Here is a 59,912-nt window from a genome sequence, read left to right as displayed (position 1 = left end):
TTCTATCTAATAAAATTTTCTTTGTTTAGTATAAAATTTTGATGATCCCTTCGACTACTACACCTATTTTCAAATTGTTTTTGATAACAAACATCATTAATTAGGAATTTGTATCATTTACACCATTCACATAAAATCCGTAATGTGTAAAACTTGAAAGTCCTAAGGGTATCATCTATCCCTTTCACCATCCTTTAAGTCCAAACTACTAATGATCTTTTTTTTTATTGATTATATTACTAATAATCTTTAGATCACAAGACACAAATCTCAAAGATCATCAAGTATTCTAAACTAGTAGGGGTTCTTTTGAAAATAGTGATTTTTTGACTCCCCCCTCTGAAATACACCCCCATCACAGAATTGTAGATCATTTGTCTCGGGATATGCATAATCATAAAAAAAATTCTTGTGTATCCTGAGGCAAATGATCTACGATTCTGTGATGGGGCATATGTCAGAGGGAGGTGTCAGATTATCACGACTCTTCTTTTAAAGACCTTTGATCCCTCTTTGTGAAAGAGACTCCAAACCATTTGCAATGTTTGAGTCTAGGGTTTAGGGCATTGGGTTTTAAGGGGGATCTTACAAAATAATCATATTTTTTGAAGACCACTTGATCACTCCTTAAAAGTGTCAAACTCTAAACCATGTGCAATGTCTCGAATGTCTCATACCCAAAGAGAATTAATATAAGATCAGATCCTTCACATTGATTATATGTACTTAAGTTTATAGGCGTAAATGTACAATTAATGCAAAGGTCATTTGCACATGTTGAGCTCTGCTCAATAAATTTCTCTTTTCTTTGGTTGTAGACCACTTTTCATTTAGCCATGTTGATGATATAGAAATAAAGGAAAAATGAAAAATGAAAAAAATAAAAATAAAATCCATGCTTAGGATCGATTCTTGTGATTCTCACGTCAATGTTTTAGAATTTTAAATTTTAGTTTGACATGATTTGATTTTTTCCTATTTTTTCAAACCCAAAATTATAAATGAACCAAAAGCAATTGTCTAGACTAGACCAACTTATTACAAAATGCTTGTGGGATGACAAGGAAACTTAAAAAGTTTTTTATTTTTTTTAAAAGAGAATGCTTTTTACTTTATAACTTAAATACCCATATATTTAAGATATTTGATATATAATTAAAAGGTTAATTTTATTTTAAAGAATTGTCAATGGGTATCCATTTACATGGAACCGAAAATGAAAACCCTAGTTTTGGTTTCCTTTTTAGAACCAATTAGGATTTAATATGGAATCAAACCTATAGGTACCGAAACCATAAGACTCTATCTGATGAGTACTCACGGATACTCAAAATCGATTTATTTTTTCATTTATTTCTATATTACATATGATTTAAGATTTTTCTATATTTTAAAATTAATTTATATTATATAAAGCTCTTTAATTTTTCATATAAGTTAAATGTTAGAGCTTAAAATGGGCCATCTCTTCTTAAAGTTTATTACTTGTAAAGAAGATGAATTTAATTTTTTTTTAATCATTAAATCATATTTTTATTGAAACAAATTATAATTAAGTTGATAATATCTTATTTTTTAGAAGGAAAAATAAAATTATAATGATTTTGAAATATTTTTTTCCCATTCGATTTTTGAGGATCAAAATCAATGGGTATTGATGATTTTTGGTGGTTCCGATTCCGTTTCCATTTATTTTAGATTAGAACTGAAATTGACAAGAATCAGAACTGAAAAAATATAGTGGTTATGATTCTAATTTTCTTAGGAACCAATTTCAAAACGACCCATTGACATGCCTAAGCTCAACCTTGATTTGAACCAGCTCTACTTTTTCAAGCTATTAATCAAGGCCCTAAATCATGTTTTTTCAAGTGGATTAGACGAGATAGCAAGTCAAGCTTGCTTTGTTGTTGTTGAATTAACTTCTAAGAATAATATTTTATTAGCACAAACATGTTGAGCCTAGCATGTCTCAAATTCTCTTAATTTTCCAAATTAATAATTATTGAAATATTTAGACATAATCAATTTAAAAAATGTTTATGTTAAGAAAAGCATCTTGACTCAAAGCATTCCTTTTTTTTTTTTAATTCATCTTTATAATTATTATAATAAGAAAGTTCAATAGCAAAAAAAAAAAATGTATATTTTTTCCCAAAATTACTTGTTATTGTAAAGTGTAAAATTGCTTTTAAATAATATTTTTTGAGCCTAATAGATCTCTCTTTTCTTCTTCTTCTTCTTCTTTTTTTTCAAATTAATTATTTTTTTCATAAATACTAATATTATAATAGTATAAAATTACTTTAATAAAAAATATCTAGATTGACTTGCAACCCCTTCCCAACTTGTTCATAAAGGGTACCTCAAAAGAAAAATACCCATTTTTTTCATGAATGACATTCTTGACTTCCATCTTTTAATAAAATATTTTTTTTAATATAATTTTTGTCCCCTGTTTATTTTCAATTATGTTTATTCAGTATTTTTTTAATTCTTTTCATTAAATTCTTTACATAAATACCTAATTTTTGACTATTTTTTATATTTTAATTGGGGGGTGTAACAATTAAAGTTGGGCAGCCAATAACAACTTAATTATTTTTTAATTATATGAACATTGAATGTTTTTCATAAAACCTCAAGTTTAACCTACCAATTCAACTTCATTATGACAATCTTACGATGTAGGAGCTTATTCATCTTCCCATGGCTTCTTCTATGTTTGTCCTCTATTTTTCTTGAGATTGATTTTGCTCATGTTCTCTTTGACACTAATAAAAAGTATTGGTTTTCCAATCTATCGACATGGATTCCAACGAATTTCTTAAACCTCACAATGACTTTAAAATTGTCAAAATCAGCCTTTCAAACCAAATTGAATACATAAGATTATAAGGGATTTGTGATGTTTGCAGTTAGACTATACAAACGTGACTGAACCAACAACAATTTATGTGAACATGATTGGAGAAGAAGAAGAAAATGAGTGCAATATATATTTTTATTTTTGGAGTGTAATCATCCAAATAGAGTGCAATTGATAATGAGTGGCGTGCAATTAATTAGTCCCTTTTTTAAATATTTAAATTGGGGCGTAACAAGTGAAGTTGGATTGCCAACTCTATTATTTTTTATTTTTCTTTTTTAATTATATGAGATGCTAATATATAGCCAAAAAATAAAGACGTCGGTTGGAGTCGCTCTAAGCCTTTGACTGATAGCTTGCACCATACGTACATGGGTCAAGGTTTGGTGGCTTGTAAAAAATATAAATGATCTTGAAAAAAGTTATAAAATTTTACGATACATGTTTTACCTAACACAGTTAAATTTCGTGTATTAATGATCGTGATTTCAAGGTTTTTGAGATCTACATATATAATGAAATGTAGGTGTTAGATGATGTAAATTTAAACCTACTCAATCTATATAAGTTGACCATCTATTACAAAATAAAAATATTTTTCTTTTAAAATGAGATACAAAAAGAAAAATTTTAAGCTACTTATGCCTTGTGTGTTAAACTTTATTATAAAACCATGGAGAAAACATTTGTTTGAGCTTTACGTAAACATGTTTGTCTAGCATTTTCATTTACACCCTATTGTTCTTGTCCTTCATAGCTATATTCCTACATCCAAACAGCTCCTTAGTTTCTATAACTGTTTATTATTTCGCCTCTATTTGTAAAAGCGCGCCTTTTTCAAAAGGGAGTGAGATTACTAAACTACCCTTATTGGTGGGAGGATTCCAGTACCGTTCCTAACCATCTTCACTTATAAGTCATTCGTCATTAAACAGAATAGATAAGTATATTTCAGTAATGTCTTCGAGCCTACCTATCCATTCCACTAGAGGTGTCAATGGATAGTCGAAAATTCAAAATCGATTCGAATTTGAATTTGAATTTGAAAAATCAAATATTATTCAAATTTTTTGGATATCAGATTCGAATTCGGATAGCTTTATATATTCGAATTCTTATTGGATACGAATTCGGATATTAATATTTTGAATCCAATAATATCCCATTCAAAATCATATATAATATATATTATTTTATTTGATTTATTTATTATATACATAATATAATATATAATTAGTTTTTGTATAAGGAAAAATTATGTTTTTTTTAACATACAAATTATTCGAATTCTAATCGGACATTATCCAATATCCGATAGGATATTTAGATTTGAATTTGAATTCGGATATCAGATAAAAATTTCAAATTCGGATTCGGATATTGTTGTATCCGAACCAATAAGCATCTGTTAACAGCCCTAAGTCATTCGTCATTAAAAAGAATAAATAAGGATATTTCAGTAATGTCTTCAAGCCCACCTATCCATTCCACCCCCTACTCTCTCCCTAATTTCTTAAAAGGATCAATATCATGTACTCTCGTGAGTTAACTAACTAATGGTCTTCTTTGTGGACCACATGGAACATCTTTCGTTTCCACTAATAATGATTGTCTGACACAGGCCCCTGATGTGGCATGAGATAGAATCATAATTTCTTTTCATCGGGATACGCATCTGCACGTATTTTTAGGATGTATAATTATGTATCTCGAGGGATGCCACATCAGGGTGTGTATCAAAGGAGGGAGGTTAGAAAATCACAACTCTTCCACTAACCAATGAATGTTTTAACGTTGAGTCATGATTTTCTGACACCCCCCCCCCCCCCCCACTTTTATATACTCCCCTGACGTGACATGTGCTTAGGATACAATTGTACATCTCCATAAATATGTATAGTTGTGTATCCCGAACAAAAAAAAATCTATGATTATACCACATGCCACGTCAAAAGAGTATGGGGGAGTATGTCAGAGGGAGTCAGAAAATCATTATTCTTTTATCTTACTTGTCTAATCTATATACGAAATATCAGTCTGATGGATCAATAATATCCATTGGATTCTACATGAGCTCCGAATAAGGAATACCACCAATGATCTGATTATTGTGTCCATGAAAAAGGATTAAATTAATGGCTAGGCATAAAAATCAAACAGAAAATTTGATAATTGGATATACAAAAGAGTAGACCACTAAAGCATTATAAGCCATCGGTATCCAATATTGTTCCACATGCATGGAAAAAAGGAAATGAGGAGTTGTTTAACTAACTTAATTTTTGGAGTACAGAATCAATATTCTAATTACCTTTAAATCCAAATTCCTCCATGGTCTCCTATAAATTTATAATAAAAAAAAAAATTCTATTGCCATTTTTTTTTTATTGAAATCTAAAGTTGGAAGTCTGAAATTTGTTTTCTAAAATCTGAAATCTTAATCTGAAAAAGTTGTTTGTTTATCATTTTTAAAAATTTCTGGTTATAAATAGAATTTTAAAACATAATGGTCATTTTGACAATATTACCCTTTTATAATTCTAATAAATTGTTAACCGAAAAACATAATACGTTATGCATACTGAAACTATCCACACATTTAATTTCGATTTTTAATAAATCAAAAATCCTAAAAGTATTCAATTTGAATTCATACTAGAAAATTTTTATTTCAACAAGGTAATACTCAAAAAATAAATAATCATTCACAAGTTGAAAAATATAAGATTTTAAGGCTCGTATAAAAATATAGGATTTTCGAACATTAAACGAGAGAAATGAGAGAGATCTTGACAACACAGTTGTAGAGAAAAGAGAGGTAGAAAAGGAAGGAGATGTAGAAAAATTAAAACTAAAAGTTTTAAGATTCGTATAAAGAAAGGATAAATGATAGAAATTAAGATTTTGATGAGGGTATTTTAAGAATATTAAAAAAAAAATCAGATTTCAGAAGTTTCATTCAGCATCCTTCCAACACTAATTCAAAACTTCTAGATTTTGATTCTAAAATTTGAAATATAACCCAAAACAAACAGAAATAAAACTTCTAAAGTCTGAATTTTAAAGGTGGATCACCTCCATTTAGACTTCAAAAGTGTTACCAAACACACACTAAGAGCACCGCAAGATGGTATTAAATTCTTCTTTGATATCACATGATTGGAGTACTCTTAGTAAAAGTTAGTGTGGCAATAGAATATCTCAAAGAAAATCCTTTTATTTTCCTGGTTAATTATCTGCTACGTGTTCTTTTCTTTTAAGTTGGGATTTTTTCTTCATCTGATTCTTTAATGGATAAATCTCCTCTAAATTTATTCACAAAAAAGAAAAAGGAAAAAAAAAAACTTAAAAAGATAGGCAAAAGTTCTGCAACTCTAATGGCGAATCCAGAATCCCCTGTAAAATTCTTGACTAGTAAAAAAAAAGGAGATAAACTGTTTTTCCTTCGAAAAGCAATCAAACCCATTTGAATTCTCCTTTGTTCAAGTAAATTCCACTAATGCCTAAGTTCGTTAAAAAGCCATTACAGAGATTGCTGAGGTTTTCTTCATAAATAAAGTAAACTACACAATTTTAATTCTATTTCAATACCCCAAAGAATAAAGATTCCATCTTTTTCAAAAAAAAAAAATTCCTTATCTGCAATTCCACGCGGCCTCCAGAGATCCATTAATGGCGGTGAGGTTAAGGTTTTAGCTTTCTTTGCTGGAGACGCGCGAAAAGGGCACTTGTCGCGTGGATTTTCATTATTTATTTATTTATTTTCAAGGTACAGTTTCTCTGTTGTCTTTGTTGCTTCTTTCTTCTTGGGTTTTGAGTTTCTTCGGGCATAAATTACTGCGCTTGGGATTTGGGTTTGACGGATTTATTATTGTTTTTGGGTTTCTGGGGATTTGAGTTGTAGTGGACTTTGAATTTGTGTTTTTGGAAATAAAAATAATGGATTGCTTTCTCTCTGTTTTCGGATCGATAAAATAATGGATTTCTTTAGTGTTTTATTTGTAGGTTTTGATCCAAATTCGCAAGTATTTTAAGCCTTGATTGCGTTTTTTTTTTCTTTTTCGAATTTAAATCTTCATCGTCATAAAAAAAAATAAACGGTGACATTTCAAATAAAAATTGAGTCGTGCTGGGGTGACACAGGATTTACTGTGATTCTCATAATACTGATGTGGATATGCATACATAACCGTAGATGATTTTTACTCGTATCGCAAAGAAATACATCTATGATTATGTGTACATCACATGTCAGACTTGTGAGAATTACAGTAAATTCTTTATGTCATTTCAGCATTTTTCATAAAAACTGCTTCTAAGAGAAATTTATGAAACGGTCAACTTTTCAAATGTATTTACCAAAAAGGAGTTCTATATATCTTAATTACCCAAATGATAAAAATAATAATTTTCAAAATTTTACCATCAAAAATTTTCTAGAGGATCCTTCTGACATTTGAATTAAATATATTTTAATATCATATTACAAGGCTCTTTCTGACATTCTATAAAATATATTATGATCTCATATCAAAAAGATCTTTTCAACTAAAAATATATTTTTGATAGTAAAAATATGAAAATTATTATTTTTACCAAATAGAAAAATAAAATATTTATCAAAATGGTAAATTATCAAAAATAAGATGTACCGTGCTCCATTTTGATAAATAATTGATATGTCATGCATGTTTTGATAAATTTACCTTTAAATAATGGGTATTGATCCAATTCTAGAAATATCCAAATTCCTAATTGAGTTTTTGCGAAATTTCTGCATTTTTATGTAAATCCCAGAGTTTTCTGTGATGGGTTTTCTTCAATTTCACTAAAAAGCTGATTATGTAGAGAGAGAGAGAATAACAGGATATAGAGCTGTACCAAACATGCAAGCTTGCCCTCTTTTTGGCCATTAAAACCGGCTTTTTAATGGTGTCTTGAAGGGAAAATGTATGAGAACGTTTTGAAGGTAACGTTTTATTATTCTTTAAATTCATGGCAACCCCATGTGACCCTTTGATGTGTTTCTCATAGTGTTCACTCTACTTTATATAAACCTTTGTCACACAATCCATTGCTCTTCACACCTTCCCTTCAACAACTCTCTTTCATCCTTATCTCTATCTTCTTAATTTAAACTACTGTTTCTCATTTGTAGATTTCTCATGTTTCGAATTCGGGTTCTTAGTTTGGTGTTCTAATTCAATTGTTTAGTAGTTCATCTTGCTCTTGTTTTGAATTTGTTAAATGGGTCTGCTTCGAAGTCCCACGACGAGAAGTGGGGAGTACTTGGAAGGCATGATCAATGACTACATGGGTGGAAAAGCGAAGACGAGAGCTCACAAGAGTGCTTCTTCACGCCTTGTCGCAGCTTTTACTTGTCTTCAATTCACATTTGCAATCTATGCTACACTCCTTCTATACTATATGAGCCCCGCTGTTGATTTACGTAACAAACCTGACTTTACATGGGCTACTAGGATTGCTCAACATTGGAAACAATTCATAATCCAACCCAATGTTCTTGGTCGCTACCAAGAAACTTCTTCCCTCCTTACAAACAAAATTCCCCCGATCACACCTTCAGAGGTTTGTGAACACGAGAAGATTGATTTCCAACAAAAGAAATCGAACGATGCTCAAATGATCAAGTTGAAGAGGGAGCTTTACGACGAAGTATTGGATTTCCAAAGCAAGTCCCTTGGGACAGAAACACTTTCTGAACTAATGGCACTGACCTCAAAATGGAAATTACGAGGCCCGAATATCCCAAAAGTAACTATAATTCTAAACCATTTCAAGAGGAAAACTCTTTGTTCCCAACTTGATTCCCTACTTCATCAAACCCTTCCCTTCCATAGTGTTTGGGTGCTCTCATTCGGGAGCCCAAACGAGCTCTTACTAAAGAAAATTGTGGATAGCTACAACGATTCGAGGATCAGCTTTATTAGTTCGAGCTACGATTTCAAGTATTACGGGAGATTCCAAATGGCCCTACAGATGGAATCCGATCTTGTGTACATCCTTGATGATGACATGATCCCGGGCAAGAAGATGTTAGAGATATTATCTCACGTGGCGGGGACTGAGAAGTATAAGAATTCGGTGTTGGGAAGTATAGGGAGGATCTTGCCTTTTAGACAAAAGGATTATACGTTCCCGAGCTATAGAAAGTTTCGATCAAAAGAAGCGGGACTTTATTTGCCCGATCCTGCCTATGATATAACTATTGGCAGGATTGTTCAAGTCGATTTTCTTTCCAGTTCATGGTTTTTATCTTCAGAGCTTGTTAAAACTCTCTTCATAGAGAAACCCATCACATTCATGACTGGTGAAGATCTGCACCTCAGGTACACACATTCAATTGGAATCATAATTTTTTTTTTTTTTTTTTTTAAGTATTGGATATAAAATAGAAACTTTCAAGAAGTTGATGAAACACAAATAGAATGAAGTAACCCTTAAATTCAAATTAAGTATTAATAGAGGATTGTCGATTATACGAATCTTTAAACCATAATTATCAATTATCAATTGTGGAATTTTTATTTTTTATTTTTTTTTGGGTCCAAAACGTTATCTAATCTTCATTGTTTTACTTCTAGACATTTGATATCTTTGACTGATACATTGAATTTATTGAGCTATATTTACTAAAATTGTCCTAGACTTCAATTCAATCCAGTTGGAAAGAATTTTGGGTTTTAATTTGAATTTTGAACTCTCTTTCTTCTTGATGGATTACTTAAATCATAAACATTTTTACGAAATCAACCCTTCTTGCATGTATATGTTCTGGTCAAGTTTTTGTGATACAACTTTGACGATGATGACGACAATTTAAAGGAATCAATAGTTATCATGAAATCTTCCATTTGTACTCCAATATTTGTTATTGTTATGCAGTTATCAACTTCAGAAGTATAGAAATGCGGGTTCTTATGTTCTTCCTATAGACCCGAAAGACAAGGAAACTTGGGGAGACAGCGAACATAGGCTAGCATATGTGTCCGAGACCACAGTAATCTTCAAAGATATTGTTCAAGTACGAGATGATCAATGGTGGCAAGCGATGTCCACGGGTTATGTGACTCAATGGGCTGCAATGTATCCTCAAAAAATAGACGCACTTTTCTATGCACATTCGCTCGAAGAAGTGAAAGCTCTCGCACCCCTTCTTGAAAAATTCAGGACTACTGTTGGAAAGAAGGCTTACATCGCCATTTCAGGAAGCAATTTCTGTGCTTGTGAAGAAGCTTCGGCTGTTCTAAAGTGGCCCAAATCGGTTTGTAGAGAAAGAAGATTCAAGATTTTCGATTTGGGGATTGGGTCTATTTCGGGGATATCTAATTCAGAGGTACCTGTTTTACAAGGTGTGTACTCAAGCATGAAAGGGTTGATTAAAATTCATAACCCAAGTGTGTTAATTGCGGTATCTGATATTGATTCAAATGTGAAGAAAGCTTTGAAAATGGTGTCAGAGAGTAGTTCGAACCGTTCGACTCTGATTCTTCTGCCGAGGCCCTCCGTGTCCAAGGTTCTTTGGATGGCCGATCTACGATCAACAGCATTGCCAAGTAAGATTCATTTCTTTTGTCTATATTATCTTTTGTTTGGAATAGTTATGAAAAATGAAAATTCCGAAGAAAAAAAAATCTACGGATATAATAATTGGGGATCAACTCAAAAACACAGATGAGTTCTTCAGTGTTTAATTGATTTTTCCGTTGAATTTTTCAAGGGGAGATGCTAATGTCCAAGACAAGTATTGGATGTTGGTAACCTTTAAAACCATGTTTTTGTCATAAATATCCATAAAAAATAATTTTATTTTATTTTTTAATAAGAAAAAAGTAAGGGTTTTATTGTCATTATGCAAAGTTTACAAAATAACGTTGTGTAATGATAATAAAACCCTTACTTTTTTATCATTAAAAGATAAAATATAATTACTTTTTAAGGACATTTATGGAAGAATGTTTTTAAGGACATTTCACTAGACTCGAGTCTTAACTATGCCAAGTTTCAACCTTTGATGGCAAGTTTTAGAACTCTCTCATAAATTTTCGTATGTTTCTCTTTCGTGAAATTATCCAACTCGGTGTTATTACATACAGATTGGAACCGAATGCATCTCTCTATAAACATAATCACCCAAAACCGTGGTACTTCTCTCACGAGGCTTCTCAAATCTCTTAGTGATGCTTACTATCTCGGGGATGAGATACCTCTCACCTTCAACATGGATAGTAAAGTGGACGAGGAGACTATAAGGGTCGTAAACTCATTTAAATGGCCTCATGGCCCAAAAACCCTACGAAGGAGAATCATCCAAGGAGGACTCATTCGAGCTGTTAGTGAGAGTTGGTACCCAACATCCAATGACGACTTCGGTCTACTTCTTGAAGATGACATAGAAGTCTCCCCATACTACTACCTATGGATCAAATACACCCTCTTGGCCTACCACTACGACCCACAAGTATCGCTCCCCGAACTCTCCTCAATTGCTCTCTATAGCCCACGATTGGTCGAGGTGGTGAAAGAGAGACCCAAGTGGAATGCAACTGAGTTCTTCAAAAATATTCATCCAAACATGCCGTATCTCCACCAATTACCATGTAGTTGGGGTTCAGTTTTCTTCCCCAAACAATGGAAAGAATTCTATGTGTATATGAACATGAGGTTCACCCAGGATGCTAAGCAAAATCCCGTTCAAATTCCGAAGTCTAGAACAAATGGGTGGCAAGCTTCGTGGAAGAAATTTATGATCGACATGATGTACCTTAGAGGATACGTTAGTCTCTATCCAAACTTCCCGAATCAGGCAAGCTTCTCAACCAATCATATGGAGCCCGGGGCTCATATTAGCGCGAAGGATAACATTGTTAAACATGACAAGAAAGATTTCGAAGTGCCATTGTTGAAGGTGGACTTTCGAGGGTTGTTGCCTAGTGGGAAGTTGCCACCGGCCTCGAGATTGCCATCGTTAAACCTCTTCAATAAGGCAATCTCTTTGAAGGGATTGAAGGTGGCAGGAGCGAAGCTTGGACAAGATGTGCTTCGATGCAATAATTTAACAGAGATCGTCATGGTTGATCATGAGACGGGTCTTCCTAGTCGTTGCGTGAAGTTCTGATTTTTATCAGTACAATTTGTTGTTGTTGTTGTTGTTTTTTTTTTTTTTTTTTTTGTGGGGTGTTGGGGATTGGTTATAGATTGTTTTGAAAAATGATGAAAAATTGGATTGAGGGAAGAAATAGTGATGGTTAAAAAGGGGAATAAGGTTTCTTGGTTGGGACTAAGGATGAGCCCTTTGTGATGGGGGTTCCTCATCAATGTAGCCAAAAGTGGCTCTGTTAATGAGAATTTGAAATATTATGTCCACTTTCCTGTATGTCTCTCCCTTTACTCTCTTCATCTCTGTTTCCCTCACTAACAATGAGAAACCAGAATTAGTTTTTGTACCTTTCTTTTCTGTTTTTTAGATTTGTGAGTCAATTTTGCCATTCTTTGTAGTTTTTTTTTACCATTTATAGAGTTAGATTCTTGCTTCAACCTCACCATTTTTTTTGTACTTTTTGTTAGAGTATCATGTATGATGAACTATAATAAGGTGTAAAATGATCAAGGTCTCAAAACTCGTCTGAGACCGAGACATATCGCCTGAGTCATCTCGGTATCGCTTAGCAACGAGACAGACGAACAAGTCAATGTATCGGATAAGATTTAAAACCCACGTTCATTTTTCTCATCATTAAATTAGACATCTCAAATGTATCGGAAAACTTGTCCGAGACATCTCGGTCTCGTTCACGAACGATATGAGACGTCAAAATGAATTTTAAAACCATGAATATGTTACAACAAATTATGTATGAGCTATCCCTTATCTTCTAATAGTAAGGGATGGTCATCCTCTTGGAGTTAAGGGGGTAAAAGAGGAAGAGAATAAAGTTTTAGATGTAAGGTTAGAAAATGGGCCCTACCATAAAGGCAATAAAGTTTGAGGGGTATCATTGAAAAATGAGGATAAGAGGAAAGAGAATAAAGTTGGAAGAGCTTTTATTGAAAATGGGGTAGAAGAGAAAATGCAATAAAATTAAAGGGATATTCTTGAAAAAAGAGAAGAGAAAAGGAAAAAAATTAATTTTTTTGCCGGAAATACGTGTAAGATTGATAGTGAAAAACAACCGTTGTGTTTTATTATATAGATTTTCCACATTCTATGTTTTCCGATGTGTACAATAGTCTCAATTCTGTTTAGGGTCCGTGGACTCATGAAAGAGACATATATAAACTTACATTTGTAAAAGAAAGTTGACTGAAAGATAAATGAGAAATAATTCGATAAAGTTCTAATAAATGAGAAATCATGAAAAATCTAATAAAATTAAAAATGAATGTATTTGTAAAAATGTAAGAGTAATTTCAATAAACTAAAAGAAAGTCGATAGATGATTTAGGCACGTGTAACGAAGATCCAGTAACATCCCACTTGGAAAAATATTCAAGTTCAAGATTTAAAAAAGAGTGAAAAAAGAGGGGTTTTGAATCAACTCAAAATGCCCCTCGCACGAAAAAGATGTAGAGAACCCCAAGGGGTTGGCTCCATGGAAATTTTGAATCCAATAAGCAATGAGAGTCTGTAGGCTGTGTGTTTGATACCCAATATGAGCAGTGACTCCTTGAGGCCACTCTCGAGGGCGTACCCTCACTTACTCAGTGCGTGTGATGGGCAGGCGTTGCACATGCCCAGAAGAGGGACCCATATGCCTTGGCCCGGGCCTTGGCTCACCCGGTCTTACTAGTCAGACGTAAGTTCAGATACTCCCATTAACAAAAAAAAAAAATTGCATGGAGACGATAAAAATAGATACCGGATTTGTAGTCGTTCCATGAAAGTCTAAAAAAAAAAACCATAATGAAAAATTACAACTTTGCATTCCTTGGTGAGGCTCAAAAATAGGAATTTTTGTAAATTGGGTGTGGATGTAGCATACATGTGAGATAGTGAAAACTGTCCCAGTAGTGTTTCAACGGGCCAGGCTTTTGTTGGATCCAAAAACCTAGTCTAAGCCTGGTCCATTATCAACTGGGCCATGATAATGGGTCTGACTCCATTTGTTCTAGAGAAGCTGGTTGGGGTGTTGGGCAACTTGATGATCCTGATCACAAAACCCAAGTCTGGCCATCCTACTGAAATGGGCTAGACAAGCCCAATTCAAAATCAATTCAGGCCTATATTATTCAAGCCCATCCATGAAAAACTGGGCCGTATGAGAGCCCAACCCATTGACAACCCTAGGTCCTTCATAGGACTTCTCTTCATCATGTTTGAAACCACCATGTCCATAGCTAAGTCTTCTTGTAAAGAAAGTGAGTTCATATCTACGTCCTAGCATTAATAGAATGAAATGTATGACCAAGATTCATTTTTGTGTTAGCTTCTCTTCAAGTGCTTGCTTTAATTTCATTTCATTTCCTCGATTTACGTTTAACTTTCATCTCCTCGACCACTTCCCACTTCCCGCTTATCTCTCTTTCATCTCATTAGCTCCTATAGAGCTAAGTCTTTTTGATCAGGAGCGGAGCCAAGAATTTTTGTCAGTGGGGGCTAATTGCTTACGCTGGTCAACCAATAAACTCGATTTTCTTCTATGCATATGTTAGGTTCATCGTTGACCTAGTAAGATTTCACCTTGAGGCATCCAAAAACATGATTCGATACCATAGGGATGCAGAGAAAATTTTTTGACGAACTTTGAATTTTTTATTTTTTTTTGAAAAAGACTTATTTTTTAAATTAAAGGGAACATTAATATTGTTAAGTAATAACTTACAAAGCCGACTAAATACAAGTTGAGGCCTAAGGTGAAACCTTTAAACAAGACCTAGATATGTAATATATTAATAAGAGTTGTGATAATCTGACTACCCAACATGGCATACACAATCGACTATCTGACGTGACAAGTTTGGGAACCATAGATCTGTGCTCCTTGGGATACATGGTTCCCTCAAGATACACTTTTTATGGGGAAGTGCAGTCGTGTATCCCGAGGAGTGTAGATCTATGTTTCCGAACGTGTCACGTTAGGGTTGTCGATTGAGTTTGCCATGTGGGGTAGTCAGATTATCATGATTCTATTAATATTATAAATAATAGTGAGTGCCTATTTAGATAATAAAAAACATTTTTTTAAAAAAATTCTACCTTTTAGGTACAAAATTATTAATTTATGTCATGGTAGGCAACATTATTCAACTGTTTTAATATTCAAAAGTAACCTAATTTAAAAAATAATAATAATAATTAATTAAATAAAAAGTCTGTTTTCAAAATTCAAAATACAATAAATTTTTTTATTTTCTTTTCTTTTTTGTTAAAATTATTATTTTATTTTCATAAATAAGACCACTAAAAATTGTTTATGACCTATTATCTTATAAAACCCTAATCAGAGTATGTCTTATAAATAGTATTGCCACACAAATTAATCTTAGGCATTACAAAAACGATTATGAAGAAAGAATTATCAATTAAAATTAGTTTTAATTAATTCAAATATTAGATTTACTTTTATAACATTTTCCAAGCTAACTTAGTAAGATTTTTAGTCTTACTTGTTAGAGAATAAGATGCATTGTATTAAAGTGCATGAGATACACTGTATTATCGTCAATGTATCAGTATATTCCACCATCTTTGCCATTATTTCAAAAACTTTCTATTTTTGACAGACTTCATCTTTATCCTTGATATCTTTGGTATGTGTTCCTGTAATATTTTGATCTTCATGTGATGTGGCCCTTCAATTATATTGATTTCCTTATCATTACTAAGGGTCATTTTGCTCAAATGGATTATCACATTGTAAATCCAATACCACAACACTCTAGGTTTCACGGCAAAATTCAGATCCAAAAATAAAATGGGATTAGTCAATTCTATTTCTCAATGGGGGCAGAGAACCTGTCGTTGTCTCGACTGTACTATTGGAGGCTCTGGGAAAGTCGGAATAGGAGAGCACTCATCTTGAGATGGGCTTACTATATATATATATATATATATATAGTGTCCCGTTCGCCACCCTAAGCTTTACCCTACACTTTAACAAATGTGTTTTGTCCTACATGGGTTAGAAGTTTTGGAATGGGCTGATCTTTGGCCTCCTCACCAAAGATCAGCCCATTCCAAAACTTCTAACCCCATAAAAAATGGTTTACAAAAAATGGACGGTCCACAAATTTTCAACTTGTAAACATGGGGCTAAATATTTCGGAATGGGCTGATTTTTGGTGAGGATGATCTCTACGGTGAGGAGATCATCATCACCAAAAATCAGCTCATTCCAAAACTTATAACCCCATAAAAAATGGTTTACAAAAAATGGACGATCCACGATTTTTCAACATGTAAACATGGGGCTAGAAGTTTTGGAATGGGCTGATTTTTGGTGAGAATGATCTCCTCACCGTAGAGATCATCCTCACCAAAAATCAGCCCATTCCAAAACTTCTAACCCATGTACGACAAAAATGATTGGCTAAAATGTTGGCCAAAATGTTTGGTGCTGAACGGGACCATATATATATATATATTGGGCTTTTAACCTAATGGTCGCAGGTTCAAGTCCTGCTATACCCAAACCTACCTTACACTCTACTATGAGTAAGGATGCGTAGTAGCGTTCAAAAATCACTCTTTGGCCTTTAGACTCGCTTCGGCGACTTCGCTCGTTGGGTGAGGTAAGGAGTAGTATCCGAGTGGCTCGGTCATCGATAGGCCTCTCCTTATTCATTCTATAGGGCGGGGCTGCGGACCAACAATCCATAGTGGAGGGCTGGCTCATCGATCGAACACGGAGCGGAGCATCTGGGGCGGAGAGTAGCTTAGCAGCTGCTTAGCGAAGAGGCTGAGCTGAGAGTTTGAAATAGCGAAATCGTGTATATATATATATATATATTATATTTAAAGTTTATAGAATTTTTTCCTCTACAACTTTGTCAGATTGAATCATGTTTGTTATGCTACAAGAAGAGATTAACAACCCTTAGTAAGAGTTGAAATCTTACTTAGTTAGTAAGGCTAGCCATACTCTTTTTTAATCCTAGAAGTTTTAATGAAGGGTGGGAGTGGATGAGGAATTCAAGAGTTTGTGGGTTTTTCGTTTTTTTTTAAACTAGCACTTGAGAATTTATGAGAGATCATAACATCTATGTTTTTATTGTTAAGTATAAGATTTTAGTAAAAAGAAAATTAATTTTTAGAAGAAATTTTCATTCTTGGAGGGTTTTTATTAGGGGTGCAACTTGGTTGGGTTTGAGGTCAAATTGGAATCGAACCGACATAGGTCGGCTCCATTAAAGAAGAATTAGAACCGAACCAAATTCCAATGGAACCAAACCAACCCAAAACGAACTAAAATCAATTTAGTTTGGCTCAGTTCTGTGGGTTGCCAATATCCTATAAATTGTAAGAAATATTTTTTAATGAAAAAATAAAAAATAATCTTTCATACAATAAATCATTAATCTTTCCATAAGTTTTTCTATAAATCCATGCCCTAATTCTTAAAATAATTCATAGTAATTATCATATACATATATATTTATTTATTTATTGCATAAGGGTTTAGTTCCATACAAACTTGATCCGAGAACTAAATCAAATTTGATCAATTCTCTATTTTCATACCCAGAACCAAATCACAACTTGTTCCAAACCGAACCAAACCACCCCAATGTTATTGATTTGGTTTGGTTCTCGGTTTGAACCGAATCAAGTTACATCCCTAATTTTTATCATAAGAATTAGGATCAAGTATGGTGTCCCATTCTTGTAGAATAGGAATGGTGTTTACGTGGCCTTATGTTTGAGCCAACCCTGATAACTTATTGCATTAGAATATAGCCACGTATCTAACGAGAATCAAGTCTTTGTGTAGACTTGTCATTTTCATCATTTTTTTTCCAAAAGAAAACCCATGTATCATCAAGTTATGGTATTACTAGGGCATTAAATTAGGGTGGACCACTTCGGATGGGAGTTAGCCAATGTTCAAAGTAGTCCACCCTAATTAAATGCTAAATCCAATCACTTGCGATGTCTGAAGACTTTTAAAATTGGATTTTCAGAGGTGAGTCAAAACTTTGGCTAACTTGAATGAATCTAATAAAAAAAATTATCCTTATCCAACCACATTATGGGCATGACTACTTCAAGTGAAAATGCAAAATAGTTATGTATTTTGGGACCTTGGATAACCATTATTTTATAATTGTTGAATGAGTAGTGATAATTTGACGCCCTCATTTGACTTACATCCCCATCACAGAATCGTAGATCATTAATCTCTGGATACGTAGAATCATAAGTCTTTTTCTTGTTTATCTCGAGGCAAATGATTTGTGATTCTGTGATGAGGGCGTAGGGGGAAGTGAATCCTCTATAGCAACCTTGTAGTACACTTCGAACGTTGGAAGAGATGTATTTTTTCTTTTAAATTGACATCTCAACCTCATTTAACCATTACTTAGGTCTGATTTTTTAAAAAAATTCTAAAAACATGTCTTTTGATTGAGATCCAACGCTTTAAAAATGAATGGCTACCGATCTCCCTAGATTTTAAGTGGTAAGATCTAATTTTGCGTCGATCTGGCACTCTTCCAACTGTTCAAGTTGAAAATTAATGTTTGTAAAGCATTAAAGATCACAACTTTCATTTATTTTTTTTTTTCCATAAATTTAAATTTCAAAAAAAAAATTTATGGATTCTTGGCCTAAATGGTTTTTGAATGGGACATCCGTGGTCCATATATGCCCCATATGCAACCCAAAATGTTGGACAAACTCCTAACAACTTGCATGCTCTAACAGCATGGAAGATGTCCAACACAGGTAGGTTAGGTACACTGGAATGATGATGACAAACTCCTTCATGTGAAAATGATAACTACCGATTGTAATTATAACTTGTATACTTGAATTATATACGTGCACAAGCAAACCAAGCTAGCAGACCGATCTTGGAAACCAAAGAGAACCCAAAAATGGATTTTCTCTACCTATTCTTATGAACAGGGTTCATTTTATATTGGCGAACCACGAACTCTAAACTTGAATTTGAACCAACAAACAAGATAACATAGGGTCAAATTATACTTCTTTCGATTTATAAACATTTACTATCTTTCTAAGTTTCTAAAATTCTAAAAAAATTAATTTTAATTTTACATTTGATCAATCTATAGTAACCATCAATTTGGTAAGTGAGATATGGTGTCTAGTATTTTTCTTGTCTCACAATCAGACCTCCTTATCCTTTACCTTTAAGTGAGAAGAACAGATGTTGAGTTACTATTTATTAAAAAAATAAGATTTTGTTAAAATCATTTTCATCGTGCCCCGTCACATCCTAAATCCTTTGAATGATGGAGACTGGAAAACCCAAGTAGAAGAGATTTAATGTCTTATACTCTCAACCATAACTACAGGAAATAAACATAGACTAAGTAATTCTTATTTAATACAATATGATTTAATCTATATTATATAGTTGATTTGTCAAACTCTATGAAGACTTAAACATTTGAAATATCTGCCTTTCTTCTTAGTTTGTTTTTAGTATTTATGATCACAACTACTCAATTTATTTTCCTTTCTTAAATAACTATTAAAGAATTTGCCACCACACATTAAAGATCTACCTATTTTTTTATACATTAAGAGTACACTCCAATCCAGTCAAACTGTCAAGCAACTAATGTGCACCGAACACCAGAATATATTCATAAATGGGTTACATTTGAAGTACTAGTTAGGTTTATGGTCTATCAATTTATTACTGAGTCTTGATAACCTAACGCCCCCATTTCCAAGTACACCCCCTACGCCCCCATCAGAGAATTGTAGATCATGTTCCTTGCGATGCATAAGAAATTATAAAAGATTCTGCATATCTCGAGGCAAATGATCTACAGTTCTGTGATAGAGGCGTATGCCAAGGGGGGGTGTCAGAAAATCATTATTCTTTATTAATGTAAATATATACAATATCATATTTATTTACTTATAATAAGGAATGTATCTCCTCCCTTAGCCATACATTATAATGTCATTTTATCTTTATTTCGTTAATGGAAAAAAAAAACATATAAAAAGGACAATCGAAGAAAACAAAAATAAAAAAAGAAGAAAATTTTGATTAGTAATTAGTAACTTTGTAAGGATCAGATGATACTCACTCTCTAATCTAATTCAATCTGATAACTTATGGTCTTGATCAAGGATTTGTTTATGCCTCTCACGATCCAGTTCAAGTACATAAAACTATTATCATATAATTATTTTTCTTTAAATATATTTCTATGGGTCAGGTTCAAGTGCCAATAACATAGTCAAAGTGTTTTGTCCTATATGATATATTTAAAACTTTTTAACTCTAATTTACAAGTTAAAAAATTATAGATCGTCAATTTTATCATTAATTTGTAAGCCACTTTTCATGGGGTTAGAAGTTTCAGAATTAGCTGATTTTTTTGAAGATGATCTCCACACTATAACGGTCATCCTCATGAAAAATCAGCCCATACCGAAACTTTTAACCATACAGGACAAAACTTTGGCTCCCAATTTCGTCTATCAAATGCTACCCTATTTTTATATGTATATATATATATATGGGTTAGGATCTGTAGACTCATGAAGGTGAATTCATATGTTCACACATAATCTTGACCGTGAATATGTGAGATCCAATGGTTGAGGTTTATCTTAGAGATCCACAAGATATTATAAGGATACATATTTGATCATCGTTGGATCTCAAACATACACGGTCAGGATTGTGTGTGAACATATGAGTTCACTTTTCATGAGTATATATATATATATATCAGGATTGGGATCCGTTGACTCCTAAGAATGACTCATGAAAAAAAATACACATCCTAACCCTTTAAACACAAAATCCAATGGTTGAGATTTATGAGTATCTTGATAATACAAATCTTAGAGATACTTATCTCGAGGATAAATCTCAATCATTGGATTTTTCATCTAAAGGGTTGGGATCATGTGTTTTTTTCATGAGTCATTCTTAAGAGTCAAAGGATCCTAACATATATAGGGAGCACTTCAGCAACCCTAAAGTTTGCCAAACATTTTTCAAAACGTGGGTTAAAAGTTTTGGAATGAGCTGATTTTTTATGAGGATGATCTCTATGATGAGGAGATCATCCTCACCAAAAATCAGCATATTCCAAAACTTCTAACCCCATCAAAAGTGATTTACAAAAATTGGACGGTCCACGATTCTTCAATTTGTAAATTAGGGTTAGAAATTTCAAAATGTGTTGATTTTTGGAGAGGATGATCTCTTCACCATAGAGATCATCCTCACAAAAAATCAACTCATTCCAAAGCTTCTAACCCATGTTTTGAAAAATGTTTGGCAAACTTTAGGGTCGTTGAACCGCTCCCATATATATATATATATATAGGATTAGGATCCGTATACACAAAGCTACTCATAAAGCTACAACGTGTTTTGTCTTATATGGGCAAAAGTGTTTGGAATGGGCTGATTTTTTTTGTGAGGATGATATTTATGGTGAGGAGATCATCCTTGCCAAAAATCAGCCCATTATGAAACTTCTAGCCCCATGTTTACAAGTTGAAAAATTTTAGACCGTCCAATTTTTGTAAATCAATTTTGATGGGGTTAGAAGTTTTGGAATGGAATGATTTTTTGCAAGCATGATTCCCTCACCACAAAGATCATCCTCACAAAAAATCAGCCAATTCCGAACCTTTTTGCCCATATAAGACAAAAACGTTGTAGCTTTATGAGCAGCTTTATGTGTTTATGGAACCCGACCCATATATATATATATATATATAGATATCACTTATCAAACCGTATGTGATTTTATTCAGGTTTGATCCAATTATATTTGGTTAGATTTGGATAGAAATGTTGAGATCCAATAAGAATCTGATCGATAAAGCATTGAATCAGCTTTAGACTCATATTATGGGTTCATGATCTACCATAATCACTAGGACTGAATATCATTCTCATAGTATAAAATGCCAACCATATCAATATGAATATTCTTACATTATTTTTACAAGTATAATGAGATAAAAAGTGAGCATTGTGGACTGAAATACATACTAAATAATTTTTAAATTATAAAATTGCCATTAAATACCTTAATATTTATGTCATTTATAGACCATACTTTATTTCTCCTAAAAGAGGGAGTAGATATTGTTGATATTAATTAATAGAGTCGTGATAATTTGACGCCCCCCTCTGAAATACACCCCCATCATAGAAACGTAGATCATTTACCTCGGGATACACAAGAAAAAGATTTATGGTTCTTTGTATCTCGAGGTAAATGATCTACGGTTCTATGATGAGGGCGTATGTCTCTTGAACCCAATCCCTTAAACTAATATTATTATTATTTGGTTATGTTTGTCCAAATAGCTCTACATGTCATGATCCAAATGGGTTGGATTTTATCCGAAATTCGAGTGAGTCAAATTTGAATTTTTAGCAGATTTGGTTTTTTCAAGCATATTTGAATTAAAATATGGGTCGGATATGGATTGATGTGTCTTGACCTGATTCAGATACGAGTCAGATATGGATCCATCCCTATATCTGTGAATGATATATTATTTTATATATTATATGTTATATTTTTATATTTTTTTAGTCTGTCATTCATCATCAAATGAGTATTAGGTGTAGTGGTCAAAGTTTTTTTTTTTTTTTTCCAAAAGGGGAGAGGTCTTGAATTCAAATCACATTTATTCGGTCGGATCGGATCCGAATATGGGTTTAATGAAAGTAAAAAAACGAATATAGTATGAGCTAATATGATCCGAGTCGGATCCGGATTCGAACTTGAATTAAAAATCCATATATGGATATGGGTCGACTCATATCCGACTCAAACCCATGCCGTTTAAGCCCTCGTGTTAAGCACCAAAAGTGTGACACATGAAAATAACATACATTCACACAAGAATATTTCTATTTTTTTATTTTTTTTTAAATAATGCTTTCCTATTATTGTAAAAATAAATTTCAATTTAATAAAGACTATTATATATCATTATTTTGAAAATCATAACTATTATTTGTTATTATTTTTATACGAAAGCTTAAAATTTAAAATCATCAATTTTTTTTTCCTGAATATATGTTCTTTCAGATTATTTTTTTATATTACCTATGGTGGAGCTACTATTAGGCAAGGCTGGTACATTTTATGTAGGGCCAGAAATGGGTCGGGTGTGGGTCTGATGAAGCTATTTCCATATCCTTATCCAACCCTATATTCGGTTATCTATATCCGATTTTTTACCCACTATACTAAGGATATCCGTATCCGACTTGTACTCAAATTTCAAGCAGATATCCAAGTTTGATATATATACCTAATTGTAAAGATGATGGAAAAACCTAAATTTTTTTATTATACATATATTTTATTTTGAATTTAGCATATTAAATTCGAATAAATAGATATTTGGGTTGGATCTAACACATATCCATATTTGACCCTAAAAATATTCGGATAAAAATAATTGTGGATTAATTTACCCAAATTCCTAATCGAATAAAAAATTTATATTCATATTCAAATAAATCAGGTAGGATGACTTGGGTAAGCGGCTATTATCCGACCCATTATCAGCTCTAATTTAATTCTTTATCTCCAGGTCAAAATTAGTTTTACAAAACCCAAAAAAATAATAATAATAATAAATAATTGTTTGTAGTAATTGGTAGGTAAGAGGTTAGAGTAGGTGTTCCACTTAGATGATTTCACAAGACATAAAATTTTCAAATGGGTCACCAAGTAGGGTCAAGTTTATCAATCAATTAATGGGATTAGGATGGTTAACTGCATTGGAATGAAAGTTTGAATTCTAAGAAATAATAATTAAATTTCTCATTAAAGTTTATATTCACCTAACAAGATATCTCAAGTATGCTTTGTTGAGGGGATGTCATATTGCCATGTATTGCTTTATATTGTCAAACATATATTAATGATTTTGATGGGTTAAAAGGCATATTTTAATTGGCATTTGCAATGATTGATAATATAAAAGCAGGGGACATTTATGTCCTTTAATTTTAGATTTGTGATAACCTGACTGCCTCATGTGACACACTCAATCAACTCTCATGACGTGACAACTTCGGAACCATAGATTTTATATGCCTCGGATTACACATTTTTATAGGGAAGTACAGTTTTATATCTCAAATATACATATCTACAATTCCCAACATGTCACATCAGGAGAGTTGATTGAATGTGCCACATGGGATAGTCAAATTATCACGATTCTTAATTTTATTAATAGCGAGGATCCCACTTATTTCAAGAAATTAATATTTGAAAAAAAAAAAAAATTAAAATTATATGCTAAAATTATTATTTAATTTTAAATAATATTCAAATTTCATTTATAACAAAACAAAACTGCAACAAGCAGTAAAAAAATAATAAATTAAAGGTTATTGGAATAAATATTTATTGTATATTAGAAAAGTAGTTGGTAGATAGTGGGATGACGATGATGTATGAAATTATATTTATGTTTAAATTTGATTCGACACACTAATTAAAATATATAACCCCCCCCCCCCTACTTGGGATAATTTAGAAATCGATACCTATATTTAAAATTGATGACGTGCCTTCCTTAGTAAACAAATGGAAAAGACTCAAATGCCCTTGTCTTCAACCTCTAACCAGGTTTTTTTTTCCTCAAAATCAATCATCTTTAACTTGTTTGGGTAAAAAAAATTTAACCCTAATCTTCAACCTTAAGATTTGAATCTTAATTCAACTTTCAAACCTCGAAGATAAGATAAGATTATGGTTTAAGTGTAAAATGATGAAATTTGGACTAAAAAATTTGGGGTTTTCTGCAATGAGTTAAGGCAATGTAGTAAATCAATGCGCGTAGGTCGTGAGTTTAATACCCAATCTGAGCGTTAAATCCTCAAGGGCCACTCGCAAGAGCACACTCTCACTTACCTGTTGCATGTCATGTATAGGCATTACACGTGTCCCGAGACTAGTCATTGGACAAGACCATGGTCTATAGAGTGGCCAAAGCCCAGATCCCATCCACTTTTTATAAGAATACTCGATTATCAAAATAAAAAACAAAAAAAAACCATGAACAAAAGATAATCGAATAGATTAAAGTTGCTTTACTATCGAGGTTTAAGAATTTGAAGATAATTGATTTTTGTGAATGAAGCTAAAATACGAGTTTTGGGGAAGTAGAAGTCAATGGAATTTTTTTATAGAAAAATCTAAAGGTTTAGTTCTAGAAAGTTTAAAAAAAAAAAAAAAAAAGTTTGTTTATTTTATAGGAGTATATATAAATCCACCATTTACTATCAAGAGTTAACAATGATTCATGCATGGAGATATGTACCACAAATGCTAGCAAGCACCGACTAAAAGGCCTTGGACTAATTCAACTCTGTAAAGCCTTGGGTTCAAATCTAATTTATCAACAAAAGAAAAGTTTATTGTGAAAATTAAAAAAAAAAAATTATAAATTTTTTTAAATAAAAAAAATCAAAATAATTACCTAGACATCGTAATGTAGAGATGAGGTGCAATAAGACAAAAATAAGTAAAATCATTTGACAGTCGAGAAAGATTTGGAGAGGCAAAAATGATCAACGTATCGGTAATGTGGCTGTGCATGCGACCACATCATTATTGTTGTTGTCATCTTCACCTTATCCCATTTATAAATAGTGGGATCAGGGGCGGAGGTAGTAAGGAGCTGGTGGGGGCAATCGCCCCCCACAAAATTTTGAGACACCCCTATATTTTTAACTTATTACATGTCTCATTTGTCCCCACTCCCTCACCTCTCTCCCCATTTGCCCCTACACCCTCACCTCCCTCCAACTTTTGCCCCCACACCCTTACCTCCCTCCTTTCAAGTTCTTCAACTATACAACTAATCACAATCTTCTCCCACTACAAGAAAATCCTGGCTCCGCCCCTAATTGGGATCGAAAACATAATTATATTTCACCAACATGGTTTTAAAACTCATCCGAGACCAAATGCATTGCCTCAGTCGTCTCGATATCAGGCATGGATGAGAAGTGCGGACAAGTCAATGTATTGGACGAGATTTAAAACCCTACATTTACTTTTCTCATTTTTGAATGGAAAACTCATCTGAGAAAACTTGATATCTGGCATGGATAAGACAAGACAAAACGCGAAACAAAGTTTTAAAACCATGTTCACCAGTTAACTTTACATAATGTATTAGATTTCAATTTTAGTCTCGATTTCATCAACCTTAAAATGGAAATATTTTGCTCAATTTGAAAATTAATACAATTTTCATTAAAATGATAATAAAAAATCACATAGGATATTTAGGAAAATTTTGGTATATTATGGACTTTGTAGAAATGAAAATATTTTGATATTTATTTTACATGAAAATAGGTTGAAATAACATAAAATATCTATCCAGAGAGTCAAAAAAAGAAAAGAAAAAAAAAAAACAATTTATCATGAGTTTTAAAAGAAGGAAAATCACACTGAATATTATTGTTGGATTGTAATTGAATTTTCATCATTATTATAATGTTTGAAACCTTATAGTTAGTGTTGTTGGGTTTGGAAACATTATCTTATTTCACTATCTAATTTTTTTCACAAATTATATTAATAAATAAATAAATAAAAACAAAGTGATTTGCAAAATGAGTTTTAAATTTTTTTCACGGAGATAGTAAAACAAACAGAGTTGTTGATAACTTTTTAACTCAATCGATACTTAGAGATTTAATCTAATTCCTTTATCCTTTATCATATAAAAATTGTGAGTGACAATGTCAATAGCACTTGAAATACTAACTATAAATATTTTTAGAGTTCACCCGTGCCATTCTCTCTGGGATTAAGGGGGTAAAAAAAGAAAAATAATAATAAAATTAGAGGGGTATCATTAAAAAAAATTAGAGTTGAAGGGGATAAAAGAGATAAGATAGTAAAATTAAAGGGGTATTATTGAAATAAGAAGGGGAGGGAGAGAAGCGTAAAGACAATAAATTTGTAGAGAAGAGGAGGAAAGCAAATAATTATTCTCCAATAAGAGAAAAATAAAATAGAATTTGTTGGACTTGAACTAAATTTTCAACTACATTAACATCATCATCAACCTTGTTATCAAGATCTACACGTCTTTCCTAATTACTAATGTTGGGTTGGTGTCATGAACTTATTTCACCATTTAATTTATAATAAATATAGAAAAGGTATCATGAGAAAAGAGGGTAGGCAAATGATTCCCTCTTAAAAATACGGTTTTTAAGTATATGATCGTGCACTTTCCTGGAAAAATTATTTTCCTACTATCTTTTTTTTTTTTTGCTCAATTACACTAATCGTTACATCAAATTCAATTCCAAACCTATTAGAAATTGGTTTTAAGTGTATGATAATGCATTTCCTTGGAAAAATTTGTTAATCAAAAATGATTTCCTCCAATGAATATCCATATGATTGTGCATGGAATAAAGTGGGAAAATGATTTCTCTATAAAACACAATTTATAGATGCATGGTCTTGTATTTTTCCTTAAGTTCATTCAAAACAATTTTCCACTCTAGAAGGGAAAATATTTTCCCACCCCACCCCTAGGAAAATGATATTCCTACTTCCTAATTTTATTTTGTCATGATTACTCCTCACCCTAAATTTGAAAGCCAAATCTCTTATCGACATTTCCCTATGTGCAATCAATCAACATAATTTTTTTTTTCATAAAATTCATTTTTCAATTGCCACTTTTTCCAAGAATTCAAATTCTCTCAAAAACAAATTCCTTATAATCATATAACTCAAAAATATTTTCCCATCTCTCCATGCTATTCTCTCACAATTACCTAAATCTCTTTTTTAAAATTTTCTTAATTTCAATCAAATACAAAATTCAATTTCTCATGATCATTTCATGACAAATTCACTTTTTTTCTTGAAAAAAAAATATCTATTATCTCCAACCAGGTAGATTCTAAGGTCTTACGGATAAGAGTGACAGGTCTTAGATTTCAGTATCCTTTGAAAATGATTGGTCAACGGTCACTGCCCCCATTGAATGCCTTGGAGCCGAAAGTCTGATTTTGGGGAAAAGAAAATTTTCCAACTGTACCCCTAAGATCATCTCATCATCACCACCTCCTCTGCTTACTTAACACCTGGCTCAGTCTTCTTTCCCTACAATGCCCAATTAATAATACCTACAAACAAAATATATTAAAAAAATTACTTAAAATACCTTGGTGAAAGGATTTTTTTTTAATTAGCCCCTAAATTTTAGGTTTCTCTTTATAGTTCATTTAGTATTTCTAATCAATCACTGAATCCCACTCCACATATCTCTCACAATTAAAATGTCAAAATTATCATAAATATTTGAACTAATCATTTTTATCCAAAAAAAAATTAGATTTTCGATATCCCAATTGAATTTCATAGACTCCATTCAGATGGAAAGGATTTGAGAAGGAAAAAAAAATTTATATTCAAAGATTTTTTCAAACATTTTAAAAATGTATGTAAAAAAGTTAGGATTTTTTTTTTTTAAATATATATATATTTTTTATTTTTAGATGAAAATCAATAAAGGGTGGTTCTTTTGATTTAAAATCACTTACATAGGTTGTTATATCAAGTTTTTAGTTGATCTTTTTCATGTATTATAGTCGAAAAAACTTGAAAAAAGAAAATGAGTGAGTTTTACCAATGTCGAGCTCACCACTTTTTATTGTTGAGTTCGACATTTTTAAAAGAATTATAAAACTCAATAATAAAATTTGGTGAGGTCAACAGTAAACTCACCAATTTTCGTTCGTTGTTCACGATAAAAAAAAAATTATTGAAAATGATTGAAATCACCGTTGAAAAAAGTAAGCATGTGAAGAAGATGAAAAATGGATAATTTAGGTATTTCAAAAATATTATAACTTGAGATGAGATGAAGTTGAGGGACCATTAAGAAATAAAAAATTTACTAAATCAACTATCAATCAACCGTCAAAACCTCAATGATTAATTATAAATAAACCCCTCCACTAGGGTCCTTTAAGTAATTTTTCCTATTATATTTATATTTTTATTATAATACTAACATATTAATATTGTTCCTTGATTTAATCTACTAAAAGTAATAAAAAAAAGCACATATAAACTATGGGTCTGTTCGCCACCCTACGCTTTACGAAATGTGTTTTGTTCTACATGAGTTAGAAGTTTTAGAATTGGCTGGTTTTTGGTGAGGATGATCTCTATGGTGAGGAGATCATCCTCACCAAAAATCAGTCCATTTTGTAAATCATTTTTTATGGGATTTTGGAATGGGCTGATTTTTGGTGAGGATGATCTCCTCATCATAGAGATCATCCTCACTAAAAATTAGCCCATTCCTAAACTTCTAACCCATGTAGGACAAAACATGTTTGGTAAAACGTAAGGTAAAGTGTAGGGTGTTGAACATTTCCCATAAACTATATACCCAAATATCTATCCCCTTGTTTTAAGCTTTTAAATCTTTTTAATCTTCACTTACCCACATTTATAGTGTTTTATATAATATAAATAAAGATTGACATAATTATGTTTAAGAGTCATATGATCTCAGCCTCCCATACCTCAATACATGCCACGTAAGCCACAATTCAAGAAAGAGCTGTGTTGGAGTGACCTCCAGCTAGAACCTCATATCGCACTTCATGACGTGAAAGTGGATAGCAACTTCGATGAAAAGCATCTATGGCTGTTATCCACTTTCATGTCATGATGTTCCAGCTTGAGGTCACTTCAACATTATTATTTAAGAAAATTTTTAAAAGGAGATATTGTAAGCTCTAATTCCTTACGAAGTATCATGATTTTCTATTAGAGTCGTGATAATCTAACTCTCTTTTTCTATGCTCCCATCATAAAATTATCAATCCTTTGCTTCAGGATACGCAAGGACAAAGATTTATGATTCTATGAATTGCCAAATCAGAGTGCGTATAAAAAAGAGTGTCATATTATCACGATTCTTTTTCTATTATTTTGATGAGGGGCTATTTAATTTATCTAGAGGAAGACAAACTAAAGAAAACTCTATCAATGAACCAATAGATGGTTCTGATTGAATTGTGAGGACTTTGACATCGGACAACATAATTTTATTTAAATTATAGTTCAAATTTTTAGGATTATGGTCATCATGTTCATTGTCAAAATCTCATCTTAAAATTGTTGTGTTTAGTAATTGAAATAATTTAGTTTTATCCAAAGTCATGTCTCTTTTCTTTTCCTTTTTTCTCATTTTTTTTCTTTCTCGTGATTATAAGATACACTATACTATCAAAGTAGATGAAAAGAGGTTAAGAAGACTTTATTACCTTCTACAAAGAGAAAAGCAGAAGTTAAAAAAAAAAAAAAACACACACGCACACACACACACACAAAATCTCGACTTCAATGCTACGATCTTTAAATTAGACCAGTGCCCAAGTCCCAATTAAAAATAAAATATTCAAAAAATACTCTTTTAGATTCTTTAATTATTAGCCAAAAAGATAAAAACAAATAAGCCTAAAAATACTAATAATAATCTCTTGAAAAACATATTCTTTCCCAACAAATATATGATTATTTCACTCCTTCCATAAGGCCCAACAAATAGTAAAAAAGTGTTTATCAAAGTTCAAAGAATTCTTTTTCTTCCGGAGACACAAGGAAAAAAATCCTTGTCATGTTAGTCGCGTATAGATCGAGTGAGTCTTTTAGAACCAGATTATCATTAGTATTTTTCATAATAATAATAATCATTATTATCATTATTATTATTATTTAAAATAAAAATTTGGACAAATTGTCTAAATAATAATAGTTTTTTTATTTTTATTTAAAACTTTTAAGTTGGCTAGTTCCAACTTCCAATGAGAACACAAAAGGGCAAATTCGTCATTTTATCTTACATTATTTTACTCTCCCATCTTTGTCTCATATACGAACAAATTCAGTTACTTCAGAGAGATCAGAGAGAGAGAGAGAGAAAGTTTTCCATTATAAATGACTCTGTCTCCCTTTGGTGAGATCAGAGGACATCCCATCTCTTCTTTAATTCATTCTAACTGCACTTCTCTGCATATAGAAAAACAAAATCTTATATTGTTTCTTGCTCTGTTGATGAAACTTACCACAAAAAAAAAATTCAAACTTTCATGCATTTGAGCTTCTAATTCAAAACAGTTGGGATTGGTTTGCGAGATTTCTCAAATGGGTGTCTCACAAAAGGATGTAAAAATGGAAGGATGGGTGTATATAATTCGTTCCAATCGAATTGGATTACAATACTCCCAAAAGAGGTATTTTATTCTCGAAGATCACTACCTCAAAAGCTTCAAATCGATACCCATATCGAAGAAAGAGGTACATTTTTCATTTTTTTTTTCCAATTTACATGCTTTAATCGTAAAAAAACAGTAATTTTGAGCTATTTGGTTTGAATTTCGAACAAAATGGACAAAACCCATTTCTTGGACGCATTTTGGATTCTCTGTTTTTTTTTCTCCCCCTTTATTTACCGCTATAATGATGAAAATCAATGGTTGTTAGGGTTTTTTTTTCTCTATTTTTTGTTAAAGTTTGATTATATTTTGATAATGAATATGTATAGGTGTAGAAAGAGGTATTTATGTCTCCCCTGTGCTTCAACTTCAAGAGAAAAATATAATTTTTTTTTTCTAGAATGTTTGAGTTATTCTTCTTAAATTTGACCTTGTGATCTAAATTGTTGCCAACCCATATTGTAAAAAGAGGTTTGTAGTCTTCCCCATAGTTCTTCTCTTTGAATTTGTTTTATTTTTATTTTTATTTTTTGAATTTAGATTAGTAAGTAGTTTCAAGCAGTTCTCTTGATTTTCTCTTTTGGTGTCTGTATTGGATTGTTGGATTTCTGTTTGGGATTGATGAATTATGGAGTTCTTTGAACTGTTTTAATTCCAATATTGGGTTTTTCCTCCACCCTTTTGTATTTATTTCAATGTTTGTAGCTCTGTTTACTGAGCTTTCGTTATCGCTAGATCCTCTCAGTTTTGAGCCTCTTCTGTTCCTTATCTTGAATTGCTCATTAGGTTGGGCATAAGAATGTGAATCCACAAAATCACTAGAAGACATCAGGAGTAATTATATTAGAAGATGAGAATCTAATAGTAACTTTGTGATTTACGCTTTGTTTGGATTGAGCGAAATGAAGAGAACAGAAACTCATTAAAAGAAAAGAAAACAAAACAAAGAGAGAAAAAATCCAGTTTCTTTCCATCTTGTTTGTTTAACAGTAGAAAAACTTAAGTTTGGAGAGAAAAAAAAGGGTAAAGTTGTAATTTTTAATGCTCTTATTAGTCATGAACATTTCTCTCAGATTTGAAGAGTAAAAAAGAGAGTAATTTTTCTCTCCATTATTTTTCTTTTCTCTCCTCACTTAACAATCCAAAGTCCAGATAAGAGAAATGGAGAGAAACTCACTTTTACTATAGGGGAAAGTCAGAAATTATTAAAAATAGAAGACATATAAGTTACTTAGAATTGTAAACTATGAAATTTTGGATTGAATATCTCAAAATTCATCTTAAAAGGTTAGGGCCTTGTTGGATTTGCTAATATAGTAGCGAATCACGAATTGGTACAGACCGAACCAGTTCAAGGTTCGGTTCGTAGTGGGTTAGTAAAAAACAGTGAACCCAATGAGCCCCCCCTATTTTTGTGAATTTTAGAGATGCCCCCATGGTTTGATCAATTCTAGAGATGGCCCTTATTTTAGAAATCCCAAGATTTGGTCAATGTTAAAGATACCCCTTTGTTTTTAAACTAATGATATGCCCCCTGGAACTGAGTCATTTTCTATGAGATTAACATGTTTGACTTAAATATTTACCACAAACTACCTCTACGAACCGGGTTCGTTCAAGATTGGCCTACCACAAACCGAGCGAACCAGGCAACATAGTGTTGGACCACTGCACAGGCTATGGGCTGACCTGAGCTAAAAGATTCTTCAGATTTTATATGGATTTTTTGCTTGATTTTGAGGTCCATAAAAACATGGAAAATTTTGTTTCAGCCTTATATTGATGGGCACAGCTCCTGAATCAAATATTTTTCTCCCCTTTTTTTATTCGGGTTTAAGAAAACTTAGTTCTTTATTCAGGATCCTGTAAGAAGTGCAATCATAAATTCCTGTGTCCGGGTCACAGATGATGGGAGAGAGAACATTCATGGGAAAGTAAGAACCACAATACCACTTTTCTCATTGGGTCAGTGATATACCTTTCTTATTACAGTTTAATATTGACCATTTTTATTTTTATTTTTTTGCAATATGCAGGTATTCTTCATTTTCACCCTTTATAATACCTCTAATCATAACTATCAGCTTAAGGTGTGGTAATTTCTTGTAAGATGGAAAACTTTTTTTTTTTTTTTTTTGAAGTTTATGTTCACTCAAGAACCCCGAAGTTTCCTAAATTTTGACACTTCAAGTTTACAGTTGGGGGCAAGTAGTTCAGAAGAAGCAGCGAGATGGATCCATTCTTTCCAAAAGGCTGCATCAAAGGTTCCACACTACTAACTTTTGCCAACCGCGTAATAGTGAAAAAAATCACGAAGTTTTGAACAAATCTTTGATTTTTCAAAAATTCATGATTCGTCGTGATTTAATCAATGATTTTATGAAAAAATGGCAAATGAATTTTTTTTTTTTTATGAAACTTTTTAAGTATTATTTTATCATTTAATATATGAAATACATATTTTTCTTACTTCAAAAAAATATTTTTTTTACTTTTTAATTTGGCTGATGTTTTCCTAACTTTATCGACTTGCCAATTTTTTCCGAAGCTTGCCAAATTATTGTCAAACCCCAACTTTTTCACCATGACCATATTAGTGATTGGTTTTGCTCAAGTCAACACTGGTGTTTTGCATATTTGTAGGAGTGTTCAAGCCCAATAGAGAATATTCTGGCTCGTTCCAAGAGCAAATGGCACCCTTTTAGGTAATTGTGTTTTGCTCAGCATGTCTACTTGAAAGAAGATTTTTTTTAACTTTTTAGTTATTACTTATTAGTGCTTGATTACTTATTAGCATTTATTTATGACAGATTAAGTCGTTCCAAAGGGAACTCCATGGACTGGGCCCTTCTTTCGTCCATGTATACGGATCAAGGGACATCTGATGTTACTGCTCCTTCTCCATGGACAATTTTTGGCTGCCAAAATGGTAATTGTTAATATGCTTTTTTTTTTTTTTTGTCTTTAAAATATCTTAACAATCATATTAACATTACAAATTTGTATAGGTTTACGGCTATTTAAAGAGGCAAAAGATAGGGACTTCGAAGATAAGGTAGGTACCTTTTTTGATTCATTGATATTGATTTATAAATATGCTTTTGTTGCTGAAATAAGCTCCCATCCTCAGAATTGGGATGATCATCCAGCAATAATGGCAGTTGGTGTGGTAGATGGAACATCAGAAGACATTTTCCGGACACTTATGTCTCTTGGTCCAAGAAGATCAGAGTAAGATTGGTTGATCACTTCATCTGTTTCCTGACGTTGAAGTTTATGATAAAGTATATCGTAGTACTGGTATCGTTATGTTTTGGTGACTGCTTTTCTCTTCCAATCAATGCTGCACATACATATTAATCTTGAATAATGATGAATGCATGTGGTTTTGGTACGCGGCTGACATGGCAAGGGCACAGAACCATGCATCTTTTTCCTGTGTATCCCGAAGAAAAAGATATATGGTTATCTGCTCTTGCCGCATCATTCATGTACGAACCACGTGCATTCATCACAACTCATTAATCTTTTATAGTCTCATTAGAGAGATTCCCTAACTATTCTATCCAACGACCTACATGTTTATTGTCAACAAAGTTATGGTAAATGGTCACACTCTCCTATTCATAAAAATAAATGGTTAAGGTTGTCTGATTGACTTGATTTGTGGCCACATACAACATATTGATTGAATGGGTGGATTGATTAGCATGCACACCACTATAGAGGGGGTAGTGTCATGGGATGTTACTGAGATGTGGGCATGTGTCAGTGTCGTGAGGATTGCATATAGGAACGTGTTGAAAGAACTGACTAGAAACTCTATTATGGAATATGATGGTCAAGTATATATTTCTATATAAGGGTAATTCTTAAAAGCATAATTTAAAGAAAAAAATGGCATTTAGATTGGGTGATTGGGGGTGAATACATCGTCTGTAAAAATTGGAGACAAGCAAACAGTAAGTAAAATAAAAATTAAGGTTTTATTCCTAGTAAATTTAGAGGGCTGCTATTGGCACCCCAACTTTTACTTATTACACCCCAAATAAGAATAAAGAAAATAAGTGAATGGTTTAGAATAGAAGCTCTCTCTTTTTTCATTTTTTTTGGGGCTAGATTTCTCTTTTTTAGGTTTAAGATTTTATATGAGCCTGATCATAATTGTAAACAATTACTGAAATTGTTTGAACGAATTTTATAATATTTCGTAATTTTGAGATTATTATTTGAGCCAAACATTTGTAATGTTTGAAGGGTGTGTTTTAATCTTTAATTGGGGTGTGATAAATAATTTAAGATATTGGGGTGTAATAAGTAAAAGTTGGGGTGCCAATAGCACCTCTCTAAATTTATCAATATGCATTTTTTTTAGATAATCGATGGACCTTGTTACAAATTAAAACTTAGAACAAAATTTCTTGCAGATGGGACTTCTGTGTTTCCCGAAGCAGTGTGGTTGAGCACCTTGATGGTCATACAGACATTGTTCACAAACAGCTGAACCGCGAATGGTTGCCATGGTCAAATCCCGAACGTCTTGTTATTTTGTAGGGAAGATTTAAATTCTGTTCATGAAGAAAATCAATTTATTAACTTATTAATAGATCGTAGTTGGTTTACAGGGGTATGAAACGAAGAGATTTACTACTAATGCGTTATTGGAGAAGGGAGGATGATGGAACATATGGTAGCTATGCATTTAAAAGAACATTTGAACCGTTAACTTCAATCATCCTTCTTAGAAACTAACTCCAATGTGTTTGCTATGCTACAGTAATTCTCTACCATTCCGTGATTCATAAAAGGTGTCAACCCCAAAAAGGCTATATTCGTGCCTGCCTTAAAAGTAATGTATGCTTTGAATTTGAAAAATAGAAATGTTAGAACTTTGTAATGTTACATTTTATAAGGTTATCTTGGATCAAAATTCCTTCTGATACGATTCGTATTGGAGAGTTTGTACTGGAATCTTAAGCGGGCAATTCGCACAGAATTATGTGTCGCATACATGGATGGGTTATTTGTACACGGGTCTATGGAACCTACATGGAGATGAGTCAAGGGCTGCTTTCTGTGAAGATTCATGGTGAGGATTGTTAACCAACCAACTACTCCAAAAGACCGATACTATGGATATAAGAGGGTCATGGGGCTTAACTGGGGAATGGCACACACCAAGAGTGGATGAAAATATACACTCAACACTCCCCCTCACCCACAATGGTGGACAGAATTTTGACCTTGACTTATATGAAGCTAGTGCTTTGATACCATGTTAACCTACCAACTGCTCCAAAAGACCGATCTGCTGGAGAGGGGAAGAACTATGAATATAAGAGGGTTACGGGGCTGAACTTGAGTATGACACATCCGAGAGTGGAGGAAAATATTCACTCAACACTTCCCCTTCACCCATAAGGGTGGAAAGAATTGAACCCGTGACCTATGAACCTAGCGTTCTGATACCATGTTAAACCAACTACTCCAAAAGACTGATCTATTGGAGAGGGGGTGAGAACTATGAAAATAGGTCACGGGGCTTAACTGGGGTATGACACACCCGAGAGTGGAGGAAAATGTACACCCAACAAGGATCATCACTAAGAGTTAGACTTCAAGTCATCTCCATTTGGGTCCATAGACCAATGTAAAAACAAATAAATAAATAAACAAGGTGCACGGAAAACCATGTGCAAATACTCCTCCCATGTGTGAATAAACATGTTTTCCATTGATGTTATAGAAATATACACGTACGAACTAGAAGATGGGATGAAGTGACCTTCCCTGCCTTTGCTTTACACATGGTATTAAATTAAATATTACTTTTGCTCTCCTTTAGGTGGAGGATATGTAATTTCTCCAGTGAACCAAGGGAAACAATCAGTTGTAAAGCACATGCTTTCCATTGATTGGAAGTTTTGGAAGTCTTATCTACGAAAATCATCATCAAGAGCTATAACCATCCGAATGCTTGGAAGGGTCGCAGGTGCTCTCCTACTGATGAAGCATAGTTTCTTTTCTTTCTTTTTTTCCGAATATTAATCTTTGATCTAAACATGAGAAATATTTTTATTTTTGTTTGCAGCGCTAAGAGAGTTTTATAGAGCCAAACTAGTAAAGAACCCCCCCTTCTCTGATTTCTCTTCAGGAGAGTTGACAAGAGATATTGGGTCACCTCAGAATGAAAAGGAGGACATCAAGGCTGAAGTTAAAAACCAAGCAGAGAATACAGACAGTGAGGAGGAAGATTCAGTGGAAGAAGGGATGGAGAAGTCATTTAGAACTGCAATTCTTGGAGAACTGAATGATGTCGCTGATGAGTTCTTTGATGTTCCTGAACCGTCAGATTACAACCAATCAGAGTGGTATGATATGAATCCAGAAATGCACTCTCAGGTACTTGTCATAAACTCCAATGCTGTCTTGGGTTTGTATACAAGTTTTTTTCCTTTTAAAAACCACGTTGCTTCTCTTAGAAAAAAAAAAAATGTAGGATCGGTATCGGGTCATTTCTACACTATTTCAATCGGTGATATTTTTAATGCTACTGTTGGTCTTTGGGATGATGGTTTCTTCATTTAAAGTCTCATTGTTTTCCCATGTCATGTGTCTTCACAATAATCCAACCATGGAAGAAAAATTATATTATGGTTTTTAGTAAGAGAGCTGCTATTGCCACCCCAACTTTTACTTATTACACCCCAATTAAAAATAAAGAAAATAAGTGAATGGTTGAGAATAAGTAAAAGTTGGGGGTGCCAATAGAAGCTCTCTTGTGTTTTTTTGTTGTTGCTAGATTTCTATTTTTTGGGGTTTAGGATTTTATATGATCGTGATCATAATTGTAAACAACTACTGAAATTGTTTGATGAGTGTTATAATGTTTTGTGACGTGGAGACTTTAATTTGAGGCAAACCTTTGTAATGTTTGAAGAGTGTGTTTTTAATCTTAAATTTAGGGTGTAATAAGTAAAAGTTGGGGAGCCAATAACAGCTCTCTAAACAAAATGGTAATTTTACTCTTACCATTTAGAAGATATTGTATGCTTTGCTTGTATTTTGACTTTCATCTTCTCACATGATGACCCTTTTGACATTGATTGGTGCAGGACACACACCATCCGAGGCTTTCAACAGCATCAAATCTTGTGAAAAAATTGCATGATCTCGCAGGTGAATCATTCTATTAGGCTAACAAACCTTCGTTTATAATAATGAATGAATGGGGGCCTATGTTTAATTGTACATCTTAGATCTTGTCAAATTACTTGAGACTTCTATGTGACAGTTCAAAAAAGGGGTTATGTGGACTTACAAGCACAGGCAAGGGAAGACAGTATCACGTGCACCTATGGAACCACTCTTCCTGAAGACCCAAGTTGTAATTTGGATTGCAGTTGGACAACAGGAGACCCTTCGACATTTCTTATCCGTGGAGATCATTATCTAAAAAACCGTCAGAAGGTACCTGTTTTGTGCTATTGGTAGTGTCAAGGAAAACTCGAAAACTGAAAGGGTCGGTCATTCAAAATATAGGAAAATTCTAAATTTATTTTAATCAGTATCTTCTCTCTTAGAGAAAGTAGAGTTTTCCCGCCGTGCCTACGGCACTGCCGTCCTCTTTGGGGTTAAGGAAATACAATAAAGTTGGAGGGGTATATTATCGGGAAAAAGGGAGAGAAGAGAAAAAACAATAAAGGTGGAGGGTATTACTGGAAAGAGATAGAAGAGGAAATGCAATAAAGTTAGAAGGGAATTCTTCGAAAGGAAGATAAGAGGAATGACAATAAAGTCAAAAGTTGTCCTACAACTTGAGATGCATAGGGAGATTAAATCTTTACCTCTTTATGCGTGGGGACAAAGGGAGTGGAGTCCACCATTATATTTTATTTTTTAACCAACCAACTACTCCAAAAGACCAATTTGTTGGAGACGGGGAGAATATGAAGATAAGAGGGTCACTGGTGTGGAGAAAAATATACACTCAACACTCCCCGTCACCCTTAAGGGTGGAAAGAATCGAACCCGTGACCTATACGAACCTAGCGCTTTGATACCATGTTAACCAACCAACTACTCCAAAAGACCGATTGGAGGGTTACGGGACTTAATGGGGTATGACACACCGAGAATGGAGGAAAATATACACTCAATATTATTATATTTTTACATAGATATATTTTTTCGATTGCTATTTCATTTTTTTTTGTGTGATTGATTTCACCAGATCGAGGCAGAAGGTACCTTGATGCAACTGGTCGCTGTGGATTGGCTAAGATCTAACAAGCGAGAAGAGGATATCAGTGGCCGACCAGGAAGCATTGTTCAGGTTCACTCATTGCTTTATCACAAGTTTCTTCCCCACGCTTATGTTCCTTTGTCTATTTAGAAGAATCTACTCTTACAAGTGATATATCAAAGTTGTGCAGAAATATGCTGCACAGGGTTGTCCCGAATTCTTCTTCGTCGTAAACTTTCAGGTTAATTTTTTATTTTTTTTTTCCTATTTTATTATTCTCATTGGTTCATCAACTATCAGAATATTTACCATGGAAATTGTCGTGAATCAGTTTCCGGGTTCAACTGCATACAATCTTGTGTTGTATTATATGATGACTACCCCTGTGCAAGACAATAAATTACTGAATGACTTTATTAACGGAGATGATGCGTATAGGAATTCAAGGTTTAAGCTCATACCATGCATTTCTAAGGTTAGTACATATCTTTACTATTATAATGAGAGTAGCAAAGTTGAAGCGGGTTTACACCAAAATTTGAGTGGTCATAAATACCCCCCCCCCCCCCTCTTATTTTTAAACTTAATATAATCAAGGTCATTTTGCAACGCACAACCCTAGAGAATCAAGTTGGTCAATTTTCAAAATTGTAAAAATATCTTTTTTTTTTACCTTGTTATATTCACAAACCCACCTTAGAGAACCACATTGGTTAGTTTTTTAAATTATAAAAATATCCTTTTGTTAGAGTGTAATCGTAATAGTGGAGTGTTTTTATTTAAAAGTGATGGTGTGCAACCAGTAGTAGGTGGTTTGCAACTAATCAGTCCCTATATTATTTACACCACCAATCCTTTGAACCATCTTGTAAAGAGAGAAACTGCATGACAATATATAAACTAGGCATGCATGTGTTGTTTGATGTTTCTCTTAGGGATCATGGATAGTAAAACAGAGTGTCAGAAAGAAAGCATGCTTGGTGGGGCAAATCGTCAACATATGTTATTTTCGCGGGAAGAACTACTTGGAGGTAAAATCACAAAATCTTTACTATTATAATGAGAGAAGGCGGAATAGAAGTGGTTCGATACCATAATTCCATGAACGCCTCCTGCTTGTACATAATTTTGGTCAAAAAAGGAAGAAAATGCAATCCTACGTCCCTATAATCACGTTGATTAATTTTCAAAATTACAAAATTATCCATTTATGCTATAATCATTAAAGACCCTTTAATGAATATTTTAAATTACAAATAGGCCTTAAAAACCTTAATCACATTCATAGAGTTGCATCTGCGACTTTTGGCAATATTGATTGGAGAAGATTGATGGAGCCATTTGTTATAGAAACAAACATTGGGGTGTCAAAATTGTTCACTGATATGTTATTATTTTCTAACATCATACATTTAATTAAATTTCAGATCGTGATAGACGTCGGAGCAACGGCATTTGCAAGGGGTGTGGTCAATCTTGTTCTTGGTTACCTCAACAATCTGGTTATAGAATTGGCATTTCTAATACAGGTACCTCAACTTCATTTTCAACACTGTTAACATTAGAGTAACTCCAATGCACGACCTATCCCACTCTCCATCTCCTCTCAACTGCCAGTTTGGGTTGTGAAATCCAAAATAGGGGTCTTCAATGCACTACCCATCCCACTGTCCATTTTGGGTCGTGGGATTTTCAAAACCCATTTGGGTAGCAAAGACAAATCGTTTTCATTTTTTGGAGGGAAAAAATTTCAGACAGTTGGCTAAAAAAATATTAAAATTTTAGATAGTTTGAAATTTGGGTTGAATTAAAAAAATAAAAATATTTATGGATAACTATTTTGGGTAGCACGGTTGGAGTGCATACCCTCTAAATATCCAAAGTGGCTATCCATGAGCACATGGTTACTCATTAATGGAGATGGGCACCCCCATTGGAGTTGCTTGTAAGTTCTTGCTTGATTTTTCATTGTGACGGTTATTCGTTGTGAACTTGCTCATATATAAACCCTACCGGCTCTGTGCAGGCTAACACACAAGAGGAACTCCCAGAGTTTCTTCTCGGGACATGTCGGATTAATCATCTCGATATCTCCAAATCAGTTTTAATATCACCATGATTTGCACCCAAACCATCAAATCGGATGGGAAGCAAACGACAATAGTAAAACTAACCTGCATTTGAAATTCTTTCATTTGATCAAAATGCAAATGTTGGAAGCAAATGTAATATTGTACTTATTGTGATTCTTAGTGAGAAAAATAATATATCCTTAGTTTATGCTCATTCTTTAATATTATTGTATTTTATTTGTTAAATCTACATTATTGTAGTATCGGTGGTTTTCATATTGTTAATGTTATATATATAGGGTCCCGTTCGGCACCTTAAGTTTTACCACACACTTTAACAAATCAGCTCATTCCAAAACTTCTAACCCCATCAAAAATGATTTACAAAAAATGGACGGTCCACGATTTTTCAACTTGTAAACATGGGGCTAACATTTCGGAATGGGCCGATTTTTGGGGAAGATGATCTTCTAATCATAGAGATCATCCTCACCAAAAATCAGCCCATTCCAAAACTTCTAACCCATGTAGGACAAAAAACGTTTGTTAAAGTGTGTGGTAAAACTTAGGGTGCTGAACATTTCCCATATATATATATAATCTTGTTAAATTTGGTTTGAATAATGTAATGTAAATATACATATTTAATTTAAGATAATTAATATATTTCAGATAAAAACTGGATTTTTAATAGAAATTTGATCATATAATTTTATTTTATATAAATTATAAATATTTAAATTATTCAAAATTGATTATTTCATAAGAAAAAACATCAAAATTGATGTGGCTCAGTTTTCGTAAAGGTTGTTGGACAAGTCTTCTTGGGTCTCGGTCGAGTTTTAATGTATTGGTCGGATGGAAAATGAAAGTATGAAAGAATCAAAAGTTGAAATCAAGATATGGGAGCTCGTATTACGACCCATGGATGCATAACTTGTATCCTACCAGACTTATAAGATATATATTGTTGATCACACGAGACGGTGAAATGTTACGAGGGTTATTATTTCCAAAGTTTTGAAAGACGATTTGATGCCCATGAGTAAAGAGTCGGCATTGAGGGGGGATCGACTCTTAAGTTGGTGAAGTAAAACCAATTCTTAAGAGTCAGTTTGTTGGGTAATTGATTTGTAAATTCTATTAATGGAACCCATTACTCCTTTTATACTAAGATACACAGTACCGAAGCATACCTCAACAATTGTTATTTAAATAGTTTTTATAATTAGTATCAAATTTATTTCAACAATTGGTATCAGAACTAATTCTATATTAATATCAAAGTGATTTTTACTTTTTTTTGTCTAAAAAAAAAAAAATGAAAGACACAACCATCTAATGGTGAAAATGGAATTTTACACATTTTTGAAATTCAAATGTAACAAAACTTAGGGCATGTTATCATTTTAGGTTGCATTTAAAAAAAAAAAAATTTAATTTTTCTTATTCATCTATGATTGTGATCTGTGCTTGTTTTCTTCTGTAATTGTTTGGCATGATTTTCTGACTAAGGGTATGTTTGGAAATGTTATTTGTAAAGCTGTTTGTTGTTGTCGAAGCAACTTGTTATAAACGAATGCTTCGGTGATCTAGTACAAGTCAAGATCTTTGACATTAATTTAGTTGAACATAATTGATAATCAACATCAAATGTGACGTGTCAAACTCGTTGGTCACATTGATTGATCACAATCACTATGTCGACATGCTTATCAACTTTCGTTTTCATGTCTCCATTCACGGAGCGTATAATGGTGAGGGAGGTCACATAGCCGAAAAATATAAAATTTAATGTTTAGTGACAGGTGAGTACCAATTTAATCTAGAATCAAATTTGATTTGTACTTGATTAGAGTTGGATTAAAAAGAATCCAAACCAATAGGAATTAAAATCGATTCGTTCTATGAGGTGATATGGATATCTAGAATTGATTTGTTTTTGTTATTTATTTGTATATTATAGATGATTAAAGACTTAGTACCCTTTAATGTTCACAAACACTACAATATGGATCATCAAGTTTCCACATAACTATATATCCAAGTTTAAATTAAGTTGATTACTTGTAAAGAAGAATAATTTTAATTTTTGATAAAAATAAATAAATAACTCGTACCCTCTGACATATGCCCCCCCCCCCCCCCCTCCCCTCCCCTCCCCTCATAGAACCGTAGATCAATTTGCCTCGAGATACAAAAAATGTTCTACGATTCTGTGATGGGGGCGTATGGGGGCATATGTCAGAGGGGGTGTTAGATTATCACGACTCTATATTGTAATTATGTTAATGCTTCTGTAGATAATGTGTTATATTCTTGGAAAAGAAATTCTTAGCAATGATTCATAAAATGGTGTTCTTCTCATATTTTGTGGTGGAAATGAATTTCGATCATCATTCTTCTGGTTAATTAAAGCAATAGTGTTTAGAGATTCAATCTTTCAGATCTATCTCGAGATTATAACTTTTTGTTGATGATGATCGAACATCCAAGTAAGATACACAAAAGAATTCCTAGGCCTTTTGAGAGTTCGAGTCACTTACCTTTTCCTTTGATCATTGCATTATTTAGGGCAATTTTCCTGATAATGCAAGTACCGACTCTCCAACCGTGTCTCCCTGTGTTACTCTTTCTGGTGGTTCAACCAACTCGTCTTGATTTAGAACATATACAAATCCATATGCAACATGTGTCATCATCTGAATCCTATGATATGAACCCTTCACAATTTTTGTGATTTCGATTTCAATTCCATTTATTTTAGAATCGAAATAAAATAAAAAATTAATTTAATTAAATTTAAAAAAAAAAAAAAAAAAAAAAAACTGAAAGTTATAATGATTTTGATTCTAGGTACACATGAACCAACTCAAAATTGACCCGGCACCCAATGTTTACACATGAACACCACATGTGGTAATTAAGTGCATGGCACAACAGGTCACATGGTGGTATGGTCTACATAATAAAACCAATAATCCATTTTCTTTATTAAAAGAAATTGAGATAAAATAATATTTTTAGTCCATTTTAAATTTTAAAAAAGTATATATTTTTATATTCGCAACGGTCGATAATTTGGAGAGCAAAGGAAACCGTTAGACGTAGTCGGTCGATTTGATTGGGTACTCTCAAGGACAGCCGACAGCCACGTGGCAGAAAGTGTGATAGAATAACTAAGTAGTTGTGTAAGAGTTTAGCATCCAGTTGCACTGAGTAAACGTGTCGGTGCCGACACCGACACGCCAGATATGCTTTCCGTGCTTTCGTTTTCGTTCTTTTGTGATCAAACTTACCGTTAGAGAAAGAATGATTAGGATTCTTAATCATGATTCGTTACTTCGCGATATACCAATTTTGAGTGCTCTTAAAAGTAAGACCTTAGATTTATTGGTGCTTGATGTTAGGGTAGATTTCTCTCTTTGATCAGTGAATGAGAACGTTGTATGTTGTTTACTATTATAGGTTACGAGAGTATATTAGCTTTTCTTTATTGATAACTATGGCAGTAATGTAAGTTACTAATCATAGATGGTGGGCGGGCCTGGGACTATAGTCCATATTATAAGAATGGACAACATCAGATGCTCACATATCCCTGGGCCCACTTATCTTATAAATTAGAGCAAAATATTAATGTGTTTGATACGCCTTTTGGGCCACTTAACTACATCTAGTGATGTGGCCCACTACAGATACATGTACTCGATACTGTCATGATTTATGGGCCATTTTAGGCCTTGAGATTTAATTGTACGGGATGGGATGTAGGCCTCTCCGACATTTTATGGGTGCAAGGCCTAATCTTGTACCCTCATTTATATGGAACTTCTTGGTACACTCACTATATGTTACAATGGAAATGAGGAATACCAATTTCGTACAATAATTGCTCAAATAAGCCAATTGTGGGGGTAAAGAGTGGAAATATATTTGAACTATATACAATTCACCTCGAGATTCACACTAAAATAATCTATATATCACATGAAAGAATGTCAACCCCAAGCCTCGAGCGAGGCCTCAGTATCGGAAAAAAAAAAAAAAAACTTATTTCGAAAATGGGATAAAGGATCACAAGATCTAGGATTGAAGGAAAGAGTCGTCCTAAGCTGATTGCACTTAACATTGCTCTGACATCGTAAGGTCTTCAGAACCATAGATTTTCCTCGAGATACAAAGAAAGAAAAAAAATCTATTGTTCTAGAGACACTTCGATGTTTGCAGAATTTCAAGCGCGAGTGCAGTGTCCAGGACAATTAGTTCAGCATTTTCAGATGAAAAATTTCGTACGTGAATTTTAGGTTTGTCATTTGTAATTTGTGCGAGAATAATTTAGATGTTCATATGTAAATGTTGATGCATAAGGTACTTAACTAGGGTAATTTAGTAATTAAAGTTCTTTTAATTAACTATTTAAACTACATTGCATAAGATCGATGAATTTTATAACATAAACGAATTACAATTAAATTAAAATCTAGTTCTTATTAATACTAGGTGGATTTGTAAAGATATAAAGTGAATAAAAACCATCGTGTATCCATAAGCACAGCCATGATATACAAAAATTATGGTTGGACGTTATTGTTAAAAAAATTGAAATTTAAAGAACGAGGATGGAAATTTTGAGTCAGAATCCTCCAGATAGGAAGTATCTTAACTCCATGTTTTGGTTGCACGAACAGATATATGATGAATCTCTATCAGATGGTTTAATATCAATTTTAGCACAGTGAGCATATTGAATCCATTAAATGGTCTATCTAACAAGATTAAACATAACTATCCAATCACCTAACAATCAAGACATGTATCATAAATATAGAGAAAATGAGTAACTACTAAGACTTATTATTTTAATTTTTTTTATAACCAAGTATCCCTTTAGATAGCGAATCGGGACTGTATCTAAACTTTTGCCCTATCTATAGACCATGGTCTTGTCCAAAAACCAGTCCTGGGACACATGCAACGCCCACACATCACATACAACAGGTAACAGGTGGCCCCTGAGAAATTAATGCTCATATTCAGCATCGAACTCACAACCTACAAGCATTAATAGCTTATCGATCCGAAATCGCCATTGAGCCAACCCCTCAGGGTTGAATATACTTCTAAGAGCAACCATTGTCAAAAAATACAATGTAATACTATACCATACAAATGCTCGTGATAAGGGTGAAAATGAAAGTCAAGGTATCCAATTCTTTATGATCTAATTCTTACTTAAAACATTGATTTACTTCCCATATTTAATAAAGAGAGTTGTTATTGCCACACCAATTTTTACTAAACAATTTTTTTTTTTTTGTGATTTATATAAGAATTGGTGTGGCAATATTAGCTCTCATAATAAATGGTCAAAGATCACATCATGTACCTTTAAGGTATTATATTATACAAATACTTGTGTGTAAAATAATAATTTTGTAACAAGTGGTTTCTAAATATACATAGTTGGGGTCCACAAATACACATTAAGTCAGTGGTCCTCATGGTTTACTTCTACTTTAGAGATCTAAAGATTCTTGAATCCATGGGTCAGTGATAGAGAGTGGAATATCTAAACATACAAAATATTCGCTGTTTCGAGTTGAAATACAGAACCGAAAGTCACGTGCCCATGTGCTGCCAGCTGTCTCCTTTTTTTGCCGGTGGAGTATGGACTATTTTGCTACGTGTCGCCTACCATCTACCGACTCTACAACATGTGTGTGGGACCCACACGTACATACTCGCACGTAATCACCGCTTTTTACGCCTCATCATATGTCGCTGTAAAATATTACGGTACAACTAAATACACTGTAGTGTTGTATTTCAAAGATCTGGACCGTTGTATGGTTTCGAGATTTGTGTTCTAAATCTTGAGGATCATCTCCTGAAAACTGCCGACGGCAATTATGGTTTTTGCGAATTTCATTGCTATATTTGGAATTTACTAGAATACTCATATGTATTTTAAAATGAATGAAATTTTATGAGGGTAATTTAGTCAACAAAATTTTTGGGAATTTATTAAATTTCATGTTCTATGAAAATAACACATGGGTTTGTTCCCTCTGATCGAATGTTCGAAATTAGATGACGTCTTGACGTCCTTTTTTGCAGTTGAGAAACCATGTTAGGGTTGTGACGTGCGATCGTAAGATTAGTCCCATCTTACAAAGGTGTGATATCCCTACAACACCAAAAAATAAAATAAAATAAAATTTAGATTAATAAATTATTTATAAATTAATTCAAATTTTGATTTTCTTCGGCACCCGAGTCTCAAAAAATAAGATAGTGATTTTAGGAAGATTGAAAATAATTGATTCTGGCAATTAAGAAAATCAAAACACCTTGACATTTGACCTTTTGTGGTTTTGCATAATTCCATGAGGACCCTCACATTTTGACAATTGCAATTACCTTCGCTTTCATTGATGGCGTAGATGTTATTTTACAGTATTAAATTTTAAAATTATAAAAATATTCCCATCTAAGCATTCACAAGTAAACTCTTTTATTTATAAAAAAGAATAATATTTTAAAAAAATTAAAAAAGTCTTTTAAAAATAAAAAAAATTATTTTTTTAATTATTTGGTTGAGGGCAAGTAAACAGAAAGGCGTAAATGAATCTATTAGATAATTATAGGGGAGGTAAATGCAATTGTCAAAAGTCAAAATGTTAGGGGTCGACATAAAATTATGCCAAATTATTAGGGGTAAAAATGTAATTTACTAAAAAATAAATTACATTATTTTATAAAATATATTTGAATTTATCCAAAATAAACGAATTGATCCCTCAAATAATTACCCGAATCCAGACCTGGATACTAGTTTCCTAGGGAAGACATATACTTGAGGCTAACAGTATCATTAAGTTCAATTTTGATACTTAAAGTGAACGAACAACAAAGTGCCACGTGGGACTTAGATTAAAAAAAAATATATGCCACGTGCCCATTTGGGGTTGCCCATGGCATGGATGATAATATTATGTGTCGGTAGAATTTTTTTTTTTTTTTGTCCCAACACGTCCAACTCAATCTATGTTTTGGGTCTTGTTAACATGTGCCCTTAGGGCACATGTTAAAGTGCAATAAATACACTTTGAGAATAAGTATACAGGGATATTTAGATAAAAAAATGATTTTTTAAGGGTATTTTTATTTAAAATTTTTAATTTTAGGTGTATTTATTGCACTTTAACGCATGCCCTTAAGGCACATGTTAATAAAACCCATGTTTTATAATAATAATATAATAAATAAAATATTCTAAAGGATAGGTTTCAGTTTGGAGAATGATAAACCACAACCATTGTTTTCTTCTCTTCTAAGGGACGAAATGAAATCCTAATCAACTTTTAGAAGATATCAAGTTATAGGTAATATTTAAAAGTGTATAAAACTTATCATTGAGACAAGAACTATATATATTGAGGAGAGAGAAAAAAATCATATCAAATGTGGGACCCATGTTGACTAACTGAATCTTGATCAAACTAGAATCGTAATCGACTTATTTGTATGATTGGTGATCGATTACTGGATGCAACAATTTAGGACCACAAATATAAATTGGATCCTAAGTGTGAATTGACGTTGTGTATATTCTCCAAGTAAAAAGAGTCATCATGAGCACATCTTTTGTGTTTGCATACGATCTAATTCTAAGTAGAGATTGACATAACCTACAAGCTAATTGTAACATCAAACTGACATGTAACATTTATGTAGAATTGACAATAAATAAAATTCGTAGGTCGTTACATGTCAGAATCTCGAGAGTGCTATGTATCAGTTTATGGTTTTAACTTGGGTGTAGGGGCCGACAGGCCCCCCGAGTAATAAAAAATGCATGTGTTTGCCCTAGGATGCCATATATATATATATATTCCAAGGTTAGAAACCCTAAAAATTGTATTGTAATTTCTCAGTTTAATTAATAAAGAATTATCAACGCTACCCGTGAACGTAGGTAATTCTGTCGAACAATGTAAATCTCTTTATGTTCTTTATTTCTCTATTTTGATCTTTATAGTTTATCAATCTTGATCGGTTGAAAAGATCTTTTCCGTAACAGTATAATCAGGATGCTGTGTGATTAAGTCGGGGACATGAAAATCTTTAAAAAAAAAAAAAAGTAAAGAAAGAAGACAAATGTATACAATCTTGATTGATAAACTCCTATACTATATCAAATTTGAGACTGACTTGATCGTTAGAATGCATTCGTCAGGGCAATTACGCAATCTCAGACTCCAATCATCATTCCTTATGAGGAAGATAAAAAAACAAAAACCAAAAAAGGTAAAAAGTCCACAATGATGACATTGATGATGTTTGGCTGATTAATTTCTTGTCGGTTTCTTTCTTTTAATCATTTCTCATTGTAATTAAGGGCAAATAAGTAAATACAAATCATCTCAACTTAATTGAGTCAATAAAATATATATTAAAATTATTAATAAACAAAATCATTTATATATTATTTTAAAAAAATAATTTGTGCACATAATAGAGATTAGGGATTACACATGTGATGCATAATAATAATATGTATATTTATACACTAATATCTCATGTAGATAAAATGATAACTCGAAAAAAAAGTTTACATTTAGCTATGAATCACTATTTCTTTTCCATTGGATGAGTTTTCGAGAATTTAGTAAATCCAATCTTCGAAGTTTGTAAATTATAAATTGAATCATCTCAAAATTCCATCAAGTCAAGGTAGTTGGACCTTGGCCTCATGAGTCATCATTGCATCTCACAGTTATAAAAATAAGAAAAACAAGATTTACTATTCTACTTTAAAGAGAGAAGATCAAGAAATGTAGGGATAGTTTTAAAATACAACAAATAAAAGGCAAAGTTGATTGATTCGATTTGTTCACATTCAATGAAGATTGACTACGACCCAAATACAGGGGATATGCAAGTTAACGATTATATAAGAAAGAAAGAACGTAAATTGAGATAGTAAAAATATATATAAATATGTTCCAATCACGAAAGATAGGAGGAATCGGGACATAATTATAAAAATATATAGTTGGAAGATGAAGATGGTGATGATAATGAGAGAAAGAGAGTAGGAGTGTAGTCCAAGATAGTTAAAAGTGAAAGAAAGCATGAAGTATAAGCCTTTATAATTTAAAAGTAGAATAAAAAACTTTCAAATTTACATGAGAGAGAGAGTCTCATAGAAGGGATTGATACAAAGAGTACACCTCAAGTTAGTTAAAAAAGAATTCCAACCCCATCATTTTTGGTTCAAACCAAAGCAACCTTTCCGTGTGAGGTTACTTTATTTTCCTTTTAAAAATTTTCTTTTTTATTTATTGCTTTTTTTTTTTTTTCAAATTTCTTTTATTATATTTTGCCCTTCCAAAGTTAATTGAATTTAACCCACTTTTTTTTTTTTTTTTTTAACTTTGAAGTTTTGAAATTTAAAAACCATGTCCATGTTGGGGGCACCAAGTAATTTTTCAGGAAATTTTAAATAATTTTAAATAAAAAATGGGTCAATTCAATATTAAGTAAACCAATGTAAAGAAGTATTCATTGTAACTTAAAATATTATTCCTTGATACATCAAGTTATATAAAGAAGATTTCAATCATCTCTAAAATTAGAGGAAAATATCATGTTTTACTAATCAATAAAAAAGAATAATAACTAGAATCATTGGAAGCATAGTATGTGCCACCGCAAATATGATACTGACGTGATATATAATATATGTAGGGACATATATTTATGTATCGAAAAATGAATAAAATGTGGGTATGGTTGATTGGTAAAATTCGACTTTGTCAGGGAGAAAAGATTGGCTTGATTCTTGCTATCCTCTTGTGATGAAGTTAAGGATTCATATTTGTTACAATATATTATATGTAATAAGAAAGCCTAAAGATTGATAATATGGATAAAAAAAACTGGATTCAAAACTATATTTTATGCTTTGTGTGGTATTACAATTTCAATTTTGTCAGTTTAAACTTTAAAGTAGTTTCAATAGGTGCTAAAATATGAAAATTTGATTGGGATGGTACTGTTATTTGGAATTAAAATTAATAGAAATTTCAATTAAAAAATTATGGAAGTTGTGTTGTGTACATGTCTTGTGTTCTGTTGCGCTAAGTAAAGCTGCGGGGGACAGGTGGGGGTGAAGGGGCAACGTACCCTCCCAGAGGTGTGGGGGGAGGTGCCCCTAGACCGAAGTTTTTAAGGGATACGTGTAATATTTTCTTAAGGATTTTCTATTTGAGGGGGAGTTTTACATATTTTGCTAATTCTCGGTTATATAAATAGAGATTTTCTACGGCTATACAACTTCTGAAAAAATAGTGATTGTTCGTGCTCTGTTTCGTGGATGTAAGCACGCTGTCGAATCATGTAAATCCTTACATTTTGTACAATTATGTTATCTTTACTATTATGTTTTTTTTTTTTTCCTTTTCCAAAAATTGAAGATTTGAAAGAACAAATAAAGACCAAAAAATATGAATTGAGGTAATAAAAGCAATTATGAAGACATTTGAGTTAAAAGACGATTTAAGTTAAGATAAAATTGAAAGGAGGGAATCAAATTTGTTCCATGGTACCTAATAAATTGTTCATGATTGTAACATTTTTCGGGTTTGAAAATACCTTATTATATTATATTAATTAGGAAAAAGTTATGACTAAAGATATAAGCAATCAAGTTGTACATATATATAATTAATTTGGCTTTAGGTAGGAAGGTCAAGTATTACATTGTCTTCTTACTTAGATATTTATGGAGGAATTTTGAGAGTAAAAAACAAGAAAAAGAAGACTTTACACTTGATTTCTATTAGTCTATAAAAAAAACATGTTACACAATCCCATAGAAACTTAGTAATAGTGATGAAGACTTCAATGTGTTTTTTCCATGACTTCGACCCTTTTAGAATAACCTTAATATGAGATAAAAGAAAATTATTTTTTATGAATAAAAATAATATTTTGATGATTACAATGATCATGACTAACAATTTGATTGTGTTGACTTTTGGAGTGGTTTTGGTGTGGAATCTCAAATTTTGATTTCATATTCTAACATGATTTTGGATTGTTTGAATCAAATTACAAAAATTGATTTCCAAAATCCAAAATCTGATTTGGCTTTATTAGTTCATTGAATTGATTTCAAAATATAGAATTAAAATCTCGTTTAGTCGATCAGAAAATCATAGCTGTCAAATAAATATTATATACCTAAGTACAAACATCACTATAGGCTAAAGGGAAAGAACCATATCTTAAAAATGTAACAAACAAATTGTATTTCATTTATATTTATCATTCCAACCAAATGTTGCATTAGATTCTAAAATTGGATTATAAACAATATATATTGAAAATTCTTTGTAGCATTATGTACCATTTTTCAATAATTGAGAGAGCGTTACGCTAACAATATGGTAAAATCGCTCATTTTAAATTTGGAAGATTAGTGATCATTCATTCTCAAAGTCTTTGATCAGGTCAATTTTTTTTTTTTTCTCCAGAAAATCTAATCTAAGACAACAACCCTAAAGGGTTGAGGTATTATTATTTTTTGAGATATTCTATTGCCACACCAACTTTTACTAAGAGCATCTCAATGCATATGATATTTACAAAGAATTAGCACGCATATTGGGGTGCTCTTAGTAAAAGTTGGTGTTGTAATAGATTTTTTATTATACGGTGGTGCTCTCTCTCTGAAAAAAAAATGTTTTATTAAAAATAAATTTACCCAACAGATCAATCTGTTGCAATTTTATTACAAAGACTTCCTTACTTTATATGTTTGTTACCAATACAAACCTTACTTTATAATGAATTTGACTATCATGATTGACTTGATAAAATTTCAAATCTTACTAAGAATCGTTGGTCCACATAGATTATCAGATTAGGAATCCAACATCACAGACTTCTATATTTCATGGGAAAAATCATATTCAAAATAAAATATTTAAAAAAAAAGTTATTTTTGAGTTTGATTGTAGATATTGAAAATGAATGTCTATCAAATTCCCAAATTTAAAACTAAAATTTAATGGTGAAAATTATATATTTTTAAAAAATTATTTGTTTAAAGTTCTTAGAATTTTATCCTTTATAATTATGTGCATCAGATCATGTTTTTGGATGCCAAAAGTTGATGCGGTTAGAATCCACTCTAAGGTATGTTAAGCTACAAATTAATTGCATAAATTTGAAATTTATGATGTGGATCCCACTCCAGGATTTGTTCATTAACCAAACTTGATAAAGTGGGGTTTGTTGGGTAACAAACTTTATAAATTAAGGTTCTTTTAGAGTTTTCAAAATTCCAAGGGAATTTTTGATAAAAGTACAATAATTTGGTAACGTTAAAAGCATTTAAGAATTGAAAATAATGTAAACCACGTGGCAAGAAATAAGGCATGAAGATAGGTAAGGTTACTCAAGTCTTGAAGTACTGGATGAGCGTTACTTCCTAAGAGCTGCGTTACCTAAAAAGTTGAATCTTTAAAAAAAACGGAAACCAAGTGGAAAGAACCCCGTTTTGTTTTCTTCCGTTCTCTCTCCTCTCCTCTGTAACTCTTCTATATAAAAAAAAAAAGAAAGAAAAAGATTTAAACTTGCTTGATCGAAGAGGAAGAAAAATCAGAGAGAGAGAGAGAGAGATGTGGGACCCAATCTGGGATTGAGTCATAAGAGAGATGCTGCTGGTGCTTCAACATCACGACAGTGAGGTGTGGGCATAGTAAAAAAAAGACAGCTTGCAGTGAAGAAAGAGCTTCACCTACCATTAGAAGTAGAGAGACTCCCTAACCTTCTTCTCATCCTCCTCACCTTTTCTTCCCCTCCCCCACCTTTTTTATGGTTCTTCTAAATCCTCTTCTCCAACACTACCAAACCCAAAATCCCCTTTCAGAGTCTCTGTTTTCGTTTGGGTAACAAAGGGTTCTAACCTTTGTTCCTTGTTTTCCTATCTGGTTAGGTTCACATTCAAATTTTGTGAGGTTTTGTGGAGGCTTAGAGCACAGAAGCTCAAAGGGTTTTCTTTTTTGGGTCGATATTTAAGAAAAAAGGTTCGTCCTTTTTTTTTTTTTTGAGATTTTGTGAGAGTTAATAAAAAAGCCCTTTTTTCCTTAAAATTTGAGGAACTTGCATGCATTTCTCTTGAAATATAAGTTAGATAATTGGGTGTTTGATCTTACTCACTTTCTCATTTCTTGTTTTGCAGGATTTCAGGAAAATTTCTGGTTTTTGTGGGATATTTTGCTCTGCATTTTATTTCTTTCATCCCTCTCTGTTTCTCTCTGTTCTGTTTCTGCAACTTTGAAAGATAAAGTTTGTTTTAGTTACCATTAAGAGAAGAGAAGTGATACTCCTGCAAATAGCCATTTTCGATTTCTAAGGTTTGCTTTTTTTTTTTTTTTCCCCCGTAATTTACATTTTCTAGCATTTTTTCTCAATGAATATCAATGTAAAAAATGTGTTTTTTATTTCCTTCTCAAAATTCATTTTTTTCCTTACATGATGTCACAAATTTGTGTCAATTTACCAAACTAACCCTACATGCTTATTTACCAGCATTGCTAACATGCGCCTGGGTATGACATAATACCCTTTTGTCATTATTGGCATCTATTGGGATTTGGTAATTGGACATGAACCAGAACCACTAGGACCCAAAAATAAATCAAGTGCTAAGGAAATCAACTTTATTAATAATGTATTATATACTATATTAATATTTTTTTTTATATATATATTTTTTATACCATAAATGGGTTTAACAGAAATTTGTCTATTTTAGTTTTAGAATTGGACCCAAAAATATATATAATAGGTTCTGATTTTGGCTACATTGGTATCATCCCCATGTATGACCTGTTTACATCCCTATCCCAATCTGTTTTCTATACTTGGCCAAGGTTTAAAATGTCATAAATCGATTGAATGTTTCGATTAATGAAAATTCTTATTCGGTATTGGCCAATACATTTAATACAAATTGATACATTTCAATACGTACCCAATACATTCCTGAAACATTCAATGTTTCGAGGTTAATGTTTCTTATCGGTACATTCCAATATTTTAAACCATGTACTTGGCGAACCCACGATTGAAATGTAGTCCCAAAATAGGAGCCATAGGCACTAATGTTGAGCTCCATATATATATATATATATAGAAAAAAGGTTGCATGGACCGAGGGATCATGTAGAGTATGGGACGAAGTCTATATTTGGGCCATGTGGACGACCCGGTTGGTCCATATCACAACTCAGCCCTCTTGTTTGTGATCTTGATTGAGTTTGAAAAAAAATCCCCCCTCCCCCCAAAAAAAGTAATTTTTGGATTTAGATCTTAAGTTTTAAAATGAATGGCCATTGAACTCTTAGATTTAAAATTTAAATACAACAGTGAAATTTTTTCTTTTTTTCGATTGTGTTTTTTTTTTTTTTTTTGGAGTTCATAAAATTTCATGCTCTGTATACATGTGGCACCCGATGGTGTATTTGGGCGAGACGTTGACATGTGGTCCATGGAGACAGATGGCCCCTCGGTCCATATATATATATATATATATATATATATATGATTTTTATTATTAGTTGATTGGAGATTCCAAAAACCAATATTTCCAAAGAATCTCTCTGCATGAGTCAATCTTCAAAGTTAATTTTTTTACAAGTGTTTGGGTTAGTGCTTATAAGTTGTTGGTGAAGGCGTGTTTTGAACTCGGGTCATGGTATCAATGCTCAGAGACTTTGAATAGAATTAACCTTTATTTGATTTTTTTTTTCTCTAATTGGCTACGGACGATTTTGACATTTATCTAAAATTTTATCATCTAGAAACCATAATTGCTAGCATGAACCGACAGGAATTCGTGCTAGACATGTGGAGAACATTGGCTAAGAAAACGGGGGACACCATGGTGTCACCTTTCGACCATGTTGCATGTTGGATCATTTGTTGTTCTTGAATTATGAAAGTTAGCCTTAAAAGTACTACTCATCTTCATTATTATGTGATTGAAAGAGAGAACATTCCATAACTTTTTTTTTTCTTTTTCATATAATCTTGTTCAGGACAAGATGATTGAGCCAAACTACATCAATGAAATGGACATCGATATCTCTGGGGATTTCTTCGATCATATTGATGATTTACTCAATTTCCCTAATGAAGATGTCGAAGGAGGAGTTGTTGGAGAAGATTTCAATGGTTTCCAAGGCATTTGGTCTGACCCACCCGATGCTTTGGTTGGTTCTGCCTCCGTGTTCTCCAACAACAGTACCAATAACAGTTCAGAACTTCCCACAGATCTCTCTGTTTCGGTGAGTTATATTAGATATTTAGTTTCCAATTTGCCAAACTAAATCGAATTAAAATTGAGAGACTGCTCACTACCAAAAAAAAAAAAAGAGAGAGAGGCCTATAGCGACAAAAGTGGCCGCTATAATTGGTGGCAAAACACCCTTCCATGATGGTTTATCAGCTTATAGTGACGACCATTGGCCGTCACTATAGGGATTATTTTTCCCACCAATAAAATGCGGGAAAGTATCAACCCTATAGTGACAGTCAGAAGCCATCGTTATATATATTTATTGTGAAACAACGAAGCAGTAAAGAGGAACAAAAAAACAAAAAAACAGAAATCACACACAAAACAAGGATTTACGTGGTTGGCAGTGTGCCTACATCCATGGATCAGAACAAGAACAATCATTATTTTCTTACTTTGGATTTTTCAACCCTAAAGATCTCTATTTATAAAACCGGGAGTTTTTAATAGCATCTATCTCCCAAAAAATAGAAAACCCAAAATAGACAAAACCCTTTAAGAAAATATTGCTTATTTCCATTTTTAGTGACCCTAACAAATTTGGCTGCACCCCCGCAACTACGCATACAAGACAACACTAAATAGTGCTAGCTCTTGGATTAGGATCCAAGATTGCATGATTGATCAAATTTTCTTTTTTAGCAGAATGAAGACATTGCACATCTAGAGTGGCTGTCGAACTTTGTCGAGGACTCATTCTCCGCTGGAAGCATCATCCTCGATGAAGACTTACATGAAAACAATAACAACAACAACAACAACAACAACAGCAACAACAACAAAGACACCCATCAGTTCCGGACTTCAAGCCCAGTCGAAAGCAGTAGCTCCTGTTCCGAGGGAAAGACTGAGACCAAGAAACCACTCAGCCCCCAGACCGTCATTCCCGGGCGTGCTCGGAGCAAGCGCCCACGTCCCGCAACCTTCAACCCACGGTCCGTGCACCCACTCATCTCCTCACCTTCCTCTATAACCGACTCTATCCCGCCAATCTCTACCACCTCGGAATTTGAGAATTTTGCCGAATCCCATCCCTCAAAGAAGATAATGAAACCTGAGGTGACGGAAGAGAATAAGAAGAAAAAGAAGGAAAAGAAGTTGCCTCGGCAAAGTGGAACAATTCAATCTGATTTGCTACAACAACCCATCACAGTTAGGAAATGTTTACATTGCGAGATAACGAAGACCCCGCAATGGAGAACAGGTCCAATGGGTCCGAAGACCCTTTGCAATGCTTGCGGAGTCCGTCACAAATCTGGTAGGCTATTCCCCGAATACCGACCTGCAGCTAGCCCAACATTCGTCGCTTCGTTGCACTCGTGCTCTCACAAGAAAGTTCTCGAGATGAGAATCAAGGATGGTGGGCAGAAGATGTCAGCAGCTGAGAATGTATCAACGATGACGACGACAGCAAATCTGCCGGAACTGATTCCAAGGAGTAGTTATTTGCCTGATTACATATGAGGGAGAGGAAGAGAAACACAAATGTTTCTTAATTTGTTGAGTCTTTGTTTAATTATATATCTTTGTTCTTTAGTTGTTTGTAAATAGGTTGGGGAAGGGAAGGATAGAAGTAGTAGAAGACCATATTTTAGTTTGGTAGAGATAAGGAAACAAAGAGAGAAAAACTTAAGAAGGGTAGGATCATAATTTAGGTTTGAGGATGCTAAGGTCCTTGTAGGGATTAAAATTTGTGTTCTTGTTTTTTTTTAGTAATTCTTTTTGCAGTGTCAATTTGTTAGGAAATCTAATATGGGTTTGAGTTTTGATGCATTTTTAGTGTGTTTTCTACTCTGGTGTCAAGATCTCAACTTTTTAAACCTTGTTTGGCTCCTTAGTTGGGCCCATTATACAATTTTTGTCCAAAAATGGTTCAGTTTTTCTAAATTAAGTTTTAAAATAGAATCATTTCAAAGGAACAGAATTGGTTCAATTTTGTAACCCAATCAATCAAAACAGACCCTTTAATCCATTGAATGAAAATAGGGGAGCACACCCTCAAATTAATTTACTTAGGGCCTGTTTGGATACCAGGAGCAGAACTACTCTTCCAAAGAACAGAAGCTGAAGTACTCTATGGAGGAGCTGGAAAAGTAATTCTGTGCAGAAATGGCGTTTGGCAATCAACTCTATGAAGTACTGGCAGAAGTACTTTTGTGCTGGAAGTCTGTTTGGGAACCATACTGACTGTTTTTGACATAATATTTAAAAAAAAAAATTGACAGACTGTCTTTTAGTGTCATAATATGCCTTCAAACTATATTGTTTTTTACATTTTAACTATAAATATTAATATAATATAATATAATAAATATTATTATAATATAATATAATATTTTAAATATTAAATATTAATATAATGTGTTTAAATCCATTATACTCAAAATTTTTTAAAAAAATTGACAGACTGTCTTTTAGTGTCATAATATGCCTTCAAACTATATTATTTTTGACATTTTAACTATAAATATTAATATAATAAATATAATAAATATTAATATAATATTTTAAATATTAAATATTAATATAATGTGTTTAACTATAAATATTAATATAATATAATATAATAAATATTAATATAATATAATAAATATTAATATAATAAATATAATATTTTAAATATTAAATATTATATAATGTGTTTAAATCCATTATACTCAAAATTAAAAAAAAATAATTTAATATTAATAAATATTTCTTTTGTTTGATTTAAGGGCAAATGAATTAGAAATATTTTCATAGAAAATTAATAAAGTTAGGGGTATTTTGGTAAAACGAACCGTTAGATTTTGACTCCCCGCAAGAAGAGTTTTGAGAATAGGTTTTCTTGACTTCTTCATAAAGAGTAATTTCTTACTCTTGCGCGGAGTAACTCTTCGAGGGAGTAGTTCATACAAACACA

General features: G+C 32.7%; 3 protein-coding genes across 5 annotated transcripts; all 3 read left to right on the top strand.

The window, feature by feature from the left end:
* Positions 1–7,842: 7,842 nt before the first annotated feature.
* Positions 7,843–12,266, top strand: LOC147384766 (uncharacterized). The gene is made up of 3 exons (XM_086426762.1): positions 7,843–9,219; positions 9,776–10,446; positions 10,987–12,266. Exons 1-3 carry the CDS (start codon positions 8,117–8,119, stop codon positions 12,006–12,008), a joined length of 2,796 nt encoding a protein of 931 aa, XP_086282888.1. The 5' UTR covers positions 7,843–8,116; the 3' UTR covers positions 12,009–12,266.
* An 18,745-nt stretch (positions 12,267–31,011) lies between these two features.
* Positions 31,012–41,853, top strand: LOC147384765 (protein ENHANCED DISEASE RESISTANCE 2-like). Of its 2 annotated transcripts, none has more exons than XM_086425780.1 (21): positions 31,012–31,396; positions 33,174–33,248; positions 33,351–33,404; positions 33,513–33,578; positions 33,958–34,019; positions 34,125–34,243; positions 34,323–34,369; positions 34,445–34,545; positions 35,742–35,837; positions 35,940–36,004; positions 36,092–36,163; positions 37,160–37,306; positions 37,469–37,716; positions 38,430–38,493; positions 38,609–38,784; positions 39,548–39,649; positions 39,750–39,800; positions 39,891–40,034; positions 40,495–40,590; positions 40,987–41,088; positions 41,586–41,853. In XM_086425780.1, exons 1-21 carry the CDS (start codon positions 31,244–31,246, stop codon positions 41,676–41,678), a joined length of 2,133 nt encoding a protein of 710 aa, XP_086281906.1. In that variant the 5' UTR covers positions 31,012–31,243; the 3' UTR covers positions 41,679–41,853. The 2 variants fall into 2 exon arrangements, with proteins under 2 accessions (XP_086281906.1, XP_086281905.1); XM_086425779.1 differs by having other exon boundaries at positions 31,013–31,396; positions 37,406–37,716.
* Positions 41,854–54,272: 12,419 nt separating this feature from the next.
* LOC147384764 (GATA transcription factor 8-like) lies at positions 54,273–58,783 on the top strand. 2 transcript variants are annotated; one of them, XM_086426057.1, is made up of 4 exons: positions 54,273–54,734; positions 54,890–55,064; positions 56,751–56,999; positions 57,653–58,783. In XM_086426057.1, the coding sequence occupies exons 3-4, from the start codon at positions 56,757–56,759 to the stop codon at positions 58,472–58,474; spliced, it is 1,065 nt and encodes a 354-aa protein (XP_086282183.1). In that variant the 5' UTR covers positions 54,273–54,734; positions 54,890–55,064; positions 56,751–56,756; the 3' UTR covers positions 58,475–58,783. The 2 variants fall into 2 exon arrangements, with proteins under 2 accessions (XP_086282183.1, XP_086282184.1); XM_086426058.1 differs by having other exon boundaries at positions 54,274–54,734; positions 57,656–58,783.
* Positions 58,784–59,912: the final 1,129 nt, after the last annotated feature.

This window comes from Akebia trifoliata, chromosome 15 (assembly GCF_017979445.1).
Source record: "Akebia trifoliata isolate Shusen 1 chromosome 15, ASM1797944v1, whole genome shotgun sequence".
Taxonomy (NCBI): Eukaryota; Viridiplantae; Streptophyta; class Magnoliopsida; order Ranunculales; family Lardizabalaceae; genus Akebia; species Akebia trifoliata.
The sequence above is the reverse complement of the archived record's forward strand: the minus strand, read 5'-3'. Positions and strand labels throughout refer to the sequence as shown.

Coding starts and splice junctions, on each gene's coding strand:
- LOC147384766 (XM_086426762.1), top strand. CDS start 8,117: ATGGGTCTGCTTCGAAGTCCCACGACGAGAAGTGGGGAGTACTTGGAA. Junction 9,220..9,775: donor GGTGAAGATCTGCACCTCAG/GTACACACATTC, acceptor ATTGTTATGCAG/TTATCAACTTCAGAAGTATA. Junction 10,447..10,986: donor ACGATCAACAGCATTGCCAA/GTAAGATTCATT, acceptor TATTACATACAG/ATTGGAACCGAATGCATCTC.
- LOC147384765 (XM_086425779.1), top strand. CDS start 31,244: ATGGGTGTCTCACAAAAGGATGTAAAAATGGAAGGATGGGTGTATATA. Junction 34,020..34,124: donor AGCAAATGGCACCCTTTTAG/GTAATTGTGTTT, acceptor TATTTATGACAG/ATTAAGTCGTTCCAAAGGGA. Junction 39,801..39,890: donor TCTTCGTCGTAAACTTTCAG/GTTAATTTTTTA, acceptor GTCGTGAATCAG/TTTCCGGGTTCAACTGCATA.
- LOC147384764 (XM_086426057.1), top strand. CDS start 56,757: ATGATTGAGCCAAACTACATCAATGAAATGGACATCGATATCTCTGGG. Junction 57,000..57,652: donor CCACAGATCTCTCTGTTTCG/GTGAGTTATATT, acceptor TTTCTTTTTTAG/CAGAATGAAGACATTGCACA.